Source organism: Eptesicus fuscus, chromosome 14, assembly GCF_027574615.1.
Source record: "Eptesicus fuscus isolate TK198812 chromosome 14, DD_ASM_mEF_20220401, whole genome shotgun sequence".
NCBI lineage: Eukaryota > Metazoa > Chordata > Mammalia > Chiroptera > Vespertilionidae > Eptesicus > Eptesicus fuscus.
Genome location: NC_072486.1, coordinates 22,325,199 through 22,397,287, shown reverse-complemented (window position 1 = coordinate 22,397,287; position 72,089 = coordinate 22,325,199).

Here is a 72,089-nt window from a genome sequence, read left to right as displayed (position 1 = left end):
ATTAGTAAAGGCAGTACAAGGCTTGTTTAGACAAGCTTTCGCCTCTGGGTTCTTTAACTCTTGTGATTGGTTGTCTCTCAGCCTTCAAGAGCAAGAAAGGCATCTATTACATGAGAGATTTATCTTCTGCTTTTCGGGATACAAAGAGGTCAACTTTTCCTCTTGCATCAGCAGTTTCTTAAGTGACTCTAATTCAAAATGATTAATATGCTATCGGGGGTATCCTGGGGCAGCCTGCGGTGGGCCTGATATTACAAACTATAATTACCAGTATGCGGGTGATAGAATTGGCCAAATTGTTGAAAAACTGTTTGAATATCAAAATAAATTTAATAAAATGAGAATACACAACAGGTAGGTCAAAATATCACAGTCTCGTAGATTTTGGGGAAATCTCACTTGAAGAAGGTCTGGTCTTCTGTCAAAGGCATTTATCAAATTAGAAAATGGCATAGGGTCCCTGGCCACAAGGCAAAACTGAAAATCCCAATAGCAGACTGAATCTCTCAGTTTTTAGGGCTCAGAAGATAGGGAACCAGGAGCTTCTCAACAAATGCAAGCCACAGTTTGGGAGAAGGTGTTTGCAAGACCTATATTTGACAATATCTCGTTTTCCATAATGAGTAAAAATAAAGAATATAAAAAACATATACATTTTTGTTTCTTTTTTATTTTTATATTTTATTGTATATTTTTGTTAAATTTATTGCGTTGACATTGGCTAATAAAATTATATAGGTGTCCAGTGTACACTTCTATGATACATCAATATTCATTTACCTTTTAAAGTTAGGTGAAAGGCTTTCTTAGGAAGTTCACAAAGATGTCCAAATGGTTAATGAATATATGAAAGAGTGCTCAGCATTATGCATAATCAGGGAAAAGCACATTCCAATGGCAATAAGATTCCACTGCATCACACCAGTGTGGCAGATGGACAATAACAAATGCTAGGTAGGAGGTCAAGCATCTCAGAGAGAGACAGAACTGGTGCCAAAGAATCAGGTAATTTACATAGTCTGGGAAAATGCTACAATATGGCCAGTATAATTCAAGATTTAAAAGAGTCAAATGTCTAATATTGTCCATGTACAGTTTCCCTTTTCCCCTTAATTCTTTCACTGATTACAATACTCTATTATTTTCTATCTCCTTTTTCTTTCTTCCCAGACCCATGTCCACTTATCCTTCTAGACTACCTGGTCACATAGTCTTCATTCTCTTATTCTTGGTACCACCACCCAGTCAGCTGTCACAAAAGAGTTGTACCACAGATGAGGTACCATAGATTAAGATTTTCTAAAGTTTTTAACAAGGTACATAAAACTCCCAACTGAACAGTATCACTGGTCATTTCCACTACACACCTAGTGGCTACCACTATATGGAAGGTGTTTTCTTTTTTTAAAGAAAAACAGTAATTTATTATAAAAGTGCAGAGCTTCAATATTATAACTATGTGTATTGCCTTTTAAAGAATTTTAAGTCAGAAAGGCATGAAACTATCAGAAAAAAAAACACCCCTTGTTCTATAAGAGTCATTTGGTAAATACCATCTCATTGGAAAGAAATCTCAATGAATTTCCCAAAGTGTCTACTAATTCCAAGTAATAGGTTGTGTATAGAAAACACAACCCAGTTAATAAAGAGATTGCTTTGGTATGTCATAAAAGGAGTATCTTCAGATCCCCACATTTTTTACTTTTTTAACCACTAATTTAATTCAAAATATCAACCAAAGTTACCTGTCTCCCTCCTTTCTTTCTTGGAACTTTTGTGCACCTTGAGGCTGGCGATGTTTGTCAGGTCAGACTTTCTAAAAGCTGAATCAAGATTGACATCATTTGCTTAGTACAGGATTGTGTGATATGGGCAGGGTTTTGAAATGGAGTCCGTAGTCTCTCTTATTCAGACTTCAATCAGGAGAATTGAGAGTCTCCTTGAAAAGCAGCTGACCACTCTATAGGGAGCAGCTTCAGCTACATCAAACACCAACTACGCAGGCTTCTGAATGAAGTATGATGGTGGTAATTATATGTTCAGCTATTTGTAAGCTTGTGAGGATTAGCACTTAATAAATGGAACATCTATCAAGGTGATAAACCAAGAAACCTTCGCGAAACTAGAGATTGCCTCTTTGATCTGAAAATAGAAAATCCAAAATGAGAATATGAGAAATTCAGATTCTTCAGGCAAATTGCTTCTCAGATAAAAGAGCCCTGAGTGGACTTGAAAGAAAATCAAAGACACACATCCTAAAACTAATGTTCTCTCCTTGAATATATGTGTACATTCTGTGATGGAACATTAGATGCATTCTAAAAAGAGAAGAGTTTCTTTCCTGACTCTCACAAATGTATTCCAAGCTGCCTGCGAGGCAAGTAAACTACCTTATCATTAATAATTACATTAAGTTGGGTACATAACTGAAATGAGTCTCTATTTTGAAATTAGCTTTCCTTCTTTGGTCATTGTCCAGTCTTGCCTAGTTCACCTGCCCAACTCCACTTTCCTTTCCATTGAAGCCACTTTTTCTTACACTTCTCTGCCCTAATTTGCATCAGAAAGCAATGCAACTATACTGGTAATAAAAGCCTTAGTGCTAAGAGTATAGTTTAATAATCCTGCCTCAATAAAATTCCCAATGTTTCTAAAAATTCCAAGTACCAGTAATAGGTGTGCATAAAAACACAGCGGATTAAAAAAAAAAAATTTCAGGCCTGAGTAATTTCAAGGTATCTGTACTATTTCTCTGGCTTCTCGCCTAACTATGATGAATTCCGGTTCTAATAGCTAGACCTCACACATATCCCCCCATGTGTCCAAATCCTAACTTTGGGAACCTTCTTAAGCTAAGACCTTAATGACTGGGTCCCTAACTTGTACCTGGTGGGCTTTCCTTGAGAACTGAGGTCTATGTTCCTGTCTACCGCATGAGTCCCTATGCTCTTACCTCTAACTACCACTTCTTCATCGATGCTTTATACTCTTTAAAAAAATGATTTGCCTGATGAACTTCATATTTTTCTCCAAGGGCCCCCTGAATCATTTTGTTAGAGCTGGCTCTAGGTTCTAGCAGATCCTTGCCACCCAATCTTGCTACATTGAATTCTATCTCCCTCAAAATGCAACTTCCATCAATTCCCTTGAACACATTTCTTTCTTCAGAGTAAAATGCTACCTATCTTCAATTACTATGTTTTCTGAAAATGATATGAATGGAATATTAAAGCATGACTTTATTCTGCCTAGTTAATGAAGAGCAATCTTTTTTCCCTTTGCATAAAAATGTTTAATGGCTGTACATGTTCTACCTAGTAAAGCACAAAATTCCATCATACTGAAGATCCTTGGAGATCTGACTTCTACCTACCATTTTCCCATCACGTTTTGACACTCTTTCTGTGAACCATACACTCTCCTTATCACACCCCCTTCCATGTTCTACCTTTTTAAAAAAATCATCAACTTGATTATTATGTCTTTTAGCCTCAAATTTCCTCATCACAATCGAAAGTTTATTCATCTTTTAGGGTCTAATTCAAAATCAGATACTTCTGGTAACTTTTCTTGATCTTCTTTAGCAATAATTTCTTTTTTGTTCCATTTACTGTAAGTTTACAGCTCTATTTTTGTGCTATAAAAAACTGCAAACTGAGGGCGGTCTCCATGTTTTCCTTCTCTTTTCATCAAAGGTTGAGTTCCCTAGTTCTTTGCATATTATACATATCTTACATATTTAATAAAACTGCATTGAATATGAAGAGGAATCTTGAAGAGATTACTATCACTCACTGATTTAGGGCATGTCTTCAACTATGTGTCTTCAGTTTGTTGATTCTCCCACACACTAGAGTAAAAATCAATTTAACTTCATCCAATGGACCAATTTGGAAATTCTCTGTCCCTAAATCTGCAACATGCGATGCATGGGCAAACAGGTATTTATTTTAGTATAAAGGCATCTGACATTTAGAATTTCATAGGAAAAGATTGCAATAAAATAAACTTTTGCCCGGCTGGTGTGACCCAGTGATTGAGCATTGACAGTTGAACCAGGAGGTCATGGTTCAATTCCCGGTCAGGGCCCATGCCCAGGTTGCAGGCTTGATCTCCAGTGTGGGGCATGCAGGAGGCTAATGATCAGTGATTCTCATCATTGAGGTTTACTAGTATATATCTCTCTCCCTCTCCCTTCTTCTCTGAAATCAATAAAAATTATTTTAAAAATAAACTTTTGATTTCTTTTAATAATTTACCACAAAAGAAGGCATTCATTAGGGTAAGCTATTCAAAATGTTACTGGAGTTACTAGTTTTTCTAGGCTTCATCCTTTAGTTTTTCTCTAAGAAAACAGGCAGGTAGATGCCCTCTATCTTAGATCAATAATAGATGGTTGAGGAACTAGAAAAATAATCCCAAAGCACACAATTTGCACAGAGAAGTGTTTCCTTCCTCCCAAGTGACCTCAATTTGCTTGCATGAAATGCTTCTTTCTAATGAAGAGAGTGACATTACCCTTATTGGAAAAGCTTAGCAAATGAAATTATTTTACTCCTCACTGAATAAATGCAGTGATTCCAAAGAAATTTAAGTGAATGTGTTGCGGATGAATTATTAATTTAATGTCATAAATACTAATTTAGTGATGTGTAACTGCCTAATTTAGAATATTGACCTGAGAAAATGAAGCTCTTTACATTTTAAGAAACTTCTAGTTATTCCATTCAATTATCTTTCACTCAACAAGAAAGGTGTCATGGAACTTGTGCCTAATGCAGTTCCATAATTTGAGTCTAGGCCACATATGATAAATGCCTTGTTAATAATATGATACTTATTATAATATTAATAATAATAATTAGCATAATTAATTGGGTGCTTTGTGGTAGACAGTATGGTACCTTGATTTTTATGTTTTAATAAAAGACATTTTGATTTTTCTATCTTAATGCTCACAAAAGTTCAATGAATTAGTTATTTTTTATATGTTTATGTTCCAGATTCAGGAACTAGGTCTAGAGAGACTCAGTAACATAACATCACTTGGCTAATAGTTGGCTATATAGAATTTGAATCACTATGTCTCACTTAGTGCATTTTATTAAAAATTTTTTCCACTATTTATGACTTTCATGGTTTCATTTAATTAAATATGTACATCTGATTCTTTAAAGTTTACATTTTTAAGGAGAGATAGGGATTAACTTTTGTTTTCAAATTGCCAGTTAATCATCTCATCACTATTGAAAAGCCTTATTTTTTCCCCCACTGTTTTGAATGGTCAGCCTTATTTTCTCATATATTTTCTTTAATTTGCTTACATCTACTTCTGGACTCTTTATTCAGTCCATTACTTTTTCTGCTTATCTGAATTTATATCATGCTATATTATTTACTAGGAATAATTTATTCAAATAACTAGTAAGAGTAGTTTGCCATTTTGAATCTTTTTTATTTTAAATTATCCTTAGTATCATCTGCAAGTGATCTGATGGATCTCATCAAAGAAGAAATTTTATTTTTATTTTATTGAGGGTCCTTAACTCTCTGTGTGTGTGTGTGTGTGTGTGTGTGTTTGCTGACTATGGTTGCATTTTTTAACACACTTTTACTGGGATAGAGTCATATGGCTTCTTCTGGAAATTCAGTTTTGAGTAGAAGTGATATTGAGATGGGCATTATGATTCATGATGTAAGACTCTTTAGAACTACCTGTTATTCTCTGCCATGGTCATTGGAGAGGTTTGAGATAGTAGCTGCTCCAGAGAACTGAATATGAGTGAAAATGTATAGCAGACCACCAGGTGAATGAATATATCATTTAGAAAAACATTTGGTTATAAGGTACTAAAAGTTGATGTGAGTTTGTTTACACCTGGATTTATATAGTTCTGTTAATAAAATTTGCTTCCAAACCTACAGTTAAGGAAATTTTTGAGTGCTGATGAAATTTCTTTAATGTTTTTAGGTTTACAAGCAAATTTTTTTTCATTTTAGTCCATATTTATAATTATGTTTTCAATCATCAGTTTTATTTAAATTTTAAAACTTGTCAGCAAATTAAAAGTTTAACATAACTACATAAATATTTAATATCTCCAGTTTTCTAATTGTGTAATACTAGAGGCCCAGTGCACAAAATTTGTACACAGGTAGGGTCCCTAGGCCTGGCCTATGATCAGGGCCAATCTTCCCTGGCTGCCCACAGCTGGCCCCACCCCCCCGCCACTGCCGCCGGTCGCTCTCTGTGTGTGGGGTGACCAGCATGGCAATTGGGGCCTCACTGACACCCACCTTGCCTTGGCACCACCTATGTGTGCTGCCACCAACCCCCGGTTCCCTGTTCCCCATCGGGCGATTGGAGCCTGCCGGTTTGGGGAGGGACCAAGAGATTGGCCAGCAGGCCCCCATTGGGCAATCAGGGCCTGTGGGCTGGGGCAGCTCCTGCATTGAGCATCTGCCCCCTGGTGGTCAGTGAGCATCATAGCCACCCATCACTCTGCCATCTGGTCAATTTGCATATTATGCTTATATATATAGATATATAGATATATATATATATTTATTCTTACTAATCTTCATTAGTTACTTCTCTTTTGAGTTCTTATTGGTCAACTGTCCAGAGATTTGTCTATTTTATCATTGTTTTTTAAAGTAACTTCTGTTATATTAATTGTATTTTTTCTTTTATATTTCTTTAAATTTTGTTCTTAGATATTGATGTTTATTTTTTCTAATCTCTTTTGTTGAATACATATGTATATACTTATACATTTATTTCTATTTTAATATATAATTTTTAAGTATTCTTTGTCCACATTCATTCAAGGTAGTATCTACCTTATAGGTAATGAATGATTACTTACTAAAAAATTTGACAGTGACTTCTTTGTCAACACATTTCTAAAATGTCAACAATCATTAATTTTTGGTTCTCCTTTATCCTAATCATTCTTTAGTCATAAAGCATTTATTTTGTCTGATATAGATAATTAACACCAGCTTTTCTTTGATAATATCCACATTATTAACTTTTTAAATATATTAATTCAAAATATATGATTTTTATATAGAATCATGGCCTCTATCATATTTATTCCTTCTTTCCTAACTTAAATAATACTGTAAAGAAAGTATCCATCTAGTTCAGTTTTTAAAGATTCATTTTATTTTAGTTGCTTACTTTTTTTTACTAAAAATTGACATTTTCATATTTTTATTTATCTTTGTGTAGATTATCACATTATTGTTCTTCTCAAAAACACATATCAAATACTATGAATTTTATTAATTTTTTTTAAAAATCTTCTCTCGAGGATATTTTTTCATTGATTTTAGAGAGAGTGAAAAAGAGAGGGAAAGACCGAGAGAAACATCGATGTGAGAGAAACACAATGATTTGTTGCCTCCTGCACAGGCCCTGACCAGAGCCGGGTTTGGAGAGGAGTCTGCAACCAAGGTACATGCCCTTGACTGGAATCAAACCGGACCCTTCAGTCTGTACACCGACACTCTATCCACTGAGTCAAAAAAGCGAGGGCAATTTTTCCTTAATATTGAATCATTTGGGATTTTTTACTTATTCACAAGGCATAATTCTTTTAATGAAAGTAATTACTCTGCTGTTTTGTAATTAATTGGAACTTTTTCATGGATATTCAGAATTACATTTGCCTATAGTCTTTTCCTTTCCTTATGTATTCTTCGGTATCAATGTTACACATCTTCTTAGGAAGACTTTAAGTAGTGGATCACTACAAGGTCATTTATAATCAGCTTGAATTCACAGTTTGGGTTGAAAGGGCCAGAGTTAAAGAAAAGCGATAACTCAGTTTTCATTTTGGGTATCATTCACGGGTATTCTGAGGGAAACTGAGACAAAATGATCCTTCAGCTGACAACACTTATTCTATCAACTTTGGCCCAGTGCACCATAGAATTTTATCCCTTTACTCATTTTAATAAGTGGATTTGGAGTGTGCTGTGTTGAACATGCACATTTATGATAATCACTGCAATACCAAATGGCGCTCTATTCTTTTCTTCCCCATGTTGCTGTTTGCTGTGGATTGCCATAACATTTGCAAAAGGCCTTATCACTTCTCAATTTTAAAAACAAAACAGAATTCTAGTCAACCAAATGTGAAGAGAGAGTCTGAGCCAAACAATGAAACAAAAGAGTAAATAAGGCATAGACACAGAGGGATTATTGGGGAAAATGTTTAATGTTTTCCCTAAAAAGAAGTCCCTTGATTAGACAAAAATTCAGATTGGCATATTGGAGAAGCAAAACAAGCAAAATCTGTTGTTCTTATATGTTAATATTTATTTAAAAATTGGTTTTCATTATACATTAAAATGAGAATTTAGAGCTCACATGGTTCCACATATTTAAAAATATGACTACCTTTAAGTAAGAAACTGACTTTTTAAAGTTGTAAGTGTATAACCATTACATATGTAATACACATAAAGTAATGATTTTTATGAAGACTGTGCCTTGTAAATAAAATATAAATATCCTTCCAAAACAGCTTTTTCATGGATTCATAGAATGTCATCAATTAATAGCCCTTAATGGTGAGCCTTTAAGTTATTCCCCATTTTTCAATAATATTTTTATACTAACTTTTATTGAAAATATTTTATTAATTTATTAGAATGAATTTCTGGAATTAGAATTATTTATGATGTTAATGTACACAGCCAAACTTATTACTTTAGAAGAATCTTACTGTCTCTCATCTGTTAGATCTAATTTCAGGTACATTTTCTCATTCACCATTTAAATATTCTATTTTTTTAATCTGGAAAAAAATGCTTTTAATGCGAAATAAAAATCAGGGTACAAAAATGGCATGCATACCATGATTACAAATACATAAAAATAGAAATATAGAGAAACGAATGGACCAAACTGACCAAAATGAAATAGTGGTTAAGATAATATTGAGTGATTTTTTTTTAACTCACTGGATGGAAGCATTAATTTCTTCTTTATCTGAGTTTGACTTTTGTTTATTTGTTTGTTTGTTTTTAGTTTTCCACCGAGGAATCAGAAAAAATAAAAACATTATATAATTAAATTAGTTGCATGCTGCCTGGTGACAATGCCCGATCGTCTATCTACAAACGTTAGGCGCATCTGGCTGCCTCCACGTCTGGGAGGCCTTCCTTGCAGCATGCAGTTCACATGAATCAATTCCAGGACCAGATGCACTGGGCCTGGATCCCACATGCCTCCAAGCCTTCCTCCTTTCCCTCAGTACCCTCCTGTGGGGCCCCGTATTTTGCTGCTATTTCTAACTGGAGCAGCATTTAATTAACAGCCACTCAGCTTATATCTGTAGGATTGAACTGAAATGCTCTAACAATGACTGCAATATGTCTTTTTACTACTTGTAACTGACATTTTGAATATATCCCAAAATAACTAGAATTATTTTCCCGAGCTATACACTTTGGGTTTCATTCATACTATCAGGCCCTGTGCTGTGAGCTTGGTGAGGTACTCCCATCTCTTCGACCAGCCAGGACCCTGCTACTCCCATTCTTCCGCCAGCTCTAACTCGAAGTTGCTAATTTTCCCTAAAAGCGAGGATTTCACAAAAACTATTTCGTTTGGGGTCCTGGTTTTGAGGTACGCTGAGAGGTGGTAAGACATAGTTCTTAAGAACCCCATGCCTAAAGCCTGGGTTCAAATTCTGTGCTCAGACACTAGCTGTGCGCTTTCAGCAGGTTACTTAACCTCTCTGTATTTCAATGTCCTTATCTATAATATGAAAATAATAATTTTACCTACTTGATAGTGCTGTGGTGAAATTTTAATGAGCTTAATATAAATAACCTAAAGTAGCACTCGGCTTTTAATGAGCTCCTTTATAACTGTTAGTTGTTATTTCCTCTTTTTTTTTTTTTTTCCACTCAGCAGTCATTTACTGAGCCTGTACTCTGTCCCAGAGGCTACAACTCAACAGTTTAGTAAAAAAAATAAATAATAATAACAATAGAAATGGACAAATTAAACAGGTAATTGTATCACAATGGAGTAAGGACCATACAGCACAGAACAGGGAGTGAAGCTGGGACAAGTTTGCCCTTGAAGTTGGTGTTAGAGGGAAAGCAGGCGCTGTGAGTCCGGGAGAGACCATGGAAGCTCTGGGAAGGGAGGACAGCCTGTGGAAAACAGAGGACTTGGGGACTGGAGTTCAAGTGGGACTGGAATTTAGAGTGTTGCGTAGGAAGCAGTGTTGGGTAGTTGGTGTTTTGTTTGTTTTTTGTTTTTGCAGGGAGTAACATCTCAAATTTGTTTCTCAGAAAAGGAATTTGGTCACTAATGTGAAGGATTAGCTAGTATCAAGCAAGCAAAGTGGCTTAGTCCAAATCGGAGACAATGCAAGCGGCACAGTGGGCTTTCCCTAAGGCAAGGCAGTAGGCACAAAGGGCACATGGCAGGATGAAGGATAAATATTCGACTTTTTATTTTTCTTTTATTTTCTTATTTTTTTCTTTATTGATTAAGGTATTACATATGTGTCCTTACTCCCACCCCATTGCCCTCCCCACCCCCTCACTCATGCCCTCACCCCCCTGGCATCTGTGTCCATTGGTTAGGCTTATATGGATGCATACAAGTCCTTTGGTGGATCTCTCTCCCTTACCCCCACCCTCCCCTACCTTCAATCTAAGGTTTGACAGTCTGATCTATACTTCTCTGTCTCTGGATCTGTTTTTGTGCATCAGTTTATGTTGTTCATTATATTCCACAAATGAGTGAGATCATGTGATATTTATCTTTCTCTGACTGGCTTATTTCACTTAGCATAATGCTCTCCAGTTCCATCATGCTGTTGCAAATGGTAAGATTCCTTCTTTTTTACCGCAGCGTAGTATTCCATTGTGTAGATGTACCACAGTTTTCTGATTCAGTCATCTGCTGATGGGCACTTAGGCTGTTTCCAAATCTTAGCTATGGTAAATTGTGCTGCTATGAACATAGGGGTGCATATATTCTTTCTGATTGGTATTTCTAGTTTCTTGGGATATATTCCTAGCAGTGGGATTACTGGGTCAAATGGATGTTCCATTTTTAGTTTTTTGAGGAAACTCCACACTGTTCTCCACAGTGGCTGCACCAGTCTGCATTCCCACCAGCAGTGCACGAGGGTTCCTTTTTCTCCACATCCTCACCAGCACTTGTCTTTGTTGATTTGTTGATGATAGCCATTCTGACAGGTGTGAGATGGTACCTCATTGTTGTTTTGATTTGCATCTCTCGGATGACTTTGAGCATGTTTTCATATGTCTCTTGGCCTTCCTTATGTCCTCTTTTGAAAAGTGTCTATTTAGGTCCGTTGCCTATTTTTTTATTGGGTTGTTTATCTTCCTTTTGTTCAGTTGTATGAGTTCCTTGTAAATGTTGGAGATTAAACCCTTATCGGTGATAACATTGGCAAATATGTTTTTTCCATGCAGTGGGCTTTCTTGTTGTTTTGTTGATGATTTCTTTTGCTGTATAGAAGCTTTTTATTTTGATGTAGTCCCATTTGTTTATTTTCTCTTTAGTTCCCATTGCCCTAGGAGCAAATATTTGATTTTTAATAGCAACCACTTTTATAATGAGAAAAAGTCTCCTTTTGGTTTTAATTTTATTTTTTACTACAGAGTCCAGCGTATTTTAAAATTAAAACCAAACTTTATGACTTGATATCATATTATTCTTAACTATTGATTTTCAATAAGGTTTAAAATACTCCCATTTGCCTGGCTAGTGTGGCTTCATGGTTGAGCATTGACCCACGAACCAGGAGGTCATGATTCCTGGTAAGGGTACATGTCAGGAGGCTTGCAGGAGGCAGCAGATCGATGTTTCTCTCTCATTGATGCTTCTTTCTCTGTCCCTCTCCCTTCCTCTCTGTTAAATCAATAAAAACTTATTTAAAGATAAAATACTCCTCGTTTAGATTACAATCTGGAAAATATTCTCACCACTTTTTTAAGGTAGAGATTCTATCTCATTACATTCTGTTATGCAGTAAGAATTTGTTGCTTAAATTCCTAAAATCTACAATCTTTCAGAGTCATTTGGACCCATGTGTTAGGAAGAAAAGGTCAAAAATAAAGACAATACTGATTTTTTTAATGCAATTTGGAAAAATATGTATAATTAATATATTAAGTATTGCTTCTGCTTATAATTTTCAGGATCAATTTGGGGCTTCTCAAATGTGTAAGACATTTTCTGTTTTAGAAGAATCCCTGAATATTTTTTCAACAATGGGAAACCTTTGTAGTTAAACATTGATTTATTATATGCAGGCACTTTCTGATTAATCTACCCCAGCAGTTTAATCATTCTCTTCATTAAGGTTATTTCCCCATTATCTCTTAAGTCTTTCACCAAAAGATAATGACAGGAAAGGGAATATGAGGCTTACTTCTAATGTTCAGAGATGAAGCTCAGAGAGAGTATATATGACTGTCAAGAGATATTAGGGTATTGATACTTTCTTTCACTCTACGGTGGCTTATTGAATATGAACAGAATTATTAGGCCAGGATGATACTATAAAGATGTAAGTAATGTATGAGAGGAAAATACCTACTGGATAAGTCAGTGAGACTGTGGAGAGTAATAAGTAAGGGAAGGTAGAGGGCAATCATTCTACATGAGACCTGGAGGTGGGGAAGTGCAAATGCCTAGTAGGTTCATCTATTGAGCCATCTGTTTTACTCTTTTTTACCATTTTATCTCACTTCATAGCACTTACTACCACTTAATATGTTGTGTAATAGAATTTAATATATAATGTAATATATATATACTCACATGTTTTGTATATATATATATATATTTTAGTATATATATGAATACTACATTAATCCATCTTTCTCTTAAGAATTCTTTTTTCAGTCTTTATCTGACACACTTATACTAACATTCTAAATTCAAGAGCAAAATTTTATTATCTCTAAACTTTTATAGAATTCCTTTAACTTTTAAAATAATTTCTGTAAAAACATGTAATCAATTGTATAGACTTGCTTTGCTTTGGTATATGAATCTGCAATCCTATATAATAAAAGGGTAATATGCAAATTCTACCCTCGACCTGGAGTTCGACCTGAGTTCAACTAGGGGGTGGGACCAGCTCACCAACTGCCTGAGGCCCCTCCCCCTGGCTGGCCCGTCCCGGATCACGCCCCCCAATTGGGATGGGGCCGGCTGGACCCCACCCATGCACGAATTCATGCACTGCACCTCTAGTTAGACTATAAACTTGTGAACAAAGGCAGTATTTAGTTTAGTTTATAACCCCAGTGACTAAAGCCACTCATGTTAAATATTTATCTTGTCTACTAACTGACAGGTATGAAAACTAGACAGATAAATACACAGGGAAATAGATGCATAAAAATGCTATGAATAAATAAAAAGGTGAAAATAGAATAACGCCTGGCCGTGGTGGTCTGAGGCAGGTCTGAGATTGGATGGTCAGGAAAGTACACTCTGGGGAGCTGCTCATGAGTTGAGATCTGAATGATCAGAAGTAGCCAGTCATGAGACACAGACAATAGTGTGGTAAAGACCTGGGAGGATGAATGCAGGCTGGAGGAAGTCAATGGGAAAATAAAAGGGACATCTGTAATACTTTCAACAATACAGATACATTTAAAAATAAATGCATTAAATATTTAAACCTTTTAAATATATTTATAATATTTTAAATATATATGTTAAAAAATGTGGATGGTAAACAAAATTCTAGAATCATAGGAAGCAGCTTTCCATTGCCACTAGATTCTACTTTCCAAAGAATCTCCACTTAAAAAAAATAAATAAAACATATATAATTTTCTTGAACATTTCTTAGTCTGCTCTTTTGCCAAAGATTTTTTTGGAAAGTCACTAAAGCAGTTCAAATTGAGGTAACCAAGGAGTAATTTTATGTTTTATCTAAAGGCACTGATTACTGCTTGGGAGAACATTTCTATCTATAGCCAGGTCCATCTGGATGGTAATGTCCATTAGTTAGGAAGTGGAACGTGCACATGTTTTCCAACATATAATCATCTGAACTCTAAATAGCCAATCATGCTATTTTAAATGTCTGAATGTGGCTTTTTAACATGTGGAAATAACAGGGACCTTAATTGTATATCTTTTTTTATATATACTGAAGACACTTTTGAATATACCCAGAAATCTGTAGTTTTTAAATAACAGGTTGGATGGATCTTAGACATAAATATTTCACTAACAAACTCCTATACTTTGTAGAGTAGACTTATGCAAGGAAAAAAGTAGATTGACAGAAGCAAAGATGCCTTGTGGTATGATCCCTTCTTGTTTTATTTTATTTTCTGTATTTTAAATTTTAACTTTTATTACAAAGTAGGACCTACCTATATAGAGTAGTACAAATTTGCTCCATTCTGCATTTCTTTTTATTTATTTATTTATTTATTTATTTATTTATTTATTTATTTATTATTGATTTCAGAGAGGAAGCGAGAGGGATAGAGAGATAGAAACATCAATGATGAGAGAGAATTGTTGATCAGCTACCTCCAGCATGCCCCACACTGGGGATCGAGCCTGAATGTGCCCTGACCAGGAATCAAACTATGTCTTCAACCACTGAGCCACACTGACCAGGCCCATTCCCCATGTCTAAGTCCCAGAAATAATCACTGAAAATAATTAGATGTGTATACTTCTAGATCACAGAGCCATACACACACATGCTCACTTGTTCACACATACACACACTAATACATGCGCATATATATTTATTTTGTAAAGCTAAAGTAAGGCAAAATTTTCTACAATTTTCGACTTTTAATATATTATGGACATAATTGAGCATTAATACATATAACTTTTTCTCTCTCTTTCTGATAGGTATATAGTGTTCCATAATACTAGTAATATATAAATTATCTCTCTTTCTCTATCACTCTCTATTATTTACCATGAAAAATCTTTGTGAATATACTCAAGAAATCCCTGGGGCATATTTCTGTGTTATATTTCTTAGAGGAGGAATTGCTAGGACAAAGGTTATTCACAATATATATATATTTTGATAATTGCTGAATAAATTGTTTACAAAAAAATGCTATACTAATTTATTTTTCTTCCAAAAATATTTGGCAACATCCCTTCTCCACACAAGTGCCAACATATTAAAGATTACATTGCTTTTCTTATCAAGATGTTTGTTTTCTCTAGAGTTACTAATTGCTTCTTTAATTAGCATTTATTTGTGGGTTTTTTTTTGTTGTTGTTGTTTTGTTTTGTTTGTACTTTTTTCTATTCTAGGGCCAGGTTTTTTATATAATCCCACAGAGAAAACTCCCTATATGTCCAAACAAATGAAGTAGTCTATCAGTTCCTTTGATTGCTTTTTTGTTTTCTGTTGTGACTGTCCCATTAGAATTCCTGATTCTGTGACCCCTTTAGAAACTAACTTCTGGTGTGGCCACCATTCTGGGACTTTCCTTCAATTTTTCCTTCACCTCTTTCTGATGTTTGAGCTCTTCTTTCTGGGATCTAATGTCTTCTTTGAGGATTACTATCTTATTTTAGGAGCTAATAACTGACAGTGGATTGCTGAGAAAAAGCTTGTGAGAAATCAATTGTCTTAATTTGCATATCTGAAATATTTTTATTCTAATCTCACATTGGATTCATTATTTGGTTGGGTTTAAAATTCTAGATTGAGATTTGTTTTCCAGATAAATAGTATTTCACATGTTATGGGGTCTACACTCAATTCCAAATGTTTGCAGGGGTCTAATTCTTTCTTTATATAAACTTTTAAGATTGTCTCTTTCTTACCATATTTTAATTTCATGACAATGTACCTTGTGTGGGTATTTCTTAATGCATTGTACTAGAGACTTCACGATTCCACAAACTCATATTTTTCTGAAAAAATTAGTGACATTTTTAAGTTAAATTTCATATCTTGGATTTCTAGGAAATTTCGTTTACTACATTGTTTGAATATTCTTTTTTTTTCTCAATAGTATTTTGTTTTGTTATAATTCAGGTGTCCTCAAACTACGGCCTGCGGGTGTTTTTGCCGTTTTGTTTTTTTACTTCAAAGTAAGATATGTACAGTGTGCATAGGAATTTGTTCATAGTTTTTTTTTAAACTACAGTCCGGCCCACCAATGGTCTGAGGGACAGTGAACTGGCCCCCTGTTTAAAAAGTTTGAGGACCCCTGTATGTAATATCTTTTCTCCTATATAATGTTGTTGGCCTTTCCCACCAAGTTTCTTCTCCTCATTGAGTTTTATCTTTCCTCTGATTTCCTTCATTCTGTTTGATACTTTTACTTCTACCTTTCATGTCAGAGGATTTTATCAGATATCTGATGGTCCTTGGCTGTCCATTCATATTTAGTAGCAACACATTTAATAGGGCTGGAGTATAGAGGTCTTATTGACTGGTATTTTTATTGCCTCATTTTTTTACTCTGTTTACCACAAGATCAATCAAATTCTTCTGCCTCCTGAGTGTAAGTTGAGCTATCAATATGAATGGACTAGACTAGAGAACATTCCCTAACCTGTTTCTGATTATGTTGAATACAAAGACTTCAGGATAAACTTCAGAGTGAAGTTTACCCTCTAAAAATGTAGGAAGAAGCAGAGAACTGGCTACTTGAGCAGATGAAAGAGATTTCAAGGTCTAAGTGTTCTGTATAAATTCAAACATTCCCTCAGTTTCAGCCCTACTTCAGACCTTTGCCTTCAAATGTACCTGATGCCTTGAATTTCTGACCCTTCATTGCAGAAGCCAGCATGTTATTTAATTATCCCCTCAGGCCCCCATCACAGCTTCCTCTCACACCCACACATACTCTGGGGCAGCAAAACTTTGACTTTCACTCTCTGCAGTCCATAAAATTACATTTGGTAACTCTTTCTGTTGCTTTATATGTGACAGGAAGCTATGAGGATTCTTATATGCTTTATTCCATTGCTATCATTTTAGTAGAGTTTTGGGAGGGTTTATAGATAAATACATGTGTTTGATCTTCAATGATTAAAATTAAGCCTACAATGTTTATTTTTTTTAAATTCAAGAACAAGTTACATGTTTCTCTTTATTGGGGATCACTGTTGTCCCTCAAAAGTGTTTTAAAGTTTTCTTTATACTAGTCCTACATATTTGTGTTAATATTTTCCTAGGCTTTTTTATATTTTGACAGTTCATATACAAATTTTTTAAATGTTTATAGTCTTTCATCTGACAATTTCATTTCCAAAAATCTATCCTTAGAGGATAATCTAAAATTCACATTCAGAATTATGCAAACAACAACAACACAATGTTGTTTTATAATAGTCTACTTATACAACTTAAATATCCAAGGAGAATATTTAGTAAAGTATGTTACATGCATAAGTAACATTAAAATGATTGTTAAAGGCTTTCAATATCTTGGGAACATGGCTTTGATGTAATCTAATTGATAAATACACATGGAAGATTAGAGAAACAGTCATAAAATCTTAAATGTCTTTGTCTTTGGGTACTAAAAATAGTGATTGTTTTCTCCATTTTATCTATAAGCCATTTTCCAAATTTTCCACATGGTGAAAAGAATGTTTTGGGATTTTTTTAATCAGAAAATAATATTTATGTTATGTATGTGACTTAGCAAGAAAATGAGACAATGTGTTCTCAGATAGCTAGTTTTAAGGTTTAACGCATTACAAAATATATTAACAAAGGAAAAGTTTCCAAAATGATCCATTTCTTATTTTCTAAAAGTGATCTAATATGTTCATTATAAAAACTGAAGTGTGCAATAACACATAGAAAATTTAGTTCTTTATAAATGTAATTAAACAGAACATGGTAAGTTGCATGTCCTATATAGATTTGGTGATTTCCCTTTGACTGTTCACAGTTATGTGGTCTTTGAAAGGTAAAGAGTTCCTCATAGCTCCTGAGATTCAGGAAGTTTCTCTTTGTTGAAGGACATGTGGTACAGAAAATGTCACCTTCAGAAAGGTTTCCAAAAGTGGGATCAAAACATCATTATAAATATTGAGAATTTTTATACAATCCCTATGAGGATTCCTATATGCTTTATTCCATTGCTATCATTGGAAGCTGTGCTGGGGGGCCTGAGGGGATAAAATTTTTATACAACAACTAACTGGTTGGTTTGTATTATAAAACTAAAAATCATATAAATTGTTTATTTGACTTATGTCACATCCTAATATATAAAAACCCAGGGTCTGTAACAACCGACTGAAGGTTCAAACGAACACCAGAAGTATGTCCAGCAGTCCATGTGTGTGACTGCCACCGGTGCAGGTGCAGTGACCCAGCTGCAGATTAGGCCTGGAGAGAGGCCCAAGAGAGAGAGAGAGAGAGAGAGAGAGAGAGAGGCAGGGTCTGATCCGCAGCCTCTGTGGCAGCTGTTCATCAGCCATTGCCTCTATCTTTCTCTCCGGGTTTTGCCAACAGCCACACCTCTGTTTCTCTCGGAGCCTCCATGGGGGCTGCTGATCAGCCCCAGCTCTCTGAGCAGGCCCTGAGATAGGCCCAGAGATGCTGACTGGCATATAAATCGACCTATCAGAACCAAATCTGGGTAAACTGTGAGGAGCCAATGGCTGCCTAGGAGGCGGAGCTTTTGACGCTGACTGGCATAGAAACCGACCAATCAGAACCAAATCTGGTTGAACTGCAAAGGCAGAACCTAAGGTGGGGGCTGAGGAGGGGTTTTAAGGGCAACAGCTGTTTGGTGTAAGGTATAAGAAAGCAGTTCAATTTTTTAATGACTGGTTTGGCAGTATAGTACATATGGCTGGCTATCAGTCCAGATATAGGGATTATGTGTTTTTGTCTGCCAAGAGCATCTCCTCCTGCTGAAAATGCTTCCCTCCCACCACCATTTAAGCAATCCTATCCTATACAATCTATTTATACTAATAAAAGGGTAATATGCTAATTAGACCTGATCGACCGCCATCTTTCAGACGTCCGACTTCCTTCCAGACAAAGCCACAGTGGTGGGGGCTGAGGCAGAGGCAGTTAGGGGCAATCAGGCCAGCAGGGGAAGGCAGTTGGGGGCGAGATCAGGCCAGCAGTGGAAGGCAGTTAGGGGCAATCAGGCTGGCAGGGGAGGGCAGTTGGAGGCGAGATCAGGCTGGCAGGGGAGGGCAGTTTGGGGCGAGATCAGGCCAGCATGGGAGGGCAGTTGGGGTCGAGATCAGGATGAAGGGGAGGACAGTTAGGGGTGATCAGGCAGGTAGAAGCAGTTGGGGGCGAGATCAGGTTGGCAGGGGAGAGCAGTTGGGGGTGAGATCAGGCCGCAGGGGAGGGCAGTTAGGGGCAATCAGGCAGGCAGGCAGAGGGGTTAGGGGTGATCAGGCAGGCAGGCAGGCAGAGGGGTTAAGGGCAATCAGGCAGGCAGGCAAAGGCAGTTCAGGGTGATCAGGCAGGCAGGTGAGCAGTTAGGAGCCAACGGTCCCAGATTACGAGAGGGATTTCCGACTGCCAGTTTAGGCACGATCCCACAGAGATCATCCTAAACCGGCAGTCAGACATCCCCCAAGGGGTCCCGATTGGAGAGGGTGGAGGCTGGGCTGAGGGAACCCGCCCTCCCCCCCCCCCGCCATTCCCCCCCCCCCCCCGCCCCATGCACAAATTTTTGTGCACTGGGCCACTAGTCTATATAATAAAAGCCTAAGTGACCATTACAGCGGAATGACCAGAATGACCGGTTGGTATGATGTTCTTTGACCACCAGGGGGCAGATACTCAATGCACAAGCTGCCCCCTGGTGGTCAGTGCGCTCCCACAGGGGGAGTGCCACTCAGCCAGAAGCCAGGCTCACGGCTGGCAAGCCTCTCCCACCTCCACAACAGGGCTAAGGAGCAGCGAGCAGGTGGGCGGTAAGGAGTAAGGGGTCCCTGACTGCGAGAGGGTGCAGGCCAGGCTGAGGGACGCCCCCTCCAGTGCATGAATTTCATGCACCAGGCCTCTAGTTTGGTTATAATTAGAAATATAAACTAAATTTTTAATAAACTAATGGTATTAATTGGAAGAGATATTTCTGACAAAAATTAATACCACTATGTTTAGAATTAACAGTCCGAAGATGAAGATGATCATTTCTGCGATAATTTTCAAGACTTTCTTTATCAAAATTACAAAAAGTGTTTCATCTTTTGATATTCAAATAAGTTTCTCTTAAAAGGTAGCTTTTCTTCTCATCTTTTACATTTCTCAGTGATTACGGTAACTCTCCTATCTTCTTCATTTTTTTTTATGGCTTTGCATGTGGTTGTATTTGTTCTCCAAAATTACTTTATTATATTTCACAAAATCCAGCAATCTTTGCAAGATTTTTTTTTTGTTCAGTATTTCTATGAACAGATCTTTGTAATATCTGAAAGTCAGAAAAGGTATGATGAGTCAGAGATAAAACATAGTGCTTTAATTAGTGAATATGTTCATGTTAAGGTCACAGTAGCTGCCCTATTGACTACTGACATTGGAATAAATGGCCTTCCTATATGTATGTTTATTTATATGTATTTAAGATATTATTTTTGTTTAATATTTCAGTGGTTCTTTGATTTCCCATGTTAAAGTCAGCTCTCCATGGAATGTCAGTTCCTCCTGGTTTCAATGAATCTTACAAGAGCCAATCTTCAACCACTTTTCCCTGCCTGCCCTAGCTCTGACATCCCATCTGCCACTCCACTGGCATGCTCTCCACTTTCCAGCTTGTTCAGTGACCTCTAAAATGGCAGAAGCTAAGCTCTGGACAATGATAGAATAGACTATCTTGTAAGTTGCATGAGCTTTAGGATGCAGGTCCTATAGACTTGTGACTTCCCTGTGACTGCTTAAAATGAATCTGGAGAACACTACTTCTGTGAGAAGTTACATATTACACACTTATACACACACATACGGTACAAGGGAAATAATGGAGGACTTTTTTAAACCTCAAGACACTTTAGAGATTTTAATAGGTTGTTGGGCAAAATAACTCTTCAGTGTGAAGACAAGATATATAGAATAGCTCAAATTCAGATTTATTCGTGAATAATAAAGCTTGATGGACTACTGTCAGAGAATATTTTGAAAAACCTAGGTAGCATATTCTTTTTCTCCCACTTATTTTTTAATCTAATTTCATCCCCAACAACTAGAAATACCACATAGCTTACACTCAAATAATTGCTGTGTTATATGTGTTCATCTTATCATGGGACTCTTTGTACTGATGTTTTACTTAAAGCCAAGTTCAATGAAAATTTTTATATCTTTGTTGACACTTTCATGGTATTTTCATATTTCTTTTTTTTTTCCCCCACCAGGGGTAATGAGCCATATTCTTTTCTTGCTTTCCTATAAACCAGTGGTTCTCAATGAGGAATGGGGGATGGAGGCAACTTTGCTACCAAGGGACATTTAGTAACATCTGGATATATTTTTGGCTGTTGCAATTTGGGGGACGGGCAGGGGGCGGGGAGGCTGCACAGGAAGGCACACAAACTATTGTCAGTAGAGCTCAGGTTGAAAAAAAAAAAATGCTGTAGCTCACTGTGCTTTCCACAAACCCTTTTCCACAAACCTCTGATAGGATATTATAGCAAAAATACCCAGCTTACATTAAAACTAGAAGATATGTTAATATGGATTTCTTCCCTTTCAGGTAAAATAAACATTGACTAGAAAAAGACTACTTTCTCAAACCCCTAAAGTCCAAGCTGAATTATAAGCACTTAAATAGTCTAGAACAAACACTAACGGATCTTGATAGGTAAATTAAGGCTGTGGGGGGAATCTCACGCAATTTTCATGCTTCGACACGTTTCTTAGCATTCTCCCTCCTTTCTCATACTTAGATTGAAAGAGGGTTTCTAATTCTTATTCCACTCATTACTTAACAGGAACACCGAGGCCACCGCAAATAAAGTGGTGTGCGTTAATGAGAACAGCTTTAGCCAAAGAGGAGGTATTTCTCCAGGTACATCGAGTGCTTCACATATATTAAGAAACCCCAGCTGAATCGATTTAATAATGTTGGGATTTACACAATTATTACAGAACCTTCATTATTCACCCAGTCTGCGCATACCACAGCACAAATGAACATCTCAGCCTGATGGTATTAACATTGCCATTTCCTCACCCATTCCCACACCATCTGCTCCACGCTGATCACTCACTGCTTTAACATTTAACAGTTACCCAACTGCAACTTAGCATATTTGTGTACTTTTGAAAACAGCTGGTTTAATAACTGCTTCAGAGCTTTTGGATAAAGGAGTTATTTTGTAGTGCTTTATAATAGTCTTTTTTTTTATTTTATTTGTGTCTGCGAGGAAAGAGTATTACACTTGCTCCATTTATGCATCTGCAATCACTCGTAATATTTCTTGTCACATTTGGAAACATCTTTTCAGGATTTATAGCACAGGAATGTAAGAAGTCTTTATCACCCTCCTTGTGTTGCTGTTGTTGTTTTTTAAAATGTCTCTGAGGACTAGAGGGAAGCCTTTTGCATGAAATATTAGTAATTTAGAGAGGTACAAAGGTATAAATTTTAGTTGTCTCAGAGTTTCTACTCTCTTACTCTGTCGTAGGAATGTGCTTCTACTTCAGTCATGTTTCTCTTTTCCCTGTTTGCTAAAAAATGGGGAAAACATAACTACTTGCTTTAATATTCCAGGCCCCTAAGTAGACATATTTCCCCTGGGGAGTGTATTAGGGAACTTTGTGAATTGGCTGCTCTCGTAATGACTGGAAATGACCTAAGGGGTGCCTCTGGGTACTGACACTGCTCTGATTTCTTGATCAGTATATCGGTTACATATTCAAGTTTACTTTGTGAGAATGCATTGAGATGTACATTTTTGTATACTGTATTGTATGTGTATTATATTTCAATGAAATGTCAAAACTTAAACCAAAGGGAAAACTTTATTGGATTCTCCTCCTGTATAGGGGCTAAATCTTAAACTCTTGCTCATGGCACTGAACGTAAGATTCATCTTATAAATAACATCAGTTTAGTATTTCCACTATTCCTCACTTTACACCTTGTCTATTCCCCAATATAGAGCTGTTTGCAGTTCCTAATACAACTTGCTGTTTCTCTACCTGTGGGTTTGCCACTGATTCTCTTCATTGGGAATGGTAAGGGAGGGGTGTAACTTCCTCTTCAATGCATTCTCTTGACTCCTGTTAACACAATGCAGCGAAGAAAAGAAGAACAAACAAACAAACAAACAAACAAAAAAACACATATCACTAATATTTGTCACTTGCCATACTAGGTTTAATTCAGGTGGATTAAATAAAAAATTAAATCTCCATTTTCTTTTCATTATGTTTTTTATGGGGATTTTTGTTCCTTTTCCTTGGGCATGGCATTTTGTAACAATTTGCCTTTTAAAAAATATAGCATTTGTGCTTAATATTTTACTTACTTAAGTTGCCAAATTCATCTCCCACTTTCTTTAAAGGCTCAGAGCTTTTGTTACAAGATTCTTTTCTGATCAGTTGGATGATATATAAAAACCTAACTTTTAGATACATTAAAATATAAGAGAAGAAACTTCAGCTTTTAGTCAGAATGAAATAAAGGAGACTGGATTGACCTTCTCATCTGAATCAACTCACTAAAATAAACCAATGAAATACAAATGATAGAAGTCAAGGCACTAGACATTAGACAATAAAGGAAAGGAATCAGTGAAAGACAGAAATTGAAGGAAAGGGTGGCTAAAATGCCTAAGACAAAGTAGCGAGAAGAAGAGAGCTACACAGAGAGAGAATCCCAGAGATGTGCAGAGTCCAAATGTAACATTCAGCAGAGTAATGATCAAAGCATGCATGCATGCAAGGAAACTGTCAGAAGCTTCGGAAAGAATCATCTGAAAGGATAATAAGACAGAGCTCCCAGCACTCATATAGCAACTGGAATAATACCTGCTTTGACCAGCCAGACTAGAACATGTCAAAATTCACAGATGATTGGCTAGTGTGCTAAGAAGGATCTTGCTTCAGTGGTAAGCAGTAATTAGAACTAGATTAAATGGTCTTGTCTTCTTTAACAAATCAGCTTACTTTTTTAAACAAGTAAATTTAGTGCACCCCAGAACAAAGGCAATATGAATATAGCTAATACAAGTATAATGTAATATACATGTGCCACATATTATATATGTGGAATATATGTGGTATAACATATGGGATATATAATAAATGTATTTTATTTATATTATAATGTATTTGAATATAATTTATTCTAATATATCTTATATATTACCTCATATACATTCCACATATATATTGTATGATAGATGTATATTACATTAGACTTATACTAACTATACGCATTATATTATGGGACTATAATAGGGATATTATATTCTAATAAAGGCCCAGTGCATGAAATTTGTGCATGGGTAAGGTCCCTAGCCTCTTCCTGGCTGCCTGCTGCCACTGCCGCCGGCCAGGGCCTTCCTTTGCATCCACCTTGACCTGGCACCACCCACTCACCTGCTCCACCATCCCGCCTCGGTCCTGCTCTTGTCGGGGCCCATCGGGGCCAGCAGTACCTCCACTGCAGCCTGTTGCCAGTGCCGCATTGCGGACGCCTGCCATGTTCCACGCCACCCCCTGGTGGTCAGCACACATTTAACTCCCAGTTGGTCGAACTCTTGCCCGTGGGGACAATTTACATATTAGCCTTTTATTATACATTATTGTAAGAATATACAAATACCTAGCTCACAAAAAAAGTTTAATTTGAAATGTCTGGTGTCCATGGAAGAGTTGAATCCAAATAAGTAGGAAAATATGATGAGAAGAAGAAGCAATTAACTGAAATACACCTAGAACTAATATAGATGTCAGAATTATCAGCAAAGTAAATCACATTGAGTATTTTCCCAGGATTGAGTGGGACCAGTGAGAGGAGAAAGGGAGGGATTAAATGGGATATGAGGAAACTTTAAGGGTGATAAATGTGTTGTTTGTCTTGATGGTTATGATCATTTCTCAGGTGTATACACATGCTAAAACTTAATTGTATATCTTAAACATGTTTAACTTATTGTACGTCAAGTACACTTCATAAAGATTTTCAACATTAATAGTAGGTGCTCATATTCCCTTGCTTTTCTTAAAGATTGTGTAAGCATGAAAACCTTATTCTCATTATTTAAAAAAATATATTGTCCTATAATAATAGGTTCATAATTAGAATATATTACAAATTTATAAAATAAATTACATTGACAATCAGGTTAAAACATCTCACAAAAATGTATAGATAATATCATAGTACTGTGGAAATTCATATTTCTTGAACATGATAGTCTTCGGAGATTCAATTGTTTTTATTAATACCCTTTGTCCATTCTTCTCTGTTCTATGCAAGCCGCTTTTAAAACATGTGGTAATTGTTATGCACACAGAAACATTAGTATTCAGTGCTGTTCAGAAGAATTCAATCAGTTAAATAGACAAAAGCTTGTATTTATGTGCCTACAGAGTGACGATTCATGGAGGTTTTTAAAGACTTCTTCTCTCACACAGCTATCAATCAAAGTGACAGTGTTCTTTAGATTAACTTTGGAATCCCCAGCACAAATTAATTAATCTGTCCACAACTTCCTATCTCAGTGTTTCAATCAGCCAACAAATAAGCCAATCAAGATTTCAATTCTTTTCTGATTAGCCAATAAACTGTGACAGTGGACTGGTGGCAGGACTTCTGGGACGCGCATAGGAGCTTATTTATAGATGTGGCAATGCCGTGATCAGTCCCTAAAACACAAATAAGAAGCACATTGTGTTTTCTTCTCAGTTACTTTCATTCAGACAAAGAACCTTTTCAAGTAGAAATAAAACCGTTAGAACAACCAGTTGCAAGGATTCCCTCCTTGAGGTTATCCTTTTGCTTTATTAGTTTCAAATTGTATAAATGCCATCACATTTAAGAATTTAAAAAAAAATGCTTTTGTTCAAGTGAAAGAATGCCTGCTCATTGTCAAGAATCCTTCTGGATTAGAACCCTAAATACTCTTTATATACAAAGAGAAATACTTCCTGCTTTTTATATGTTTATGAAAGAATACACTTCACACTATATCGTAAAATTAATCTAGTACTTGTGCTGTCTCCTGAAAATCCTTCTGATAGGAGAATAAACCCAACAGGGGAAAGAATATGGAATGGGTGTCAGAAAACCAAAGCTTGTACAAATTAAGTGACTTTCCCTAGCTCACACAATGTGTTACTGAAAACATCTGTACTAACCCCTGGAATTAACGGTGTACTAAATAACCTCTAAATTTCAATGGCTCAGCAAAACACACTAGTGCATTTTTTCTTATAAAGACTAGATCTAGACAATTTTCCTCTCTGATTTTACTGTAACTTTTGAAGTTTGCCCAAATATCAGTCACCTCATGAACTTGACACTCAGCAGTAAGCAAATGTAAGATGAGGTCTGTGACCTTTGCTTCTCCATTAGACTTTACATTCAATTTCATCACTTTCCTCTTGGGGAGTAAGTAGGGAAGGAAATAAAAGAAATCATCCTGTTGTTCAAAGTATACGGGGGCCATCTCTTCATCCTGACAGTCCGTGACCTTTACCATGTTAACCTTCTAGCCATTCGACTTCATTTCTTAAAGGTTTTTAGCTCCTGTATAACAATCTTATTTTAATGCCTGCTATTGTCATCATCTCCCTGACTTCTTCACTCCTTTGTGTAATTTCTAATGATATTATTATCAACCCCACCTTGGTCAGCCATTTTCAATTTTACACCAAAAAGTTAATTTACTTTTGAAATTTCTGTTTCCAATATTTTGCCTTCACACCAACTGTCTCCTATACTTCCATATAATTTGTTCCAGAGTGTATACAACTAAAATTCTTTGGCTTTACAATAATATTGATTGTACCTGACTGGTGTGGCTCAGTGGTTGAGTATCCACCCAGGAACCAAGAGGTCTCAGGTTTGATTCCTAGTCAGGGCACATGCCCAGGTTGTGGGCTCCATCCCCAGTGGGGGCCGTGCAGGAGGTAGCCAATCGATGACTTCCTCTCTCATCAATGTTTCTATCTCTCTGTCCCTTTTCCTTCCTCTCTCTCTCAAAAAATCAATAAAATATATTAAAAAATATATTGATTTTAATTATACTGTTCATCATTGTAGTCACAATTTTGAAATTCCCGTGCTTCTCTTACCTTCCATTTATACGGCTTTGCAAAATCTCAACCATATATGTTTCTCATGTTCAGAGTTTTTATGTGGTTCACTTAACACTGCCTGAACAAAGAATTATTCTCTACTCTGATGCTTGCTTTCCCAGTTTCTGTGATGGTGCTTCTTCCTCACGATCCAGAGAATATAAGTCAGAATCTGAAACTCCTTTATCTTTCCACCAGCAAATCTATTTTTCTCTTGCAAAAGAATCCAACTTATCTTTCCTCCCATTATAATAAGACATAGTACAACTCAAATTCTGTTCTGTTAATTTCATTCCTGGGCCTAGTTCTCTCTCTTCTCTGAATGGATCTTACAATTTTTGGTGATTTTTCTTATTTCCTGCATCTTTATTCATTTTTTTCTCTACTGAGTTAGCCAATTGATAATCATAAATATTTTATTGTGTCTTATGAAATTAAAGAAAAAAATTAAAAATCTGAAAGGCCTTTTCTTCAACAAACAAACCAGTTTAACTCCTACAACATTTCTTTGTTTCCTGTCATACCATTTTATTTCCTATTTATTTCTCAAGTCTCCTAGATTCTTTAATTCATTCTAGTCTGTCTTTTTAAAAATTTCTTATACACCACTCTTTTTAAATAACTCTTAAATAATCAAATAACTCTATTTTGCCAAATCCAAATGACACTTTTCTGTTTTCATCTACTCAGCATCTAAGCCGCTCTAAGCTTTCATGCCCGACTTCTAATTTGTAGCAGTCATGGAAACATGCCACTCAGATCTCCGTTCAAGAAAGAAATTGCCATTTGGCTGCCAGAAATGAAATTAGCTGACGGTATTTAGCTTCAGTGCCTTCAAGGTCTGCTTCAGTTTCAGGCTTAGATGTTTTCCCAGGCAGCCCCCAGATAATGACTGTGGATGGCAAGAGTACCAGAGTCCAGCCATTTTGGCCAAATGTAGTTATCGTTAAACAAGCAATTTATTATTCTCTATTACATGACTAATTTTTGTTCCTTTGCACCACTAATAAGAAGGCATTATTTTTTCAGGTTATTATTTTTGTTATGTATGTGTGTGTGTGTAAGTGTGTGTATACACACATATATACTGGTAATATATAAACATACACACATATATGTATATATGTGTGTGTGTTTATATATATATATATATATATATATATATATATATATATATGTGTGTGTGTGAATGTATATATATTTTATCCTGTCTCCTAACTAGATAGCACAGGTACCATTGAACATAATAGATCTCTTATAAGATCCCAAAGCATCTCCAATTCATAGCACAGCATTCATAATATTTTCCAAATAAATCTTTATTAAATGATGAATGAATGAAAGAGCCAATAAATGTATCAATATTTTATATTTTTTCTTTCAAAACTAATTTTAAATTTCTCCAAAATTTTAACATTAGCCACAGGCATGGTAAATAATCCAAATTACTTATAAATTACCATCATTTTTTTTTTTTTACTATTGCCTTTTTCAGTGTCTATTTATTTGGCTTTATTTAAAATATTTCATTTTTAAATTTATTTCTGTTTTATTTTATCTAATAAGCCTAACAAAATTTAAAAATATTTTTAAGGTCAATGGTTAGATTACCTGTAAGATACTGAAGAGCAACAAGCGAGTATAAAAATCAGTCACACTATTGACTTAGTCTACTAACTTAAAATGGTTTCCTGTCATCACACACACACAGAATGATATTTGCCTCAAAATCTGATTTTGAAAGTATCACAACTGTTGAGAGATAGTGGAGAGCAACCAGGAACGTGTGTGTATGACTAGCAGTGCTTCTTCTAGTTGATCACGTTGCCTATACTATGCCCTCGTGTCCTGACTTTTTGCTATGCTTGAAACATTGCACAGACAAAACACTTCTAGGTATAAATAAAGAGAAATGACAACACAGAGAGGCTAAATATACTATTGAATATAAAGAAAATGAAACTGATGCTATAAAGACATTGTTTTGCTCAAATGACATCAAAAAAACTACAGTTAAATCAGATTACCAAATACAATGAAAAAGCCTAATAGTAAATTGTAGAAGCCCTAAAAAATAGTTCATGCCATTAGTTAGATGTAACTGAAAACATATACTTTTGTTTTAAAATTTAATTTCTAAAAGATTTTTATAGTATGTTAAGTGACTTCCCAAGACAACATTTAAACTTTAAATTATTTTTATTTTTTAAATCATAGGTCCAAAAGCATGTCACACATTATTAAAATATTACCTTCATTTCAATAGTTCTCAAAATAATCCTATATAATAAAAGGGTAATATCAAATTGACCCTAAAGGGGGAACTACCGGGAATGACAGGTCACTATGATGTGCACTGACCACCAGGGAACAGACGCTCAACACAGGAGCTGCCCCCTAGTGGTCAGTGTGCTCCCACAGTGAGAGCTCCACTCAACCAAAGCTGGGCAGTGGCAGAAGCCTCTCCCGCCTCCTCTGCAACACTAGGGTTGTCCGACTGCAGCTTTGGACATCCCTGAGGGCTCCCAGTCTGCCAGAGGGATGCCTGACTGCCAGCGATTGGGCCTAAGCTGGCAGGTGGACATCCCTGATGGGTCCCAGATTACAAGATGGCGCAGGCTGGGCTGAGGGACCTCCACCCCCCCCCCCAACCTCGAGTGCGTGAATTTTCATGCACCGGGCCTCTAATATAATTAGACACATTAAATTTTTCTAAGCATTGAAAAACAGATTAATGATGAAACATACATTTAATATAGTTCAAGTTAAGAAATTACATAAGCTACCAGTCAAGTACTTTTATATAATTTATTTAAATTCAATGTTTTAATCCTAATCTATTTTTTAGAGGGTTTTTTAAAAATATATTTTATTGATTTTTTACAGAGAGGAAGGGAGAGGGATAGAGAGTTAGAAACATCGATGAGAGACAAACATTGATCAACTGCCTCCTGCACACCTCCTACTGGGGATTGAGCCCACAACTAAGGTACATGCTCTTAACCGGAATCGAACCTGGGACCTTTCAGTCTGCAGGCCAATGCTCTATCCACTGAGCTATACTGGTTTGGGCTTAATCCTAATCTATTAACCATCAGGCCTGGTAATCAGAAGATATGTACATAACAGAGATAAAGAGGAGGAAGGCATTCTGTCTAAATATTTGTTGGTGTAAATTTATTGAGTAACATTTTTCATCTGGCTTCATTTATTCTATGTTTTATTTTGTAGTGTTTTTTTTTTTTTTGTATGTGTGTATGTGTATGACTTTTTTGTTTGTTTCCTCTATCATGTTATAACTAAAGACTGTTTCTTCCTTTTATAAATCCCTTAGAAATACAGGAAACATAAGGAGAGAATCTGGATATGGTCCTCCCCCTCTGTGGGGAAGAATCCATTCCAGGACTCCCCACAGATACCAAAATCCTGCAATTGCTTAACTTTTTTATATAAAATGGCATAGTAGTTGCATATAAACTGTGCACATTCTTTTAGATACTTTAAATCATCTCTAGATTACTCACAATACCTAACAATGTAAATGCTATGTAAACAGTTGTTTCACTGTATTATATTGAGAATAACAACAAGAAAAAATTCTGTACATATTTAGTACAGACTCAACCATAGTAGGCCGAACTACATAATATATGTCAGTAGCAATATAACATTTTTTTAGAATATTTCTGACCTGAGGTTGGTTAAATCCACAGATGTGGAACCTACAGATACAGAGGGCCGACTGTGTTTCCTATAAATTTTAGCTTAACTTTGTGTACACAGAAGGCATAGGCTGTTGACAAGCTTCCCAGGAAGCCACTTATGATAATTCTCAAATATACTTGAAAATTACCTTGCACCAGTCATTCAACTTGTGTTATCTCATGATTATAAATGAGTGAAACCCACAAGATTCAGTTCAGTTTGATTAAGCATCCCAGAAAGAGCAGCAGTTTGATGTAAAGAGTAATTAACTGGCAGATAGAGGCTAATGGATGTCCCCAAACCCCTAAAGAGCTGTGGGTTTTTTTCCTTTAAAAAGAAAAGACAATCTTTGCCATTCCAAAGCAACCAATAAGTAGCCCATGCACATCATTACTTTTACACATTTTGTTTAACACCAAACTCATGATAACTTACTAGAAAAATTACTTGCTTCCAAAATAAGTAATTCGAAGTTTCATTTCATCCCGTTTTTTAAAAAGATAGACTTAATTTCAGGTGTTAAGATCTGAAGAAATAAATCTCATTACCCATAAGTATATATTAGACACTTATAGTACTGGGTCAGGGGTTAGGCCTAACATAATTCAGAATCAAGGTAAAAAGACTGATGCACAGAAAAATAACTATGTGTATATTTTGTGATCAATGTAGATCAATTTGCACAAATTGGCTGACATAAGAGTAACAATGGAAGAAAGACATTGCAGATATGTCTTTAGCCAAATAGAAATTCTTAACTCAATATTATTTAATATTTTTAAAGTTATAGCTGGCCTTTCAATCCTATCTAATAAAGAGGGAATATGCTAATTGACCTCACGCCATCACAAAGATGGCGATGTCCACAGTCAATAAGGAGGGAATATGCTAGTTGACTGCCCCACCCTCAAATATGGTGGCGTCCACGGCCAATAAGGAGGGAATATGCTAATTGACTGCCCCGCCCTCAAATATGGCGGCGCCCACAGCCACAAGATGATGGCGCCCAGTCCCCTCAGCCCCGCCAGGGCAGCAGGCTCACGGCAAGGCTCCGCAAGCCTGCCTCCAGAGTCCCCAAGTGCCCTCAGCCCCCCAGCCACCCAGGGCTGGCCTGAAGCATAGGCAAGCCTCAGATGGCGGCTGCCCAGCTACCCCAAGCCACCTAAGGCTCAGATAACCAGGGCCGAGGCTTGCGCTGCCAGCAGTGGCAGCAGCAGAGGTGTTATGGGGCATCACCTTCCCCTGATTGCCAGGATGCCTCCCGCCCCTGAAGGCTCCTGGACTGTGAGAGGGGGAAGGCCGGGCTGAGGGACCCCCCCCCTCTAATGCATGAATTTTCATGCACCAGGCCTCTAGTTATTATAAAAAAGAAAGTTGCTAGTAAGGAAGGAAATTTTTCTTTCTTGCTAGATAGAGACCAGAAATCTCTCCCACTAAAAGACACATAACACAAAATAATTTCTACGTAAATTAAATTTTCTGAGGACAAATATCTCTGAAGTAAAAACTTTTAATTTGATGTGAACCATAGTGACAGTACTCTCTATTGTTCAATTAATGTTCAGTTATAGAGTACAAAATCCACTTATGCTAATTGAAATAGAAAGTGATTTATTACAAGGTATCTGATGACTTGGAGAATATTTGGATGAACTGAAGAACAGGCTATTGTTTGATCAGCCAGGAAGCACCTTTATAGCACATAATAGAATTGGGCCACCCATCCTTAAAATGTTATTAACAAGGAGATCAAGTATAACCACCCATAACCCATGCCTATCTTTATGTATAACTAGGAGATAGATAACACTATAACTTCACATTAAATGTAAGCAAACAAATACCAAGATTCAGCAAAGTCAGCTCTGGAACCCACATTAGAGCAGAGTCGAGGCATTGTTAAGGAAAAGGGGGCATAGACTGGAGGCCTAGGGGTGAGAAACATGGATCACTCTCAGAAGAGAAAATTCCACTCTCTAAATGGTGTATGCCCCTAACTCACGTGCTCAAGTCCTAATCCTAGTACCTCAGAATGTGACTGTATTTGGATATAGGGCCATTAAAGAGGTAATTAAGTTAAAATAAGGTCACTGGGGTGGAGCCTTATCCAAAATAATTGATGTCCCTATAAGACGAGGCTATTAAGACACAGACACACACAAAGGGAAAAGTAAAACTGTATGAAGACACAGGACGAAGACAGGGAGACAGGCCCAGAAGAAAAGAAATAGCAACAACAATAAGTAGTCCTGGGATAATATGAAAATTCCATGAAGAAGTTTAACTCTATCTCTGCCAGGCTGAGTTTCATACTCAAGGTCACAACACACTATACAAAAAGGGCTAACTATAAGGGAAACTTTAAAAAATTGGGTAGTTGAATGTTATGGCATCATTAATAATCAAGAGGAAACACTATATGTTTATATGTGGAGGTGATATTGCTAATATGTATATTCTAGAAGCTTGGTGCACAAAAATTCATGCACTCGGGATCCCTCAGCTCAGCTTGTGCCCTCCTGCAGTCTGGGAGCCCTCAGGGGATGTCTGACTGATGGCTTAGGCCTAAACTGGCAGTTGGACATCCTAGGACATCCTTAGCACTGCTGCAGAGGCGGGAGAGGCTCCCGCCACCGCTGCACTCACCAGCTGTGAGCCCGGCTTCTGGAGCACTGACCACAAGGGGGCAGCTCCTGCATTGAGCATCTGCCCCCTGGTTGTCAGTGTGCATCATAGCAACTGGTAGTTCTGCTGTTCAGTCGATTTTCATATTAGCCTTTTATTAGGTAGGATTACCAATGACTCCTTTTTTTTTTTTTTCAATTTTTTTTTATTAAGGTATTATATGTGACCAATGACTCTTATTCAAAACAACTTCTACAAATATCTTAAAATTAATAAGAAATACAGAAAAACCTAACAATAGGGCAAAAAAAGTATACCATGCATCACACACACAAGTGTGCATGCACACACACAAACACACTAAAATATTTCATAGTGAAGAATCATAATGTCAATAATTCAAACATGTATATTGAATGTACAAATATGAAAAAATGTGTATAATTATGTAATTGAGGTAATGAGCACATGGATGTACATGATTTTCCTATATCAATAAGGGATATTCTAATATTTATGTAGGACATGCTTCCCAGATATGTCAACAAATTTCCCAATTCATTATCACATATACATAATCTAGCAAATTATAAATTTCTATGTTCTTTAATGCTCCCAGCTGATTTTTGTGTAGCGAGATGTACAGGCTAAGACTGTTTTCAATATTTCATTATTTATATTTTGAATGTGCAGATCTAAGGTGATTTTGATGTTAGATGTCATTATTGGTTATAATTCATATACACTGTCTATAATGAAAAAAGTCTCATGCCTATTGATAATATGTTACTTATGATACTACTCACTTTTATTACATGCCTATATGCTTGATATTTCACAAAGCAATTAGAGTTATGGAAATTGACACTTTTTCTGTTGTTTCCATTGCTTCTTACTTGTTTCCATAGCTTTGTGACAGGGCAATTCTATCACCAATGAGTGATTTGAATAATTTATTGATAAAATCAATAAATCTTGTATTGGTGCAGATAAATGTGAATGTTAACCTAATTGAAAATTGCTTTAAGTTTTTAGTTATTCTTTTAATTTACTTTCACCAAAACTCACAGATAAAACCGTAATCCATGATATTATTATGCCAAATGAATTTGACAAAGTAACATTACACTTTATTTTATGTTAAACATTAAGAGGATGATTATGTGCTTTAATATTGCTGTTGGGTCAGATTCTGATGGGAAATACATTCTTTGCTTGATCTCTAGAGACCCATTGTCTGTGACTTCTCAAGAGTCTCTAATGTCTTTAAGTGAAAGAGTTTGTTTGATACCATGACTCTGGGTGAATGAAGAAGGTAGCATGCTTCTGAGGTAGTTTGAAATAAAAACTCAGAAAATAAAGCTACTCACAGTTGTTTGCTCAGACTGGAAATTTTCCCAGACTGTACATTTCTTATTCTGGTTTTTAAACTTAGCTAAATTCATAGTCTTAGCTGTAGCCTGGATTTATTTCTAAATTTGGTGTCTGGGAGAAATACTGTGCAAAATGTATTTTGTGTTTTGCATCATTTACTGCATATTTAGTGTGAGAAGATAAAGTATTTTCCTTTAGATGTGTGTGTGTACATTTGTGCTTTCATTTTCCATTACTCATTATCTTTCACTGTTTTCGAAGAAAACTAACTAAAAGAAAAAAATTGGATCTGCTACATTAACTTACATTGATTCAGTGGTAGCTACAGCCAAGACTGTTAAAGTGAATACGTAATTATCCTATTGTGAGTCTTTCTAAAACAAATGCCTGCACACACAGAAGAGGCTGGTTGGCCCACAAGGCTGATGTTCTGGTTTTCAGAGATCTTAGAAATGCTGGGTTCTCTGATTCTTTGCTCAATATAGAAGATTTTGGCCCTAGCTAGTTTGGCTCAGTGGATAGAGCATCAGCCTGCAGATCAAAGGTTGCAGGTTCAATTCCAGGTAAAGGCCATGTATCCCAGTTGCAGGCTCGGTCCCCAATCCTGGCCGGGATATGTGCAGAAGGCAACCAAACGATGTTTCTCTATCTCTGTCTCTGCCTCTCCTTTCCACTCTCTCTGGAAATCAACGGGAAAATATCCTTGGATGAGGATTAAACAACAACAAAATATATAGAGAAGGTTTTGTGGTGTTTAAGTTTTAAAAAAATTATCAGTTGGTTTTCTATTCTGTATTATCCAATTCCTTTTGTATTAAGGGAGTTTTAGCATTACAAAGAAAAGCTAGTGGTTGACTACAGAGGAACAGCACAAGGAAGGGTAGGAAAAGCTGGTATCTATTAAGCACCTACTGTATATGCAAGGTGATGCATTGTTTAGGGGAGTTATCAATAGAACAATATTGTCACATTTTTTGAACACCATTTTTTTGGTCAGTATTTTGTGTCCCAGGTACACAAGAAATGTACACTGTAGCTGGCTTACGTTTCAGTACAGTAAAATGCAAGCAAACAAATAAGTATAATGACTCATGACTATGTATACTTATACATAGTCAAATAAGTATAATGACTCAGCCAAAGTCATCATAGTAATGACTTTGATCTGCAGGCTAATGCTCTATCCACTGAGCCAAACCAGCTAGTAGAAGTAAGTTGAAAGACTAGAAAGAAAAGGGTGTAAATAAATTTGTCAGGAGAGTCAGGAAATTACGCAGAGGCAGTGATCTCTAAGTAACATTATTTATGATGGAAAAGAATCTGCCAAGTAGAAGAGGGACTGCAGGGGTGTCCAGATACCAATAAGCCAAAGCACAGTGCATGAAATCACCTGTTGCACGCCAAGAACAACTAGGAATTTGATTCTAGTTGATTGATGGGGGCATGTGGTAAGGTAGTTCACTGAAATGGCAAGTAGGGTCCTGGTAATGGGGCTTATGCACAGTGTTAAGGAGATTATCCTTCAATCTGCAGATTGGAACTATTGAAAAATGTCAGCATTGTACTGATACATAAAGATTTTCATTTCAGAAATCCAATCCTAGCACTGATATAGATGAAGGGAAGAGATGCCACTAATGGCAGTAAGATCGTTGGAGAAACTATAAAAGGTCAAGTCATTTCTGATTTTCTTTATGTAGCAATTTTATGCATTTGTTGTTCCCACAATGGTATTTAGCAAACTTTATGCTCAAGAAAGTTCTCCTTTCTGTTCTCATGATCTTACCTAGCTGGCTTGGCCTTCTCTGGTTTGGCTCAAAATGTTTTGATTTATTTGAGAGAGAGATGAAGGGAGAGGGGGGGAGAGAGAGAGAGAAACATTGATGAGAGAGAAACATTAATCAGCTGCCTCCTGCATGCCCTGTACTGGGGAACCAGCACGCAACCCAGGCATGTGCCCTGACTGGGAATCAACCCTGCGACCTCTTGGTGCATATGTTGAAGCTCAACCACTGAGCAATATTGACTGGGCACCTATAGGTCTTTTAAGACACTGGTTGATGAAGAAGAATTGGGAGACGAATAAAAGAAGCTAGCAAGTAAAGCTATTTTTAAGAGCCTTGAATAAAGGAGAAAGTTTCAGGGAGAGTTTATGAAGGTTGGGAGAGAGGATATTCTCATATATTCTTTTTTTTTTTAAATTACTTTATTGATTAAGGTATCACATATTTGTCATCAACCTCCTCCCCCCCCCCGTTCCTTTCCCAATGCCCCCCGCACGCAAGCCCCCCTCCCCCTGTTGTCCGTGATCATTGGTTAGGCTCATATGCAAGCACACAAGTCCTTTGGTTGATCTGTCTCCCTTGTCATATATTCTTATATTCTGAGAACTCACAAGTATAAAAGATAGAGAGAGAAGGAAACTAGGGAATGAGGGTAGAAATCACACAAAAAGGTTAAAATGTATTTTTAAATGATCAGATTTAAAAAGTTATAGTCTCTCTTCCATGATGGCTTGAATTAAATCAGTCATTTTCTTTTTCAGATCCAGGAGATGGATATGAGATCAACTGAGTATGTGGGTCAGAGCCTAGTACGCCGCTGAACAGAGCCCTGGAATAATAGGTATGTGTCTAGCTCTTTGTGAGGAATGAAAAAAGAGCCTATAATCAGTGTTTATTAAAAGAGGATGATTTATTTCAGTACTCAATGTTTGTGAAAAACATTCTATAATCACTGGCATACAACTAGCATGCCAGAGAAATTAATAGCATGCATGCCACATCTTTATTTGTAGATTTTATAAAATTAATAAGGCATCTTTTATTTACTGATTGATTTTAAGAGAGAGAGAAACATTTTTTATTCCACTTATTTATGCATTCATGGGTTGTTTCTTCTATGTGCCCTGTCCAGAGATCAAACCCACAACCCTGGCAGACTTTTATGACGCACCAGCCAACTGAGCTACACAGCCAGGGTCTAATAGGGAAAATCTTAAACTTGCTATTCAGCTCAAGCACATTGATTACATTGTTTTTCCTTCTTTTGTTTATTGTTTACTGATGGAATCTAGAAGAGATAACCTAGCAAAGTTTGGTGTAGTTATCAAAGTAGGAGCAATATTTCTTGCAAAGATTTAGGGAGGGACTTGAAAATATTATATTTTCAAGGTATTAGAATTAATAGTTTGGAAAAATCATTTCTTAGCCTTCTTTTTCAATGCAGTTTCTAAAATTTGTGCTGTATTATTTTTGTTGTTGATGCTATTGCTTGTTTCAAATGTCTATTGAGTTTTTCCAAGGTATCAGGTAGAAGCTAGGTGAATTGGGTACATCATTTACTTAATTCTCACATCAACATTGTGTGAGGTATTGTGCAAGTATGTCAAGTTATTGATTAGGATCAGGAGTTCATAAGTAGTATATCTTGGAGGATTACATTGTTTTGATAATTCTTGTTATATGAGTGACTTGTCTTTTTCAATATAGCAAAATTAGACTTAGTATTTTCATTTTCATGTGTTCAGTAAACATCTTTTAATTGATTGTGCCAAGAAGTATGCAATGTTTTGATATTTATTAGTGAGATATGTATGTATGGTCACTATGTGAAGGGCAATAATCATGCAGCACTGACACCGACTCATGTGTGACATAAACCGAGTGCAAATCCCATGATTGATGTAGCGTTTGTCATCACAAATGTAGATGTTCTCATAAGGGTGGGAGAGTAAAGGTGCAGTGGGAATTTTCAATTTTAGGAATGAGAGTGTGCATTACACCAGTAAATGAAATTCCTTGGGTTATTTATGAAAAATATATGTACTTATGGTCATTATAACTTCCCCCCAAGGCACTTTTAGCAATATGGGATACTCAGGAGCTAAGCAAGTTGGTAAAATTGGGGGCAGGGCTCAAATATATGTACACATTACTGAGCTCTCTGGGAACAGTAAACTTCAGAGAGCCAGCTGCTGATTTTGTTTCTGACGGCATGCTGTGTCTGGGATGGGCAATAGGATGTAAAAAGGAGAGGGCGCAGAAACTGCAGGGTAGCCATAAAACCACTGCAAATCTTATGAGACCATGGTTTTCATATGGGAGGGGAACGTTATAGAAGAGTTAATTTACCCCCAAGAGTCAGAGCTAATTAGTGCCACTATGATGAAGGTCTTCCTACATTAAAACCTAAATGATGGCACCATGTCTAAATTTTAATAGAATTCTTTTCGGCGGGGAGAGGGGGTGCCTGGCTTCATAATACTGCTACCTTCAATTGGTGATCCCAACTAACACTCTCCATTGGAGAATCTGCAACATAGGCTTCACATACATGGGTTTATAAAAATTAGCATCGTGAACTCTTGAAGAGTTTAATTGAGCATATAAATGTCATTATTTTTAGTTTCTCTCTATAGGAGTGACTCCTGGACATAGGTGATTTTGAGATGATTCAGAGATGATGTTCAAACTCAGGAAATATCTAGTGTAATTTCTAGCCTATTATTTAAGATAGTGTAATAACATTTTAAATATCTACAATAATGATTGCCTAATGAAGAGGTAAGTTATAGTCTTACCCAATTTTCAGTTTTTTTAAATCTGACCTGATGAAACCAAGCTATCCTCTAAATATTATTCCTCTCATTAAAAAAATACAGTCATTGTTGTACATATTCAATATTGATGTCAGAACATACAAGGATACTCAAAATGCTCAACAGTTTAATTTTTAGGACATATTTCAAAGCTGTTATTTGAAGTCAAATAGCAAAAACTATAACTTTGGACTACAACAGTATTTCAGTGGAGAGATGAACCTGAAGATGTCATTATATCGCCCTCTGTTAGTCCAGCAGCAGACTCAGAATTTCTTACCTGGGATTGGGAGAGTTTTCATGGGACTTCTCTTATCTGTAGACACTCATAACCACTCTTTATTTTTCTCTTTTGGATTGACATTTTATTGCTTAAAACATAGCTTTTAACTTGTATACATATTAAGTAGAGTGAACCAGAGAAGCTAGTATGTGCTTTCAAAATATAATCACCAATAAAAATATTACCTTGAGGCCTCAAACTTGAGGCCTCATAACATCTATAGTCTACTCTGAAAGCACATTTTTATGGGAATTTGTTTTAGAACTATTTATTTGAGTATTCTTAAAAGTACAAATATTTATGGGAAAATGTTTTGTTTATTATATAAGCATTTTGCATGTTCTTGCCATTTCTTAGCTAAGGTTCCTTTCCTTAATGTATGACATTAAAACAGGAAGAGACATATAACATAGGCAAATCAATGCAAATAGTTTTCAATTATTTGTACTTTAAAGGTATTGATTTCACTGTTTAAATGTCCTTATCAGAAATACCTAAAAGTGAGTCAATGAGTTGCTCTTAATTCTAAAAAATAAACATCAATTTGAAGTATTCCTACATAGCCATGCTTCTGAATAGCGTATTAGAAGGGACTCTGATATAGGACTCAGAGTGCAGGATGCATGTGTGAATTCTACATCTTACTAGTGTTATCAGTGGAGGTGTGAAGAACAAGCATTTGGGAGGCCCCCATAAGAGGATGAGCTATGGTAGAAAGCTTTATTTCCATGGAATTACATCCCTTCGGGTAAAGCTAAAATCAGAGCCAGTGTCCAGAGTTTCCATTCCATGTTGAAGCCAGGTTCAGTACAGCATCAGACTTGTTGCAATCCATTATAGTCGGTTGTGTCTGGGATCCATATGGCTGTGGGCCATGTGGGAGAATGCAGGAGACAGAGCTGGGCCCAAGCAACAAGAGTCCCAATAGCCCAGAAAGTACAAGAGCCCGAGAGCACAAGAGAGCGAGTTCCTTTGTTCAGGGGATTAAATATCCCAAATTTCCTTGCCTTTGCAGTGGCCACTCCTATTCTGGCCAATGACCTTTGTTCTTAGGTGTGACTGACAGCAAGTACCTTCCCTATGTCAGCCCGACGTTAATGGGCATGCATCTATCTCCCCTTTGTTGGACTCCTGAGGAGGGTAAAGTTATAGCTTACTGGTGCAGCTGTCCAAATGGCATGCCTGTAATGGCTGGCTTCTCCCTTTGCTCCTTTCCCATTATTAATAATTAGCTAATTACAATGGTATCACTAATAGTGTACTTTGAGCTACATTTTCTTTTTAAATGGCAAAGACTACAATTGATGATATGCACCATATGCACCATTTTTACTTTTAAATATATATTTTTTATTGATTTTTTTACAGAGAGGAAGGGAGAGGGATAGAGAGCCAGAAACATCGATGAGAGAAAATCATTGATCAGCTGACCCCTGCACACCTCCCACCGGGGATGTGCCTGCAACCAAGGCACATGCCCTTGACCAGAATCAAACCTGGGACCTTTCAATCTGCAGGCCGACACTCTATCCACTGAGCCAAACTGGCCAGGGCTACATTTTAATCACTTAAATGGTCCTTGTGGACAACAGAGCCTACTCTGTAAACTTAGAATTTGAGAGAAAATTAAGTGAATCAATATGTAAAATTTGTATATGGTCTTTCTTTATGCAGATCAAAAAGGAGTTATGGTTGAGACAATGGTGTTTCCCAAATAGTCCATCTACTCCTCCACGTTTGCCAAAATTTTATTGGTAAAGCTTATTAGCTCCAATCAATCAGCTTTGGGTAGAAGTGATACGTGTCATTCAGAGGCAGGAGTGTGAAGAGACAGTACCTAACCATGCAGCTCTCTGTCTTTTCTTCAGGGTTCTTGATGGAGTTTTGTTTTAATATGAGATGTAAGAGAAAAGGAATGATTACAAGGTACATGTCCTGAGCAAATGGATGGAGTTGCTAGCATTTAAGACAAGGAGGGCTGTGCATGGGGCAGATTTTGAAGCAGATATTTGGAGTTTAGTTTGGGGCACTTAAGTTTGTGATGGTAATTGTATATCCAAGTTGAGATGTCATGGAGGCCTTTTGGATTTATCAGGGTAGTTTTTCAAAGAATTCTAGATTGGAGGAATGAATACGGAAGTTAATGTATAGTTGGTATCTAAATGTATGCGACTAAGATTACCAAGGAATGCAATGATGCAATGTAGACATAGAGGAGAAATAGGGTTAGAGCACTGGGTCACTCCAACATTATGAGGTTAGAAAGAAAAGGAAGAATTAGCACAGGCAACTGAAAAAAACAAACAAACAAACAAACAAACAAAAATCCCTGAAAGTTCAAAGAAATCCCAGAGATGTGTGATGTACTAGAAGTCAAGTTAAAAATATACCAAGGAAAAGGAGGTACCAACTGTGTCAAATGATGCTGATTAATAGCTCAATGAAATTAAGGAGTAAGAAAACTGATCTTTGAATTAGCAAGGTGACGTTCCCATTTTCTATTATTGTATGGTGAACCATCTTAAAATTTCAGGGCTTAAAACATAAATGTATTATTATCTCTTCTGGTTCTATGTGTTGGTTTGTTTCTGTTGGGAGATCCTACTTGGGATCTCTCGGTTGCAATTAGATGGCAGTTAGAGCTGCAGTTATGTGAAAGCTACTGGTCTGAACATCCCTGATGGATCACTCAAATGGCTAGCAGATGATGCTGACTATAAGCTGGATGGTCCCCTTAACTGTGTGGTAGGCAGAACAGTGGCCTTATAATTTTTTTAAATGAAAGGTTTTTAAAATTCCTACAGTTACACAGTAAAATAGAAAATTCAAAATTACTATAATTCACTTAAAAAATCTGGATAACTGAGACAAATGTGTAATTACGTTTTCTTTGTAATGTGTTGTAATGCCCTAATCTATCTAATTCTTGGAGTATGAGAAAAATGGACCTTAATACTGAAATTCTTCCAATGCTTAAACTCCCTAATGGAAAAAAAGTAGATACATATATAAGGTATTTCATTTTTGTTTTTAGAATAACAAGAAGAGAATTATGAGCCACCTCAGATCTCTGTGGCTACTCCATGTGTAGTGTTGGTTGTTGTTTTTTAAGATGCTTCTCGAATGATGGTTCTTCCATAAATTTGAGTAGGTAAACAAATTTAAACAGCTCCTTCAGCAATCATATAAGTAAGTTATATGAAGTTATATGTACACATTTTTCTTCTTTATTTAAACCCAAAATTTAATAAGCATAAAACAAACTTCTGTTGAACTCACTTGCTGCTCATGTAATATTACTTATAATGTTAAACATATTTGGAGCTGTCTTCTTCTCACACTTTAGGGCAAAAAATAAGAACAGATTATTCAAATGATTTAAAGTCCTTTGAGACATGGGTCCTACAGCAATACTATAAATTTTATTTTTACTCCAAGGTGAGTTGCAATGTTGGCCATGATTTAAAAGCCACAATTCTGTGGGAAATGACAATGATATTGAGCTCTGACAAATTGAATTGGTCTCAAGGTATTGGAAGATGACTAATAAATCTGCAACCCAATCCAGAAAATATTCTGTACAAGATATTTTCTCTTATTGAAACACATGTGACACCTTTAAGTGCCAATACCACTAGCTGTTTGGTTTACTTAAATTGTGTGTTTGGGAGCGATTTCATTCTTGTTATGATCAACATCCACCTGTCTATGACAATTGCTTTGGATAAAGATACAAAGGGGTATTATTTTTTCTGTCTTCCATGCAGTGTAGCATTTTACTTTTAATGTCGTCTCCTTGCAAGTATTGGCAAGTATTTTTAGTACTGTATTTTGTGTAGGTTTTTTTTATGTCATGAAAGGGAATACTATGTTTTCATAAGACTCACAGGAATATGACTTAAAATTTGCCATTTTACTACTATACTTCAAATACATAAACACTCTTACTGAGACAGAAAGAATAAGATGACATGTCTAAAACATAATATGCATGTAAGAAGAGATTCAAAGGTGGAATTATGGTAACCTATATTTGACAAGGCTTTTTAGAAGTCTATTTTTATTTTAATATTATTACCTGTCAAGATATTTGCATGGAATATGTCTTCTTAAAAACATTCAAAACTCATCTCAGAAACTTCATCACTTTTATTCATTGATTAATTGCTATATTTGTAAATACTGGAGTTATAATGGCTTATTTACCATGTCTGAAAAAATGCTTTGTGATCCAGCTCATATACCTTGTCTCTCACAAAGGATCCCCTATTGCTTCAACTCAACTTACATCTATCTCTGCTTTAGAGACTCCAGTTCTAAACTGCACAATTCAAATTTTATTATGTAGATTCCTAATTTTATTTTGCAACATATAAATAATTTATAAAATAGATGGTAAGTTTAATATATCATGTCTAATATTCCTTTAACTTCCTATCCTGTCTTCTTGGTGAAGTTTTACTTGACCACACTAAACTATGTTATTTATTCCCTCAAAACCATGGAACACTTGATATTAGTATCACACTTTCCATGTCCCATGTTATTAATATTGTAATTTATTATTCACATGTGCTTATCTTATTTATATATTTCTTTTGAAAGTCAAATGGCACTAAGACCTACATATTGAATAGAAAGAACACATTGCTCGATGGCTATTGAGATGACTTAAATGGATTATATTTGCTCGGCTTATACTTGATAAAAATTATATTGTAAAATAAACTATAAGTATGTTATTATTTAAAAACATTTTATCTTATTAAATAATTTAAAATTAAGCTGGTGAATTTATAAAATAAATAAGTTCCTCAAATTACAAAATTATATGTCATAAATAAGTATGATAAAATAAGAAAAATAAACCACAACTGAATTAAAGATTACAAAGAAAATGTTTTTAAATTTATAAGAAAAAATGACCAAAGAAACCTTAAATATCTAACATTAAATGACTGGTTAAATTTGGTGTTCAGTGTGTGCATAGGAAATTACTACAAACTAAGAAGAACATGCAATGAATTTGAAAGCTTGTATTCAAGATTCACTAAGTTAGAAGTGTGTGTGTGTGTGTGTGTGTGTGTGTGTGTGTGTGTTTTCAGTAATAAAAATAAGAAGTAGGGTGATAACAATCCTCCTTTGCCTGAGACTGGGTAGTATCCCAGGACAGGGAACTCTTGGTACTGAAACAAGGAAAGTCCCAGGCAGACAAGAATTGTTTCATCACCTCATAAGAGATCTGTTTTAAATTGATGAGTGTGTTATGTGATTTGCTGTATACATATGTACACATACATACACTATATTGATATGACTTTACATACCCTTAAACATACTTATCTTATATACACACAGTGAGAAAGATAAGGAAACAGTGGGCTGGAATAAAATATGCCATAATTATGTATATATGAATGTGTGTGTGTGTATACATACATACATACATACATACATACATACATACATGAAATCTCCATTGAAAGGTGGAGGCATATATGTCAACTTTGCTGTGTAACAAGCAACCTCAAAATCTCAAAGACTTATCATAAGGGACATTTACTCAAAAAGAAGCTAGATGGAACTTGGTTAGATTGGGCTAGGATTAGATCCAAAGTTTTGGGCAGGTCTGTTTTGCATGTTTCCCATTCTGGAACCCAGGCTGGAGAAATAGAGCCAGCCTGAGGCCTGGCCATGCCATAGGGGATATCAGGAGTATAAGAGTGTAAGCCTCTGAAAGCTGCTGCTCTGAACTGGCACTTTTGCCCACACTCAACACTTTATTTCTTCCCACATTCCAGAGGCCCTAGGAAATCCTGGCCAAGATCAAATTCAGTGGGGCAGGACATACACTGCACCTTAAGAAGGAGCAGAGTGAATATTTGCTGAAAAGTAATCTAATATGTCAGATGAACTTTTAAATAATATTTATTTTTTAAATTATATATTTCCCCAATTTTCTAAACTAAAGATGTATTACTTTAATACTAAAAAAATATATACTTTAAAACAAAAAAACCCTGAAGACCCATTAAACATACCCTACTCAACATAGTAAAGAGATAAATGCTACCTATTTTCTTGTCTGTATAGAAAAACACTTTTCTATGTTACTTTTATGCAAATAAGAGATGACTCTTTATACGAGTTTAAAGTATAAAAAACTGAGAAGTTAAATGATACTAGAAACAGCATCAGAATTGGAGAAGAAGCTGTAATACTCATACAGAGATGTAATACTCAAACAGCATCAGAATTGGAGAAGAAGCTGTAATACTCATACAGAGATGGGCATCTGTAAATCCGAAGGATGTGGCTGTGCATTATTTTTAAGGTCCTTAGTTAAGGCAAGACAAAGAGGACAGACAGTATGGGAAGATTTTCATTCCCAGTAAAATGGAAAAGTTCATAGGAAGATGTTCAGTTCTTTAGGGACTTGGCTGAGAATAGAATGCAATCCTTATTTCTTTATCTGATACTTCTCTAGAGAAAGTATCCAGACTAATTCTTTTAAAAATATATTGTTACTGATTTCAGAGAGAGGGAGAGAGACATAGAAACATCAATGATGAGAGAGAATCATTCATCTGCTGCCTCCTGCCCCCACCCCTCTTGGGGACCAAGCTCCCAACCCGGGCATGTGCCCTGACTAGGAATCCAGCTGGTGACCTCTTGATTCATGGGTGGACACTCAACCATTGAGCCACACTAGCCAGGCCAGACTAATTCTTATTATTTAAATCTTTTTAGTAGCAGCAAGTACTACCGTTGTAGAGATTCATTCCTGCTTTAAAAGATGGGCCATTCTAATCCATTCACAAGCAGCTCAGCTACGATAAAGAATACACTTGGGGGAGACAAGGGATCAGTCATAAAAGAATTCTTATGGTGCCCAAAGTGCCACTTCTATCCACCCACTCGTTTGTAATCGTTAGGCAAATAATAATAAAGAATTTGGCCCCTGACAGCATTTTGGCAATTAAACTTCTAATGTGTCAGGCTGCCAGCTGTGGAAATGGGCTTCTTGGCTTGTATTTTTTAGTTACTTATAACAATATGTTTAATTACTGAACCATAAAAAAGACAAAACTAATGAAGAGATGGGATGCTAGGCTGATGGTGCAGGTGCACATTAGTCGTGACCACCACCTGTGGCAAGTCTCTCCAACGCACATCAGCAAAAGCACTTGGGATTCTTTTCAGAGCAGCAGTGAATCCAACAGACGGGGTGCGAGCAAACTAGAGACCTAGTTGCATCCGTCTTACAGGCTGCCTTCTGCCCTGTTGTGTAAGATAGTGCACAGAATGCATAGTCACTATGTTTATCCTTCAGAAAATCCCAAATAATGTGGCCCTGTTTACATTCCCAAGTATATGGGAACATAAATTAAAAGGATGGATATAATATGCAGTGAGAGTACTTTGCCATACAAAAATATTCAAGTTTGCTTTCCGGTATATGAATTCATTAATTCAAGAAAATAAGAAAATTAGCCACAGGTCACATCTTAGTTTCTGTGTTAGAAATGCAATTTGAAATTTTTTGAAAGCAACAAAAAGAAGATTTACATGCAACAGTTTACAAAGTCAATTTTATGTGATGGCTCACTTGAGTCTAACTGAACCACTGGGAGGTAGGTCGAAACAGGTATTTGCATTAAACTTATTTTATCAATGAAAACACAAGAGCTGTTTTTGTGGGGAGGAAGGGGTCAATGGGAGAAAAAGCAGGACATATGTAATACTTTTAACAATAAAGACAAGTTTAAAAAATAAATAAAATAAAATACAGTATAGCCATACTATGAAATAGTATGCGAGTTTTAAATAGAGAACAATGTACATAAAACTGCTGGAGAACTGTGCATCCTGTATTATTAAGAGAACAAAAAATTTTCAGAGTAATATTTGTGCATGATCCCATTGTGTAACCCCTACTTCCAACCATCACCCCCTTATAATCCTGTGGATATGAACGCAATGGAGAGAATACACATTAAACTACTGACATTGCTTCTTCCGGTGGAATGGGGTTGAAAGGTTTGGGAGGGACAGTGTTATCTTTTCCCTTCTACATCTGTATTGACCTTCCCCCCTTTTGTAATGATTTTTAAAATTAACACAAAAGGAAAAACTTGAAAGTTAATGTTTAACTCCTTACAGATGAGATACTATGTTGGGTAAAGTGACATATTTTCAGCTGAAAAAATCACATCAAAGTAAGTTTATCTGAGACTTGCTTGTCTCCTAATATGATGATTTGATGGAAGGAACCTCCGTTTGAAGCTCAGCTCAGTTCTCACCAAGTGTGGGCATTGGTAAAGTTAATATTCATGCTACTCAGAGTCCTCATATGCAAATGTAGGTATAACATTGTCTCTGATGTGCTTAAGACAATTGAATGAAGTCATTGGTCTAGCACAAGATGCAGTATCTGGCACTTAATAGAATGACTAAGGTTGTTAATTTTCTATATTTTCAGACTCTAGTAAGTTATTTATGCATTCATTCCTGCTTACCTATATTATGATTTGCTATTTGAAATATGGAATTTATTTATTTATTAGAGCCATGTCAATTATGAAAAGTAAATATTAGCTTTTCATATTGCCAGACACCAGTTTCCCCTTAATATATCCTATGTAAATTTTCCCTGTCCAAAGTCAGTATTTATTAAAGTTAAATTTGTATTTAAAACAAATAAAAGTAAAGGCCAATGTTCCTCATGAATTTAGATGCAAAACTTCTAAACAAAAGTTTACCAATTTAAATTCCAAAATATATAAATACTAGAGGCCCATTGCATGAAGATTCCTGCAATAGACCTTCCTTCCCCTGGCTGCCAGCACCGGTTTTCCTTCAGCACCCGGGACCCAGGCCTTTACTCTGGCTGCTTCCTTTTGTCTTTGCTCCGGCAGAATCTTTAGTCTTTGTTCAGGCCAGAGCCTTCAGTCTTTGCTCCAGCCAGCGCCACTCCTGTAGCTCCCTCCACCCCCTGCCCTCCCCCTCATAGCAGGCATCCCGCCCTACCTGGCCGCTCCATGCCTGCATGTGTGCTGCCCAGAGGCCCAGAGCAGCTGGGGGGTGAGGCCACCGTCATCTTTGTCAGGTTAATTTGCATACTCATTCCTGATTGGCTGGTGGGTGTTGTGAAGTGATGGTCAATTTGCATATTTTCCTTTTATTAATGTAGATATTTCATGACCAAGTGGAATTTATTTTAGGAATTCAAGGTTGTCTTAACATTTGGAAAGTAATCAATGAAATAGACTGTATCAGCAACCTAAAACAAAAGTCATAAGATTATCTCAATAGACACACACACACACACAAATTCATTCAAAGAACCTAAATAGACACTTTTCAAAAGAGGACATAAGGAAGGCCAAGAGACCTATGAAAACTTGCTCAAAGTCACTAATCATCCAAGAGATGCAAATCAAAACAACAATGAGGTACCATTTCACACCTGTCAGAATTGCTATCATCAATAAATCAACAAATGACAAGTGCTGGTGAGGATGCACAGAAAAAGGAACCTTCGTACACTGCTGGTGGGAATGCAGACTGGCGCAGCCACTGTGGAGAACAGTATGGAGTTTCCTCAAAAACTTAAAAATGGAACTTCCATTTGACCCAGTTATCCCACTTCTAGAAATATATCCCAAGGAAACAGAAACACCAATAGAAGGTTTATATGCACCCCTATGTTCATAGCAGCACAATTTACCATAGCTAAGATTTGGAATCAGCCTAAGTGCCCATCAGCAGATGAGTGGGTTATAAAACTGTGGTACATCCACACAATGAATATTATGCTGCTGTAAAAAAGAAGGAATCTTACCATTTGCAACAGCATGGATGAAACTGGAGAGCATTATGCTAAGCAAAATAAGCCAGTCAGAGGAAGATAAATATCACATGATATCACTCATTTGTGGAATATAATGAACAACATAATCTGATGAACAAAAATAGAACCAGAGTCATAGAAGCATTGAACAGACTGTCCAACCTATGAGGGAAGGCGGGGAGTGAGGGGGTAAAAGATCAACCAAAGGACTTGTATGCATGCATATGAAGATAACCAATGGACACAGACAGTACGGGGGTGAGGGCATGTGCTGGGGTGTGGGGGCAGCCAGGGAGAAGTCAATGGGGGAAAAAGGAGACTTATGTAATATAAGAAAGAATTAAAAAAATAAAAAGGAAAAAAAAAAGAATTCAAAATCTATTTCTGTTTAAAAAAAGAGAACTCTCTGCAAAGTAAGAGAGATACTTTCCCTTTATTGTGTTAACATATATTTTTTAAATTGAATACTTGATATCCTGTGGAGAACAGTAGATACTGAGATCATTTATATTTATTTCTGGAAATAAGCCTGACTCTTCTTTTTTCAGAATATTGGTTTAAAATGTTGAGTCATCTAGTCCGGAGTTGAACTGAGTGTAGGTGCCATTGTTGCTATTGTTACCTTCAGTGCCCAACAGGATTCAAATCATTGAAGTGATTTCTCCTGCTTGAGGTGCGACCTAAGTTACCAGAGAGAGAATTTTCTCAGTGTTCCTGCTCCAACGTCAGCTCTCAGCATCCTGCCACACAGAGCGTCTCTCCAGGAGGAAGGGCTCTTGCTCCTGCCCCAGGGAAGACTGTGACTGCTTGTTGCTTATTGCTGACAGGCTGGTGGACAGGGGGCAGATGCAGTTCTCTTTTGCCGCGGTCCAATCTCAGTCTCAGTATCTGAATGCCTAGGCCTCAGAGCTGCGGCTTTCTACCACCCCTGTGCCTCCTCCGCATGGTTGCCAATGCCTACCTGGAGTGGGTCTCCTGCAGGAAAGATTGCCCTTCTTCTGCTCCAGTGCTGAGACCTTGAGTGCTGCTAATAGAGGAACTCCTGCAGCACTTTTCCTACCATTTCCCTGGGAGAAGAGGTTTTGTTTCTACTTCCTTTCCCAATGCAACAGCGGCGATTAACCTGTGCCCCGAGAGGGACAGAACTGGCTGTTCTTCACCAAGCATCTTAAGGTTGTCTGTTTTTCTTGTTAACAATTCACAACCTCAAAATTAACCAGAATGACTTGCAGTGTTTTCTTTTTAATCTGAGTTTTAAAAAAAGCAACACAACAACAGCAACAACACACAAACAAAACACAAAACAACAAACAAACCTACGCAAACCTAAATCAAATTTTCATCTTGTGTTTTACCTTATATTTTCAAATGTCAAGCTTGAGGACAGGGAAAACAAAACAAAACAAAACTTAAGAATGCTGTGTTTAGTGAGCCCCCTTAAGCAAAGTATAAAACTATTATATAAATTTAAGTTGTTCTGTAATGAAAATGATTGACAACTAATCTAAATACCCAGACCTTAAAATAGGAAGTTTAAGAAATGCTCTGATAAAATTAGTGAATATAGCCAAGGGGAAAATCATTAAGTGACAGAATGTTATCTTTGAAGGATTCATTTGCTAATATGGTGCTAGGATAACTGTCAGGCAAGAATGTTCATTATTTCTTGGAATTTTTCTTCTCTTCCCAAATTCTCAATTTGTAACGGATGAAGAGCACTTTGTACCCCTTGCTTAGTCACACATTCATCGGCTACATTAGGTTTGACTACTTTCTAATGCACAGATGTATACAGATGCGTTTTAGTTCTCAGTTTCTTAGATTTTTGCCATTTTATATAGGTGCTAAACTATTCCAGTAATTGTTTTAAACTGGGAAGAAAAGAATTTGCTGCTTTCTCATTAATGGTGTTCCTCATAAATTAGAAAATGAACTAGTATCAGGAGTGTTTCTATGGCTATTTCACACCTTTTTTTTTTTCTTTTTTGCTGTAATGCTTGGTTTATTCTTAGATGAATACTACCATTTGGAATCATTTCAAACCACCATTAAGAACTGTGATCATGCTTGATCTAGTGTTCCAAACTATTCCTGGATGTCTCCTTCCTGTGTTAGAATCCAGAAATGGCAGAATAGAACACATGTCTAATGAATGACAGCAGTAGAAAGTAAGCACAAAACAAAGAAAATAACTGACCACTGTCCAGGAAAAATAATTGGAATTCAAATGTCAAAAATTATGGATTAATAAAACCCAGAAATATGATTACATGGACTGATCTACATCCTTAATGTTATGAAATTTTGAGTAAGCAATGTGGTGGACAGATTCTCTCTAGTTATATGACTGGGAATTTAACGTCTTGATTAGGTAAACAAACTGGGTAATGGAATATCTAATGAAGGAGGTTTTACTTTAAAATTACTCAGATCAAAATAGCTCCAAAAAGGAAAAGCAAGGAAAAAGCAAGTGAAGGTTTTAGTATTAATGCAGTATTTAGTGTAGTGCCATCTGCTTAAAATAATTTGCCCTACATAATTCAAATATATTTCCTATACACATCATATTTTTAACATTGTATGTGTCAGCTCTTTAGACTGAAGGCATTGAACCAGAAACAAACCAGTGACAACGTTTGGGCAATCCAGTTACTTTCTCTTACCTGGATGTCACCATGTATTTCTTGATTTGGTGTTTGGGAAACACAACCACCAAAAACACATAAGTTATGTGCATTTTCTGTTTTAAAATAATACAATAAAAAGCACCAACATAATTCTGAATAAAGTTTAACATCATTTTAATAGTACAAAACAAACCTTTTGAGGTCACAGCATCATTCTGAAAAAATTAACTGTTATAATTCACATGTGCAGTGGGGCCATCTGGTTGACAGAGAATTTCAATTGATAGAATATCAAGTAAACAAGATGAAACCTTTTTTAGTGTCTTTAGCCATTATCTAATAGATTTAATGGTTGTAGAGTTAAACAGAGTACCTCAAAAGCTAATTCATGTTTATTCAAGAAATCAGAATTTGTTTTTGCACTACAAACCAATAAAAGATGATTCTCAGTTTTAGGAAAAAAAGAAGAAACAACTATGGAAATTATACCAGTGGATCCAATGTGTTTATGAACTTAGCAGAGTGTGAAAAAAAGTACATTTGTTTGTTCTTGCATTTATTTTCTTTGAACACATTCTCAGGGCTGTTCTCTCCTATTCCAGCATAAAATCTTGGACAGAGCCCATAGGTTTCTCTATGATTGACGGGTATTAACATATACTCTCACTTTTTCAGGTATTAAAATGTCCAAAATAATCAAAGATATTCTTATTCATGTCATTTAAAATGTCTCTACTTTCCTCCCTTTTTTTCCAAACTTTCAACCCCACTGTATTCGCAGTGGGATATCGCTTAGGCTGAAGGGAAGGTGTGTGAAAGGAAAGATGGAGGGAGGTCAATTTGCTTCTTTTCCCAGGTACATCTCACTCCAGGGCTCAGTCTGAGGAGAAGGGAAGGGGAAAGGAGAGTTAGATGTGAAAAATCCTTTTATGTGGTTTATGCTGGTATCCTCCTTGACAAAATATCCAAACACTAGCTCTTTCACTCACAGGCCTCCTCCTCTCCCAACCTTTTCTCTCTCTCTCATTTTCTCATTTTTAGAGACCCTCAGATAACAGGACATTCCATATCCAAATCCAAGATTTCAGATGAAGCCTTAGCCAAGTGATGGTTTAACTCCACCTTGTCAGCATCTTGCTACTGGGGATCTGCCTTCATTTAGGTCACTTCATTACAGATGCACCACTATCCATTAATATGTTATTTTGTAAATTCGAAAGAGGCACACATTCTCCAGCCAGACGAGACCTAAGCTGGCATAATGAACACAGGCTGGATTTCAATATCAACTTGAACCTCTGTACAGGGCACCAACTGTGGCACCAGAAAACACAGCCCTCTTTCTACCTTTCCATAAAGGTGTTTTCAACCTCCTTGTGAGTCCAACTCTGAATCACAAGAAACTCAGATCTGTGCCCCAACGTGCTCCAAAAGAGCATCTTCCACATCACATTTTATTGTTGTTCTCAGTCAGGTAACTCAAGCCAGTCTCTCTCAAGCCTTGATATTTTATAGCAAGTCAAATAACATCCCTTTTATTCTCCCAATTCCAAAAGACATATTTCACTATTTCTAAGATGCATTCCTTTCCCTAAACCCTTATGGCATGGTTTAAGGTGAGGGAGAAACCCACTACCCATCAAATCTCTAATGATGGAGAAGGGGAAAAGAAATAGGGCATTGATGACTCTCTTCTAAGAAATTCTCACTTCTAGTCATTTCAATTTCCTCTTGTATTGAGATCAGAGGATCTAGGGTTGATGAAATATGGTTTCTTGATTTATAGTATTATAACAAGTCCTGTTTAAAACTGACTCCTGCTCTTCTCAGCTTTGGGTAAGGCTATAAAAGCAGACATTACCTAAATTATTTTTCTTATTGAATTCCATCCTATTCTTAAAATGTTTTGGCAGAGATTGCTGCCTCACTTTTGAATTGAAAAATCTGGTTTAAAAAACAATAATATCTACTAAAATTCTTTGAAAGAGAACACAAATGGGACAGAGTTGGCCAAGACAAAGATAAAGCAACCAAAGTTAGTCACCCAATAAGCGACATACAGGGAGGTGAGCCAAGGCAAAGAGAAGCAGATGAGAAGGATTATGGTCTAGAAGGTAGACGGAATAATTCGCCACAAATAATGTTAGGGTATCTAACTTTTAGCATTGAGTTTATGATAGAGAGTAATGGCTCTACATTTTTATAATGATCTACTTCCTGTATATACAAAGGGGTGTTGTTCACAGCCAAAACCAAAATCAGAGCCAAGCTGTAATTAGAATGAGGACATTGGTGTCAGGGTCATCACAAAGTAATGAATCAAAAAATTAATGCATTCTGAAGACGAAATAGAAAAATCATACAAAAATTGTTTTACAACTCTTATTAATATCACATTTTAAATGCATGATATATTATTTTCCAGCCAATAAAGGGCCATTTATTGAATGCCACTCTAAGCATCATTCAAACCTAGGTACTAGCTAGAGGAACATTATGTTATAAGTTTGTCCAAGGTCACATTGCAGAGATGGAGAGCTTTGATATATTTTACTGGAACATACATTGTGTGCTGAATTCAGAAAGAGAAAACATATTTGAAATTGTTTTCAGCAATTTAATATTTATCCATGAGGACATTATTCCTATAATGAAAAATAAGGTGTATTCTACTGTCATAATAATTTTATATAGTTTTTATGTGCAGAGTTCCAACTAAATATGCATTAGGTAGCATACTTTAAGTATTTCAATATGCATTCACCAAAGCATGTGTTTGAAAATGCCAGTCCATGTGAAAGCTCATTCAGTAGAAACTAATGGTGTCCAGCAGAGAATAGAATAACTAATTGAATTTTGTAATGTAGCCAGTAACATGATTTTCAGAGTGTGGTATTTGCAAACAAAGTGCTTTATTATCTGTAATGTCAACAGAGATCACCTCAAAGACGTCTTAAATCTTCTTTCATCAAAGTGCTTTCTGTTTAACTGCTAATGGAAAATAGGTATGCTCTAATGCTTTTGACATAAATATTTTGAGTGACATTTTTCCTTCTAGCTTTTCTTGTGTTCCTAACATGTTAAGTTATTGTTGAATTGCAGTGATATCATACAGTGAGAAAGGCAAATATCCTACATTATTGGTGATATTGGAGGAATCTAGAGAATAAGACTCTATCCAGACTCTAACTTCCTCATGTAACTTCTCTTATCCATAAAAGTTTTACTTTTTATTTAATGGAAATATTTATATCTGCACTATGCCATTCAAACAAGCAAATAAAACCAAAACCAAACTAAATAAAGACATATTTAAGTTAGTGCCTACTGCTTAGACAGTAAATCATTGTGCAGACAAAATAATTTCTACAACCATTTAGCAAATATATATATTTTCTACAACCATTTAGCAAATATATATATATAATCTGCTACATGTCAAGAGTTTGAGATTTTACACAACTTGCAAGCTAACAAGTTAGCCTGCCTCAGTTACACAGTTGCTGACAGAAGATACAAGACTCACATGAGCACATAGCCAGGCAGCTAACCTTACTAGTATGTTGAATTGTTCCCTAACCACTCTGTGTCTTGTTTTATGCCTGCCATGCACATTATGCCTTGTATGCTATGTATTATGTGTTATACCAGAAGGATGATATGCCATTATACTTTTTATTGTATATTTATTACACTCTATCAACAAATATTTTAGTGGTTATATGCCAGGATCTATGCTTGATCTTGAGGCATTTATAATCTTACAAGGAGTTATCTATGCAAATATTATAATGGAATGAAATGCAGTTAAGTGCTATAATAAAGACCAAGAAACATGCAGAGGCAAAAATTCATTTATTAATCATGGTGGGCTAAATTATACTTCAACTAGAGGCCCAGTGCACTAAATGCGTGCATGGGTAGGGTCCCTAGTGGCTGTCTGCTGCCGGCTGGGGACTCCCTTCCCTGGCTGCCAGCTGCTGGCTGGGGTCTTCCTTCATTCCGTGCCACCTCCCGATGGTCAGCACATGTCATAGCAAGTGATCAAACTCCTGGTCGGTTGAACTCCCGAGGGGACACTTTGCATATTAGGCTTTTATATAGATAGATAGATAGATAGATAGATAGATAGATAGATAGATAGATAGATAATAAATCTTGGTGGCTTAACACAGAGATTTAAAAGTGTCACTTTTCACTAACACCAATGTCCATTGCTAGTTGGCAATACGAGGTTTACTCAGTTTGTTACTAAAGTTTTCAAAATGTTTACACAACTATTGAGGCAGGCAGAAAGCTATTAAATTTTGTACACAGAAATAACATCATTTATATGTCATTGTCCAAAGCAAGGATTTTAAAGGGACATATGTGTGGAAAAAGAAATAATAATGGTTAATAGCACAATTAACTATCACATGGATTGAAAAGGAAAAAAAAATTGACTCTGTCTTTGAAGTCACATTACTAATCAACTGAAAAGATAATTGAAAATTAAATTAGATAGACTACTTGTCTACATTACTTACATGTATCTTCTCTCTGTATTTCTTCAGGCATTAATTGGAAGAGAATTATTTTTTGTCTAGTCATTTTCTGTGATATAAACAAAAATATGTATGCAAATGCATATATGTATGTATGTGCATGTCTGATATGCATGTGTAAAGAGTTTATCTCACAGAACGTATTTAATATTCATTGTTATATTAAGTTAGATTTCTATCGAAACATAATTTGCTCTACAAAACACATTCTGTTAACAAGTAAATGAGGCTGAGATTGAAGGATACTTGTGAATCTTACGATTTGGAATGATTAGGAAAAAGGCTATACTAGTTTCTGCATGCCATAGTTTAAGAAGTACACCATAAGTGGGATTGGATGGGGGAAAAAAACCCTATTGTTTATAGAGACAAGGAAATGAGGTGTATTTGTGATATTGCATATATATGGTGTATTTATTTGCAAATATAGTTAGGTGCAATATTATTAAGAAACTAGTGGCCCGGTGCACAAAATTTGTGCATGGGGTGAGGAGTGTCCCTCAGCCCAGCCTGCACCCTCTCCAATCTGAGACCCCTCGGGGACATCCCTCTCGCAATTCAGGACCGCTGAATCCTAACTGCTCACCTGCCTGCCTGATTGCCCCTAACCACTCTGCCTGCCACCCTGCTCACCCCCCAACTGCCCCGCCCCCCACCAGCCTGCTTGCCCCTAATCACCTCTGCCTCAGCTGCGCCACCATGGCTTTGTCTGGAAGGATGTCCGGAAGGTCTCCCGGTCTAATTAGCATATTACCCTTTTATTAGTATAGATTGCTTTGCCAAACTATTGTTTTATTGATGTTTTAAGTAACAGAAATCAGAAACTCAAACTCAACTCCAATTAGGTAAAATGAAACACAAAAATCAGAAGATGTTATTCTTTCTCTCTCTACCCCTCTCCCTCCAAACTTTCTGTCTCTCAACCTCCATCATTACTAGGTTTTCGCACTATCTTTGTTGACTTTACAAGTCCCCCATGTTGGATTAACAAGGGCACTGAGGACTTTACCTGTGTCTCAGACTCAATGACCTCAGGGAAAACAAGACTCTTTTACTCAACATGGCTAGAGAATCAGCATCTCCATAAACACATGCAATTGGAGAGTGATTCTTTTCCCTATGAATGGACATTTTCTTATTTTAAAAAAATGAAAAATAAACTTGTGTAAACACTAAAAGAAAGCAAACAGCAGTAGCAATAAACATCTTGGAGACATTACAAACTTTCTCTCAAAACAAATATACATGGCCTGGTATCTAAGTGTGATAGTCAACTATATTACTACAATTTCTTCAAATCAACTTGCCAATAGGATATGATGTTTATTAAATATAAGTAATAAAATATGTTAAAGCTTAAAATATTAAGCTTAAAATATATTATTAAAATTTAATTGTAACTCAGCAACCAGTTAGAGGTTATATAAACAAAAGATTATTTCAAGAAGGAATAGTATATTTCTGAGTATCTATCATCATGGAAATAATAAAAAGCAAATTGACATTTAGTCAGTTTTATTGTCTTTAAGATCTCAAGAGACCACTTACCACAACACAACTGGCTTCAGATTCATCATTAGGTCTTAGTGAACTCATTGTGTGGTGGTGTTTGATGTCGCTCTCACATTCAAGAAAGAACTTAAAAGAATTTAAAAAATTAGAATACAATACTAACTTTAAGGAGTATGCTTTTAAATTTTTCCAAACAAGTTATTTTACCTTTTTAAAAGTTTTATCAGAGACAATAATAATATATAAGAAATTTTTTAATTTATGAAAATAATTTGTTATAAAAATAAACATTTTTTACCACTTTTTCTCAATATCAGGCTGATTTAGGTAGCTAATGATAAAAATTGAATACATTTTTAAAACTTAAGTTCCTTTGGATGACCATCACTTTTTCTCACTAACAGACATTAAAAGTTGTCATTATCTGACTCAAAACTAAGATCCAAGACAACTAATGTATTTGGAATCCTTTGACACAATACAATCTGGACCATTTAAACTTGGTGTTGAAAATGGAAGCAATAAGAAACATCCTCTGATTGCAAAGGTTGATGCTGAATTAACTTGAAATACTTTCTGTAAATGAAATAGATTAAAGCAACATTTGTCCCTGAGAAGCAGATGATATTGTCTTCATTTATTTCATTCTGAGTTAGGGAACATGGCCTTGTAGGCACTATTACCAATGAATTTGAAATGACTCACAAGTTTAAACATCAGTGAAGCATCACATCATATGTTCAAATCAGATGACCGTTTGGCTAGGCAAATGTCATTTATATTTCAGAAGACATCCATGTTATAATCAAAAATGAATTAGCAGACATGGAAACTTCAAGCACCATTTGTCATCTGGAACTCATGTGCATTAATATGCCTTCTATCTGTGACTCTGAGGAAAGCTAAGTCAACTCCAGAATTACCATAACATTCAAAACTACACAGTAATGCATTTTAAAGTGAATGTATTGAAAATTGAATGCCAACTAAAAATAAATGATGGGACCATTTAAAATTAAATTACAAAAGGCTTTTTCTTTGTCCTTCACACTATTGTCATCCTCAGTTAGCATAGCTGTCACATGTCCACTACGTATATCTTAGGTTTAGAATTTAAAATGAGAACAAACACACATCTAATTCTACTTAAGTGAGTATCTGATAACTAGATTTGTTTCTCATGAAGGAAAGATCCAATACTATATAATAAAAGGCTAATATGCAAGTCGACTGAACAGTGGAATGACTGGTTTCTATGACACACACTGACCACCAGAGGGCAGATGCTTAATGCAGGAGCTGTCCCCTGGTGGTCAGTGCACTCCTACAGAGGGAGCACTGCTCAGCCAGAAGCTGGGCTCACAGCTGGCGAGCGCAGCAGTAGTGACGGGAGCCTTTCCCACCTCTGCGGCAGCTCTAAGCAGGTCCTACTGCTGGCTTAAGCTGGCAGTTGGACATCCTCCAAGGGCTCCTGGACTGCAAGAGGGCATAGGCTGGGCTGAGGGACCCCCTTTCCCCATTGCATGTATTTCATGCACTGGGCCTCTATGTTATATTAACCAACTTGAATCTTCTACACAGGACTCCTTTAGTAACCGACCTCATTGCTAGGTTTTATTTTTATCATTATTAATTCCAACGTACAATATTCCCTAAATATATTTGTACTTCAATAAGATGAGGCAGAGGAAAACTAGCCACTAATGTGTTAAAATGTTTAATGGACCAACAGGGAACATACATTTATGGTAAAAATGAAGTTATAAAGTATTTATTTTTGTTCTTCTTAATAAGCTTTAAAAAATGAACACATAAAAACTGAATTATGTTTTAAGCCTAAAAGCAAACACAAATCAAACAAAAAGCAGCTGGAGATGTGTTTTGCCAATAGATTATTCTTTCTTTGTATACAGATGTGTGTATGTGTACCATTACACAGAAAACACTGCCAGAATAGATGAATCATTCTAATTATGCTAGGAAGGAAAGTGCAAAACAAAACATAAAATCCTAACCATCAAATACATTAAATAAAACTAATTTACAGACAATTCCACTTTTTTTATTAACTAAAGAGATAATACTCAGGCTTCCAGAAGCAGTAACCCTTTTTCTAGCTCAAAATACATCACTACACTGTTTTGGTCATGCTGTAGCATTATCATTACTTATGCACTTATATATATTTACTAGTAGCCCATTTGCAGGAAGAATCCTGCAAGCGGCTGCTGCGGCCGTGTGCGCTGCTGCTGCTGCTGCCGCTGCCGCCGCTGCTGTCCGCCCCGCTCCGCCGTGCCTGGGCTTTCCCTCTGGCAGCCACCTTGCTTTCCGCTTTTCCTCCCTCTTCCTTCTAAGTTGTCTTCAGTCTTCACTCCTCCCTTCCTCAGCGTATGCAAATTAACCGCCATCTTTGTTGGGTAATTTGCATAGTCGCCCTGATTGGCTGGTGGGCATGGCTTTGGCTGGTGGGTGTGGCTTGGGTGTAGCGAAGGTGCAGTCAATTTGCATATTACTATTTTATTAGGTAGGATACTTATATATATTCCTATTACTATAGATAATTATATATGTGTATAATATAATTATATTGTGCATTCCATGAGGGCAATAATCAGGTCAGACTTTATTTCCCTCAACTGTGCATTTTTAGACTTTAACTCAAATAGTAGTACAGTCATTTGATTTTTCAGAAAGTTACTTTGATTCATATCTCAGATGACAAGAATATTTGGAGGCTATTACAAGTCTGGATAAAGCAGCAAATACTGTCTTAGTATCATGTCATGTCCCTTCACTTGTATTTTAGTATTGAAGGAGTAAAATTATATATTCACAACGGCAGTGAAAAAATTTGAGATGAGTTCATTTTTTTTTTTTTTCAATCAAAGATGCCACTTACATATAGCAGCAGTAATTGTTTCAGGGTTTTTTACACAATTAGTGACATTATTATTTATGATCAGGCATTTTACACTTCAGAGTGCATGACATGTCTGAGAGTAATAGGGTTCCTGCTTTGAGAGGATTCTAATTCATCATCCCTTAATTGCCTGCTTGGATCAAAGTCAAAACAATTCCCTTCTTACCTGACCAAAGCAGCATTCCTTTTGGCCTTGAACACCTGACTCTCACTTCTCTTTATAACAAAACTCATGTCAATTGAAAAACATTCACCATAAAAAAATAGGGTGAGGAAGTTAAATATGTTGAAATGATTCTTATTAATGTCATTGTTACCACCAATTTCAGGGTTGTAAGGCATTACAAAACACTTTCCTCACACTTTCCTCAGACATCCTAAAAGCCTTGCCTACAGAACTCAAATTAAGATTGATGTGGGCCTGAAATCACATTAAGTGATGAAAAGTAGAGGGTAATACTTAGGAAAAAAATTTTTCTGTGACAAATTCCACAAGTTCCAACTCTGTCACCATGTTTGGCACAATCCAGTATCTTTGTGTTTTATACATCAAAAGAAGATCCCCCCACTAACCCTTTGGTTTTTGCTTGTGGGTTGCCTGAACGGGAATTTTGACAATTTTGAAATATTTTGTTTTCAACCAAAAATCTCAAATTGAGGACTGTTTGAGGCATAAAAATGAATTAAATTAAAAGGAATATTCTCTAGGAAAGTATAAAAGAAGTTCAACAAATTGTTTGTATGCCTGTCTTCAGCAAAGTTGATTTCGGTGTTACATTAGCCTATTGTTCTCTCTCTGCTCAATTTTTTTTTTCTCTCTTGTGACTGCCCCTGCTGAAGTAACAAAGGCCTTCATCAACTCTCCAGAGTTCTCAGGAGCCCCCAAATCGGTAACATGTCAGTTAGGTCAGCGTTTCTAAGATTATGAGGACCTCTCACTCCAGTGCTCCCAATAGTCTTTTACAAAAATATTCACCTTTTATTCCATTGTCCAGGGCTTTTCTCAGCTTTTTTTTTGCCTCACTGGAAGGCATTTGTCAAGCTTACTCAGTTTAGATTATTTTGGCTACCATATCTGCTTTTTATATTTCATAAGGAATAAGCCATACACAAAAGTAGTTCATTTATTATTAACTAGTAGCCTATCGTGCAATATTGTGCTCAGTAGGCCACCCACTCCAATTCCACGGGAGGGGCGGGGGGGACCCACACTGCTTCCATGGGAGGTGAGCCCACCGTCTTCTCTCCGGGCCTGCCCTCAGCCGCGGAGGCTGCAGGCCAGTCCCCCTGTCCCTGTCCGTGTTCGCTCCAGCTCCAGGGGGCCGGCGCGAGCCAGGCATGGCGACGAAGCAAGCATTCTGCCAGGCCGCTCATGCTGTCTGCTCTCAGCGGCTGCCCCCTGCCCCCCCCCCCCCCCGCCCCCCGAGACTGGGGGACTCCGGCGGGGCTGAGAGGACTGGGCGCTGCCATCTTGTGGCTATGAGCACTGCCATCTTTGTGATGGAGTGAAGGTTAATTTGCATATTACCCTTTTATTAGATAGGATAGACTATTTTAGATTTCTAATGTTATTTTATGCATGATGGCCACTTGATGTCCCTCAAATCATATGACATGATCACTTGGCATGTTTATACAGACCTGGGCACTTATTTTGAGGCTCAGTCTACAAGCTTAAATGTATTATTGTTCTGGTATTCATGGCGATATTAATGACTAATTCAAAAAAAGTAAGCACTCAAGAAACCAGTGAGTCTGTACTGGTGCACTAGATTGAGTGCTCATGGGAGCTTGCTTCATTCGCTGACCCTCATCTACAAAATGTTTCACTTGAACAAGGATGACTTACTAAAATAGAAGTCAGCAAACTAAACTACAACCTATGTGCCAAAACTGGCTTGGGGCTTATTTTTATATAGCCCCTGAGATACAAATATTTTTTACACTTGCAAAGGAGAGTGTAAAGAAGAAAAAAAGAAAAGTATATGAAACAGAGATTGTTAGTGGCTTGAAAAAATTATTTACTCCATCTTTTTTTAAAATATATTTTTATTGATTTCAAAGAGGAAGGAAGAGGCAGAGAGATAGAAACATTAATGATGAGAGAGAATCATTGATTGGCTGCCTCCTGCATGCTCACACTGAGGATCAAGCCCACAACTTGAGCATGTGCCCTGACTGGAAATCTAACCATGACCTCTTGGTTCATAGGTTGATGCTCACCAATGAGCCATGACAGCTGGGCTACTCTATCTTTTTTATAGAAAAAGTTTGCCTACTTTTGTCTTTAAAAAATGACAGGATCCAAAAGCAATGGAAGGGAAATGGAGTCATCATAACAGACTACACCAGTTCTTTAACTATACAGAAGACACCGAGCCTTGAAAAACCTTCCTTATGTTGGACCTCGGTTCTTGAGTTCTGCAAAGAAAAAATTTGAGCCAAGAACTCTAACTCAAGAAATTTACTTGGAGAGTTACAGAGGCAGAAGAAATGAACTAGCTGGGCTGTGTGGATTCAAAAAACAAGTTACAGAAGCAAAAAAGGGGCCCTTGGAAATTAGGAGAAATAAAACAAAGGTATGTACCAGAGAAAAAAGTGTGTGTGTGTGTGTGTGTGTGTGTGTGTGTGTGTGTGTGTGAGAGAGAGAGAGAGAGTGAGAGAGAGAGAGAGAGAGAGAACGAACACTGGGTCCCTTGCCTTAAGGGTTTTTATCTGTTTTCTAAAGGCATGAATTTTAAGGGAGGTCTCAGAACACTCATCAGCATTCCAAGTGTTTCCTTTTCAGAGTCATGGTCTCCATTAATTGGTCAGGCTAGGGGCAGCAGTCATTAGTCATTGCATCTGGTCCTGATGACCATGGCCTTGCTTTGTCTGGTTTTGCTGCTTTTCTGATCCTGGAGCTGAAAGACAACTGAGGCTTAAATGTTATCTCTAGTTTGATGAAAACTCTATCTCTGGTCAAATAATCATGTTCCTAAGATTTTTTGATGCTGATCAGAACCTCTTTGTCCTGAGGGTTCAATGCTTAAGGGAGTAGTCATTCAAGAGCTTGTATGGGAGTTGTATGAGGTTATTCTCCAGCCCCCTGTTCCTTCTCTAAGAGTCTAAAGCATGTGACTAGTGACTTGCTAGGGGAGGAAAGGCTACCCTGGGGTCAGGGATCTATCCCACAACAGTTGTGTTCTCTAGTTTTTCCTGTTACTAGACACCCAGGACTTTCTGCTCTGGTGACACTCCATACCTGGCCTATCATTCCTACTCTTACTCATGCTGGTCAAACTGATTACTCTATCACTTATTCATGGTACAAAAATCAACAAGAACTCACTTACTGTTATAAACAAACACACACACAAAAACATTGGAAGTAGAATATTATGTTTTTTGATACTCAATTATAAAGTACATTAATTGTACTTTACTGATACTTACTGATTAAAAAACAAAACAACAACAAAAAAGCACTAGGGTCAAACATTCTTTATGTATTTTGAATGAGAAACCCCCAATGAAATTCTTCAGTCCTAAGAAATTTCAGCATCATAACCTAAATCTTCTTATACATTTTTATTTAATTTTATAAACTAAAATATGATACAACACTTCTTTAAACTATACTCAACTATACTCAGTTTAAGGTGAGGTGAAAAGAAAGAAAAAAAAAGGAAAGTGAATCACCCAAACAAGAGCTTTTCCAATTTATTAAAAATAAATAAATAAAAACGGAGCTAGCATGATTCAGAAAGTTACAAGAGCAATTCTGAATACAGTTCTCTAAATGTGCACCAGGCGAATGAAACAAATCAGTTCAATAAAAGCAGAAAATCTATTATAAACCACAGCTTGCTATGGGTGTTACAGAAATTTCTTTAGAAAATTTCCTTCCAGTAACTTTTTTCCATTTAGTTACTCTGTCAATATTTATTGCATGCTCATTGGATACAAACTGCATATTATCTAGGGTGGAAACTCAGAAGGGAAAAAAAAATGCTCATTGCATACTCTAAGCACGTGGGAAGTTATACAATTGAGCACTCAAAACATATAGTAAATACCTATAACCAAATAATAATTTTTGTAAAGATATTTTTCAAATGTAATAAAAATATTTAAACAAATAAGCAGTATAGTTTTTCATTACAGACTACAAACAACAAAGCTAATAGCTAGAGAATGCTCTAAATACTTTCTTTATTCAAACCTAAGTAGATTTAATAGGAAAATATAGATTTTAAATGTCAGATACTTCAGTTACATGGATCCTTCCCAAGGCTTCAGGAGGCCCCTGCCAATGTGATTACATGAATATTTGTATTTATTAGATTTCAAAGGTAAAAAACAAACACTAATAAAAAAAATTAGCCAAATTCATGTGAAACCATCCCCCCTTTTCACGTTGGATTCTTGCAATCACCATTCCCCTCCTGAGTCATGGCATTGGGATGGTCATGCATACCCTTGGAATGGGCTGAAAGGATGTTGAGTTGAGACTTATTGCTTTTGGATTTAGTAGCATATTTTTCTGTGCATATTTCCATAGACAGATGAGTTATTGCTATTTTCCTGTGTTTCCTTTTTATTAATAACTCAATATTCTGAATTTTGTGTTGTATGAATTTCAATATGGAGATCTTAGAGTTTTCAATATTTTTCTCCTTACTCACTTATTTAAAATATTATAGTTTCTCTGACAATCTAATCAAGAAGGTAGAGAAGCCCGTTTATTCCTCTCCTCCTCTTACCTGAAAGTGATGATACAGTCTTCTAAACCATTGAAGAAAGTTTGTCTATTTTCCTGTCATACAGCTTGGAAAATTAGAGTAGCCAACTAAAAGTTGAGAATGGCCTGAAATTGATTAACCTGTTTCCCTTCCAATTTCCCCATATCATAATTGACTGTATTATATGTTATTATAAACATGATATTTGTGTATGGAAGGCAACTTAAATCGATACCTTAGGGTACTCAATATTTGAAGAAGCTTTGGAATTCATAATGCACACGTGGTTATGGAATGATTTGAACTGTTGTTCTTGACATGTGTCTTATTTTGAGGGGAGATGTTTTTGTTTGTAGTTAGTATGCAGATATTAGAAAAAAATTTCTTCAGCAAAATGGTGCTCAAGAGCTCTGTTTACTCAGAGGGACTGTACAGGAGCCGTGACCTCCGCATGATCCGATGGCCAGGCACATCAGAGCAGCACTCAAACGCTCTGCTTGGTCCCGTGTGGCCCTCTTTGCCCAGTGCCCTTTGTTTGTGGAGAACTCTTACCTGACCCCTGCGGGCTGGTCCTGCCTTCAGAAGATCACGGCACCAAACCTGAGTGACATTCTCAGTGTCTATGGAAAGTGATAGGGTATATTTTAAAAATTACTTTTACATTTGCAACAGCATGGATGGAACTGGAGAGAGTGTCTATGGAAAGTGATAGGGTATATTTTAAAAATTACTTTTACATTTGCAACAGCATGGATGGAACTGGAGAGCATCATGCGAAGCGAAATAAGCCAGTCGGAGAAAAATAAATATCACATGATCTCACTCATGTGTGGGATATAATAATCAACATAATTTGATGAACAAGAATAGCTTGATCTAGAGACAAATGGTGGGGGTGTTTAGAGAGCAACCAAAAGACTTATATGCATGCATATTAGCATAAACAATGGACACAGACACTGGGGCGGTGGGGGCTTGCCCGGTCTGGGAAGGGATGGGGGGGTCAATTGGGGAAAAAGGAGACATATGTAAAACTTTAGACAATGCAAAAATAATAAGATAAATAAATAAAAATTATTTTATGAATGTGTGCTTAGGCTAATAAATGTTTGTATGTTTGACAGAATATCGTTACTTTGTAAAGTACCACCCAATATTGAAGTTGTTGCAGGGAGATGCAAATTCATCATTCACCTTTAGTTATCTGAGGCTACTGTATTTACTAAAAAAGAAAATAATACTTTTTTGTGTAGTTGAGAGAGAGAGAGAGAGAGAGACTGACAGAGAGGGTGAACTTGGTTTGTCTGAAATTTTCCAAAGGAGTAGAGGTAAAGGAGAAAATTGTATTAGTACAGTTCTACCTTCTCAATCGCAATTCCCATTCTCAACAGCTGTAGTAACTCAAATGGAATCAACGCAGCAGGTTCTATTTTAATTCTTTCTGTATGGCCTATGATGGTGGGGATGCTTTCATAATAATTTTTATCTCTATGGCCTAATACAATGTCTGGCACATAATAAATACCCAATAAATGTCTGATACATCAAAATGTGAATGAGTATATCATATTTTCCAGTTTTCAAAATGTATAATAATATATCTTATTTCTCCAATCACTTCTCATTTAAGTAACTTTATTTAAACAGAAAACAATATGAGGAGTTATTATATTATTTCAAAATTTATAAACTAGGTTTAACCTCTGTGCCTTATTTTTCTCATATTTAAAATAGAACTAATAGGCCGAAACCGGTTTGGCTCAGTGGATGGAGCATCGGCCTGCGGACTCAAGGGTCCTGGGTTCGATTCCAGTCAAGGGCATGCACCTTGGTTGTGGGCACATCCCCAGTAGGGGGTGTGCAGGAGGCAGATGATCGGTGTTTCTCTCTCATCTATGTTTCTAACTCTCTATCCTTCTCCCTTCCTCTCTGTAAAAAAATCAATAAAATATATTTAGAAAAAAAAAATAGAACTAATAGAGTATTATGCTAAGCGAAATAAGTCAGTCAGAGAAAGATAAGTATCACATGATCTCACTCATATGTGGAATCTAATGAACAAAATAAACTAATGAACAAATAATAACCCATGGACACAGACAATAATGTTGTGAGGGCCTGTGGGTGTGGTAGGGAGCAGGTGCAGGGTGGAGGGAGTCAATGGGGAAAATGGGGGACATCTGTAATACTTTCAACAATAAAGATAAATGAAAAACAAAAAAAAAACAGAATTAATAGTGTTTGGATTATAGGTGTACACTGCATGGATTAAATACATGTGAATCGAATCAAACTGTGTCTGCCACATGATAAGCACTCAATAAATCTTAATTATTATAATCCCATTTTGTCAATATGAAATATTGCTCAAATGTAATGGTAAAGCTACATTTATTAAAGCTGATTTGTTTTATGTTGCTTTCAATCTTTTAATCTCTTTAAAAGCACTGTCAAATTTTCTCGCATGTAAAAATGCCACACACACAAATATTTAAACACAGTTAAGAAGATCAGAATAACATAATTAATATTACTGATTTAATAATCATATACTCGAATCTGTATTCTATAAGCTGAGGGTATTCTTTATTCCAAATACCTGTAGAACATTTATAAAATTTTATTATTTTGCAGGCCACAATGAAATTATCAATAAACTAGGGGTCCAGTGCACAAATTCGTGCACCTTGAAAGGAACTGTGGGCTGCGAGGCTGCAGTGGGCACAGGGGTGGATCTCAGCACATCCTCCGTGCCCCTGCCTGGCCCCTCCCACCATGGCCCCTGGTCCCCTCTCTCCCAGCAGCCCTGCTCCCACCACTGTCGCTCCCAAGCACTGACAGCGCTGGCCCCACTTGCACCTGCTGATGGCGTGGAGCGATTGGGACTGGCACCCTCAATGGGTGTGAGCAGAGGCTGGTGCCCCGATTGCCCCTCAGGAGCAGGGGAAGGTGGAGAAGCCCTAAGGGGCAATCAGGGCTGGCAGCCACCACTCACACCCGCTGATGGTGCCGAGCAATTGGGACTGGTGCCAGGCACCAGCAGCGGGTGCAAGCGGCAGCGCCAGCAGTGGGTGTGAGCGGAGCTGGTGCCGGAAGCAGGTGTGAGCACTGGGCAGGACTACAGGGCGTGGGAGCAAAGAATTTTCAGTAACCACCAGAGGCTCTCCCTGATGACAGTGACCAGAGCCCCACCTTGGTCTGGCACCCCTGCTCTCTTGCTCCACCATCCCACTGTGGCCGATGCCCACCATGTTCTGTACTCTACTGCCTGCTGCTGACACCTGCTATGTTCCACTTGAGGCCCCTGTTGATCAGTGCATATCATAGTGACCTGTGGTTTAGTTGTTCTGCTGTTTGGTTTATTTGCATATTAGGGTTTTATATATATACTAGCTTTCCCGTTGCAGGAAAAATCCTGTAATAGGATTTCCTGCTGCACTCTACCCCGCCTCCGTTCCTCCCTTGACCCCCGCCTCACCTTCTCCTCCAGCCCCCCTGTGTTTCCCTTCGCCCCTGGCCCCGCCTCCTCTCCGCCATTGTCGCCCGCCCTGCCTTCTCCTCCAGCCCGCCTGCATTTCCGTTCACTCCCGGCCCCGCCTCCGCCCCACCCTTGTCGCCCGCCCCGCCTTCTCCTCCAGCCCACCTGCGTTTCCGTTAGCCCCCGGCCCCGCCTCCGCCCCGCCCTTGTCACCCGCCCCGCCTGCTTTTCCGTTCGCCCCCAGCCCTGACTTCACTCCTCCCTTCTCCTCCCCTTCCCCCCTTTCGACTCTGTCTTGATATGCAAATTAGCCGCCATCTTTGTTGGGGTAATTTGCATACTCGTCCTGATTGGTTGGTGGGCGTGGCTTGGCTGGTGGGCGTGGCTTAGGTGTAGCGAAGGTGCAGTCAATTTGCATATTTGTCTATTATTTGATTAGATATATAGATTTCAAAAATAGAAATTGCAGGGGTTTCATTCTAGGATCACCAAACTAGACAACTGGCAGTTAATACATTTTGAAATTTCCAAAACTTAGAAAATAAAAAAAGCATTTTCTTAAGAACATAGTTGAAAAGGAAATGAGAGGTGTAATTATACTCCACTTAGAAAATAATTAGAGCACAATACTATATTTTATGTTATGGTGTTCAACTGGTACTGTACTTGGCAGAAAATGTGGTGTGCCCTAAGTGTCCCCACAGTTTTGCAAGTAAAAGAAAAATAGTAAACTGAGTCATTACCTCAAGAATTTAGAAATATGGTGCAAAAGAAAGTAAAAGGTAGGAATCAAAATTATAAATGACAGAAACTAATCAATTAGTAAACAAGGAAGCTGGCATACTTACTATTGGAGATATTTTAAGATTTTCTTTGAAGAAACGAATATCATTCCCATGTACCTCGAAGGGATAATTAAGACAAAAAAAGAAAATTGTAAAGAGATAATAGTATAAATAAGAACAGTATTTTTTTTTAAGAAAAGCAATTGAAAAAGAGGAAATAAACACAGATGTTTGAAACATTTTAAAAATAGGAGATAGTAATCTTCAGGCTTATCCAGTAATATACTTTAAAATCTAGAAAAAAATGATTTTGGTATGAAATACAAATCAATAAAGCCAGCTATGAACTAGAACACCTAAAAACTCAAATACAGAAAATTACATTAAAGAACTATTTCTAAGAAATGCCAGTTTTCTTTCAAAAGTTAAAGGACCAACTAACTTCTGTTATATTTTAAATGTTTAAAAGCATGGAAAACGTGGATTTTAAAAAAAAATTCATGTTTTAAGTCAGTATACTTATGGAAATATGTGAGCATATATATAGTAGGAGAAGATATATGTGTGTACTTGTTTTATCTTTTCTAAACATAATGTAAAAGAAAGAAAATATATGAAGCTTGTAAAAAAAGAAGGCAAATAGATAACAAAACTTGGGAAATAATTTACAATGTGTATAAAAGGAAGACTGTCTATATTTTTATTTTATAAGGAGCTTTCCAATTACTAGGAAATAATTAAACACCACAATTTAGAAAATAGGCAAGAGACATGATAAAGCACTTTACAAAAGAAGAAAAACAGAGCCAATTAAAATATGGATTAAACCTCAGTAGTAATTAAACAACTGTAAATTTTTACAAAATCAGCAGAGACAATGGAAATGACACCTTTCTATCACCTCTTTTCTTGTTGCTGGCTTTTCTCTACTTGCTCTTGCACTGAGATTTCCCCCCATTCACACACAATTTCTTCATAATTACAAAAATTTTCATAATCTGTTCTCTTTTACCTTAATTTTATGGTGGGCTCATATTCTTTGTATGAATCTTTGAATTTGTACACCTAATGTTTTCCTGTTTTCTTTCTTATAGTTTCTAATTTAACTGAACAACCAAAACATTATTTTAACCTGTTATAGAGATTAATAATAATATGAACCCCCTATGGTGCAATCACATACACATTATATTGGCATATATATGAAATTTGGAAGCAAGACAAAGTCTCATGCCCTGCTGGTGGGAGCAAGAATTGAGACAACTGTTTTTTTAGAACAATATAGTAATATCTGAAAGCTTTTACATATGTGACAAGAAGACATTTACAAGAATGTATGCTGCAGCACTCTTAAATGTCAATGACAAATATGCAAAATAACGTCTACCTACAAAAGAATGAACAAATAACTTATGGTATAGTCATAGAATATTATATAGCAGATACAATGAATGAGGGATATCTATTAATAACACCATATATACTTAATATATTTTATTGATTTCAGAGAGGAAGGGAGAGGGTGAGAGAGATAGAAACATCAATGATGAGAAAGAATCATTGATCAGCTGTCTCCTGCATGCCCCCCACTGGGATCGAGCCTGCAACCCGGGCATGTGCCCTGACCTGCAATGGAAACGCGACCTTATGGTTCATAGGTTGATGCTCAACCACTGAGCCATGCTGGCTGGACCCAACATATATATTTTAAGCAAAAAAAAAAAAGTTCATGTGCCAAAGGGTATATAGAGTACAATATAATTTATATAAAAGTTTTAAGCAAG